Genomic DNA, 72,089 nt, shown 5'->3' on the forward strand with positions numbered 1-72,089 from the left:
TACACTCATTCTCACAAGTGTATCACTCCTCTCATAGCTCCAAAATCCAGCTGTACCTGCAAGGAAAATCACCTTAGTCATCCTTAAGGAGGTCACAGGTGGTGCAATGGGAGTTCGCAAATCCCCATCCTTGTTAGACTCGTCAGTTGAATCTGAGTTATAATCTACAAGTTGCTAGTTTCCCTTTTAGGGTCCCATATTTGAACTCTGGGAAGGTAAACAATGATCCAAAGAATTTAGCATAAAGATCAAAGTTTCCTTCTAATGTCTGTGAAGACATTTCCTTGTGACTCATCAGGTAATATCTGAATCATTGTCAATAAGTTGTCGATCTGCACCTATGTCAGATCCATTATCCGCAGATGTATCCAGGTTTATTAGTCCTGGGGAGGTAGACACTAACCACTGATATATGGCTATTGGATCAGTATCCTCTCCTAACACCTGTAAAGGCAATTGGTCCGTTAAAGAACCTAGAACAATCGAATCTAACCGTAAAATGGTCAAAACTTTTGTTTTCGTCAACTCATCCTTTGTGTCTGTGACCTTTCCTTGTGCATCAAGAATTGTTTATGTTTAAGGTGGTGACACTACATCAGATACCCTGGCCGACTGAAGAATTTCAATAGACGCACCCTGTTGAGAGGATGAATCTAATTATTTTGTGCCTTTTCAGCCATTACATCTTTTTGAGAAGATGTATGGGGGCTAGCAGTTGTCTCAGTTTCAATATATCTCAACTTTGTAGGAGACAGAGCTGCTTGGTTGACTTCAGAGCCTTCCTTATGTGGTGCACTAAGGCACTATCTCCCTCACGCTCATTCACACTTCATTTTAGTGGTAAGAGAGTGTTGGTTGGTTCTGTTTCCATGTTTGTCTTTACAGTCTGGGATAGAAGTTGTGGGTTTTCAACCTCATGACTATCGAATGAAAGAATGCCATTGGAGGCTGAACCTGCATCATAGAGCATATGGCAATATGGAGATAAAATGCACTTAAGATCTATAATGAATGAAAATTATGCATTTAATCTTTTGAGAGAAATGATGTACAGTAGTGATTTCAAAAGATTTTAATGAAGTAAGAAATCACCAATGTAGAAAGAAGTTTGATTTTCTCCTAAAACTGTTTGAGTGCACCGGTCTGTTTTTATGTCTAAAAAGATAAATGATTTGATAAGACAGAGACTGATGACCTAGCAGTATTAATAAAAAGAGAAAGAAAGATTTTGTCTTTTAATATGAATGAGTTTTTTTAAAAGCATTGATCACTTAGGATAAAGTCTAAGCAATTCTCATTCATATCAAAAGCTCCATAATCTATCTTTATAAAATTATAATCAACAACACTGTGTATTGATAAATAATCTTAATAAGAATGACTATGCTGTTGATTTCAAATTATAGTGAATCTGTCAGATATAGCAACTCATATAAATCCACTAGAACTTAAAATCTCACAATTATCTGCAACAAAATATTAACAATATATCATTGTCTGATACTTGTCAAGTACTTTGGATACCAATAATTATGTTGCATCCAATTTTAAATATTAAAATAAGATATCAATGAATTAAATACCAATTATCTATCAAAAAGACATTAGCATTCAATTTCATATATCATACAATTATTGACTCCTAACAACTGTAATATCTCAAACAATATTGGTTCGATAAATAAAGCAACATTAACCAACATTGTCTTATTTGCAATCTTAGAAAAATGTTCTAAGTTCCATATACCTTGATCCATTGAGTATTGCATATATTATCAAAGTGTTTAAGAGTCTGCAAATAAGTATAAAAATTATTCTAGGTGGACAACATATGGTTACTTCTAATAAAGCAAGATCCTCATTGACCATAGTTGTACTTCAAGAGATATTTTTATACTTTTTATATTAGTATAAGTGACTGAAGATAAGCATTAATTACTTAGAGGAGTTCTAAGTAATATCACTAATACTAATACTCCTTAATTAGTTCATAGTTAAACTCTTAACTAAATATCATTAACTGATATAAGTCAAGAAATTACACACAACTAATCATGCTACAATTATGGTTCTGATTTCAGTGAATTCTTGAGATGTAAATATTACTAAATTCACTAAAACCAAAATCTCATAATTAACTTATAACACACAAGTTACAATCAATATACTAGATATTAATTGTTGACAAATTTAGTTATAATCAATCATGCTGCTTATTTATTTTAAGTTAGTTTGAATTATGGAGCACATAAAATCATTGAATTGCTTCAATTTCCATAATCCAAACTATCCAAAATAAATATTAAATAAATAAATACTAAATATCTATGAGGTAGATATTAGCACTTAAATATTTTCATAATTATCCTTAAATAATCACCAATAGGATATCTGACTTATATTCATGGCAATCACTCTTTGGATAATTAGTGATTTTAGAAATACTTTCTAAGCATATAAAATATTGAGAGTTTTATACACATGACTTAGAAAATACTTCAACTTTTAATATCAGTGATTCTAGAAATAAGTATTGATTACTTAGAACAAAAATTCTAAATAATATCACTAGTACTAAAAGTATCACAATTATTCGTACAAGATACAAATAACTTTGATGCATATAATTTTAATATAATTTAAATTATGAGACTAATATAGAATGGAATTATCTATAGTCATAATTTAAATCAATTAAAATAGTATTCAAACTTAATGTTGTAATATTTAACTAGCACAAATGTATATGACATTGTAATCAAGATAATCAAGATATTAGCACTAAGTACGAGGTACTGGATTACTGATAAATTCACAAGTCCTTTAAATATTGAAGATTTAATACTTGTGAACTTATATGAAGAATTCCTTACAGATGGGATTCCCAACTAATATGCAATGAATGGTATCCCACACTTACAAACCAGTTTTAAAAGATTAATTTTAAAAAGTGATTTAATAAGTGTTTCTGAAAGTGACTCTTTGACTAAAAGACATGCTCTCGAAATAAATGATACCTGGTGTGAAGGTACCTTGTCATAGAGTGTTCACAGAGTTATTGAATTTGAGGTTGTTTCTTATCATAACAAGAAATCAATCTTCTTCCACGAAGTTGACAGCTTCCTGAGATGCTTCTCCTGTCACTTATGTTGACAGCTTCAGAGATGCTTCTCCTGTCTTTCTTACAACCTGCATAATCTGTATCTGTATAGCCAAATATGTTAAGCATAATATCTTCAGGGTACTTTACTCCAAGAGTTGGTAGTCCCTTAAGATATCTAATAATCTTGTTAATAGCTATACGATTGGATTCTCTAGGATCCACTTAGAACCTTGCACATTGGCATCTTGAGAACATTACATGTTGTCTATTAGCATTTGAGTAAAAGAGTGAGCTCGTCATACCTCTATAGCTTGTCATTATACCTGAGTTGCACTGATCAAGCTTTAGTGGTTTCTGTTGGTAAGTAGTCTTGGCATGTTCAGAATCTTCCAAATTTTGCATCTTCAAAAGATCCTTAACTTACTTGTATTTCCATCATTCTTTTGGTTTACTTGTGCTCCTAAAAGAATTGTTCTTTTGGCTTGCTTGAGCTCCTAAAAGAATTATTCTAATGGCTTGCTTAAAGTAATCCCAAAAAGAATTGCAACCTTTCCAACATGCTCCTCCATACCTACTCTGCAATTGCTTAGCAAATAATCTTGCACAAGTCTTTGTTAGTAGACCAACATATAACATTATCATTATGTCACTGCACATATAAAATAATATGTTTGTATCTAGTGATACGAGAGTTATTAATATAACGACTCTACTAGTTTATATTAAACTTGTAACTTCAGTTAGAGTTCCATACCATGTCCTTGACGATTGCTTAAGTAGTATACTAGTTCATACCAACCTGAAGTGAGCTTGTGAAGAAGAAATATACGTAGTTCAATAGGTCTGTAACTGGAAAGTCCATGAAATGTTGTGCATTGACTTCCTCTTTTGACTCACCAACTAGGAGTGCACTTGTACACATCTACTAGAGTCTAATTCCAAGTGTAATGTGCATCAGGTGCCTGATATGTCGTAATATCCTCAAGTCTCGTCACTGGTGCTATCTGTTATATACTGCTTCCTGATAATAATCTAGCATCCAGTTTGACCTTATCCCTCGTAACAATGCCATTGTCATCCAGTATGACTTCTGGTTATCCTTGTACCAATTATAATATTGTCATTTGGTTTGGATACCAGCTTCCCTACAATCTGCTTGCTGACTGATTGAGTTCATCTTGCTTTGCAATCACCCAATCAATCCGGATCTATCAGAGCTTCTGTAACTTTCTTAGTTTCTTCTTCAAATAAAAAACTAGAGAAATACTCATTTATACTCAATAGCCCTGCTAATCATTACTCCATTATCTGGATCACTTAAAACTAGACTCTGGGAGTAATATTGACATCAAACCCTTTGCCTCGGTAGATATGTTCTTGTAGTGTCCTCTGAATTTCAATGTGGTGTTGTGTCTGACTAGTTGATCCTTCTTTTGCTCCCCCTAAGCTGTTGCTGGGATATCCTGAAAATCCTTACCCTTGCTGACTGGCTTCATTGAAATAATGAGTTGTATTATGCATTGTCATTCCACTGCTTGGATATGAATCATCAATACCATCAATTTCTCCTTTAACAGCTTGGAGCATGGAGTTGTTGAACTATGCATTTAGACTTTCAATCATCTTCTTTTGATCAACCATAAATGCCCTGTAGGTTGTAGACTCCACAGAGTAGCCATGAAGAATATCCTCACAAGTCTTAGCTGCAAATGCCAAAATCTTCAAACAACTGAAAATATTTCATTGTTTGCTTCTGTAGAACATTATCTCCAAACGCTTTCAGGTTATCCAGTATTTGATTCTGTAGGCCATTAACTCATTAGTGGTCTTCATGTATACATCCCGATCAAGGCTTGATCTTACTTGTTGCAAACTGTTTTGACTGCTCCAACCCTTTTGTATTTAGAAAGTCTTGATTAGCTTGATATTTCCCTTGTAGCTTTAATCAAGTTTTAATTCTTCCTTGGTACCACTCCATTCTGTCACGGAGCTCTCAGTGCTGAATATGTCTCTACAGTTGCTTCCAGCCTGATCTTCTGATATGATCAATCATCATCTGTGATGTCTTGTCTTTAGAATGCACGAGCAACAACTTTGTGTTAAGAGTAGTCATCAATCATCACTAAGGTATATCTTTACTTTGATGTGATGTTGTCTTTGACTCCTCTTTCTGACATGCCTCACATTTATCATCTTCTGAATTTCAGATGAGGCAGTCCTCTCACTAACCACTTTTCACAAAAGGGTTCCTTGAGTTGATGTTCAAGGGTGAGAGCTTCCAATGCCATAACTAAACTTTTGTCAGATGAAGCTTTACAGTAGAAACCATTGACTTCACCTTTCGAGAGATTCTAGTTTAGCTACGAGCATATCCTTTCCTTACTCTAAGAAGAGCAAGCTTCTTAATCTTTCTGCTTCAGATGAGACACTAATCCTTCTTTGAATTGACATTTTGTCCTTTGATGCAGAACTGTCTAATAAGAGGATTTGTGCCTTGATTCTCCAGCAAGAAGTTGCTTCAATTGTTATCAGTGACTCCAATGATTAATTGTTATCAATGATAGCAATTGTTGAATTCATGATGACATCCCTTTTTCTTTATAGCTTGTCCCGTAGTGAAAACCTTTGCTGTCATCTCCAAAGATTACTGACGGAATAGCTTTTGTTGATCACATTTGATTGTCAGGCTCTTTCTTTGATCATATGCCTTGAGTACAAATTACCAAGAATATATATGAATCAATTAACCTGTTATGTCCTGCACTCACCAATGGATTAACAGTTCTTGGTACCCAACTTATCAGTTTGGGTCCAGATGGATTAGGTATATTATTATAAACAGATATAACAACAGCTGCAACCTTATCATGCTAATTCTTATCTTTGACTGACCATTTTCTCCATTTTGATACCCTTGACAAATCTGTCTCTAGGCTAGGGGAAAATGGTTACAACCTTACATAGGGAGGACTAGCAGTCTTTGCCCTATTGTAATCGTAAACATGCTTCTTCTATAACTAATACAAGTACTAAGAGATGCATTCATGGTATTGAAATAAGCAAGCATTGAAATAGGATTACATGGCCTTCATTCAGAAACATTACGCATAAGAATTAAGCAAGACAAACATGATCTGGAACAAATAGAATTAACAATTAAATCACTAATTCTATCTAGTCCAATCATGTTGATAAATCTCATCTAGCTATCACAATCCAATAATAAAGTAATACATCTTAACAAACAATTCAGATCAAATGAATAAACCACAATGTATTAGGATACAGAGCGTAAGCATAAACAAAGGTCTTATATGCTGGAAAATATATATCCCACTAAAGCAATTAATCATGTTCAACAAATATTCAAACAATTATTTAAGATCATCTAAAGTAACATGCACAAGTTAAACATTAATCCCAGTTACCAGAATAATAATCTAGTGAACTAGTTCAGCATTATCTAAGTGTGATGTTATAATGTTTGTGCGAATGTTAAATATTTAAACACTAAGATCTTATCATGCATTGAATATTGAGAGCAAAATATTGCAGTGGTTCACGAAATTGAAACCTGAGATATATGAGTTAGATCATCTTCAGAGATTGCTATGAAAGCAAGATATCCATTATTCTCGTCATCTGATCCATCCCAACTCTTTCCCGTGCACTATAAGTTTTGACTGGTTGCTTCCCTAAGAAAACATTCCACCTTTGGCTCTTCTCTTCAACTGAATCCCTACTCATCCTTGTTTGTCAAGCTTCTTATTCTGTTGTAGCAAAACCCCTGATAGTTACTTGACACATATTGCTTGTAATACCTGTAGCTATCAAATCTTGTTTATGTCCCAATCTCAGTCTTGTAACCACCTCTTGAACTGAATCTGTAAAAGTCTCTGCTTCAGAATAGATAGGCTTGATCCTTGGATATAGCTTATGTACTCCTTGTGAATCTTATTCGACTAAACTTCCCTGACAAGTGAAACACTGCCCTGACGTTCAGTCCCTCAAGTACTTCTACTTGAGCTTCCTTTGATTCAGCTATCAGTAACTCTTACGTTCTGTCCTGAGGTTCTAACTATACTGCATGTAACTGAGATGTTTGTTTGTCCCCACTATTCTCTCTGACCTCCACAATTCCTGCCTGTATGATCTCATTAATTCCCGGATAAATATAGCATTGGTACAAACCACTATGTGACTGTATAATCTGGAGTCATAGAGTTGTCTTAAAATCTCCGAGAGAAATTTCTTCAAAAGATTAAAATCCACTTTAAAAGCCTGAAGGAATTCTGAGTCTACCAATACTTGAGTACCATTATATTTAATATTCAAGAAAAATTAAATTTCCAGTATTTTTATTTTTCTTAGAAAATAAATTAATCAAAAATAAATATTTACGTAAAATCTAATTTTCAAGAATTTCGAATTTTTTTAAAAATTAAATAAAATGTAAATTATTATTTAAGAGAAATTTAAATTTAAGAATTTTAAATATTTATGGAAAAATAAATTAATCAAAAATAATTATTTAAAGGGTTACAGAATGTCTAAGTGAGGTTGTGGCGAAAGGGATAGTCGTAGTACTCAATTGTATGGCGACTAAGTGGTAAGCAAATACAGTGTAAATGTCTGTGGCGCCCTTCACCTGCCTATTTTCTGTGGCGATCAGATAATGAAACAGTCATGAAAGTCGCAACACAGCCACTTAACGCTGCAAAGGAGTGTATGTATGGTGACTGGTTATTTCTGTTCGTGCGGAGACTAGGAAGGAGGGTACATGAAAACTCCTCTCACGCCTGTGAGTGGTAAAACTCGAGTCCAGGCGCGTGCAAGGCCAGTGTGCTCTGCAGCTGCTGTTCACTCAGCGCGTGCAACAGACGACAATGTTGGCTGCCTTGTTTTTCCGCGCGTGGGTTGCGATCTCGCGCCTGCTACTTTGAAGCCGCCAATTAGCGCGTATATGCTGGATGTACAATCATGTTCAAACCATTTCCTTTGTTAACAAAGCAAACAACCAAGTAAATGGCAGCTAATTCTGGCAGCTAAAAGTCTTGAATTGCCGAAGTGAATATAGGGCTGCCAAATAACAAATCAATCGAAAACTAATTTAAATTAAAAATAATTTATTTACTAAAATTTAAATAGTAAGTTAGTTTAGTTAAATTTATAAAATAAATTTATTTAAATTAAGTTCATAAAATAAACTTATTTAAATTAAATTTATAAAATAAATTTGCTAAATCAAATTTAAAAAATAAATTTATGTAAATGAAAAATTAATAAAATAAATTAATTTCAGGATCCTGATTTGTATATCAATCAGTCTGCTCTGATACCAATTGTTAGGTCCCGAATTATCGTAGAAGGGGGTTGAATACGATAATCACTAAATTGAAAAATTCTTTCGAATCTTTAGCGGATAAAATATTTAGTGCTCGATTAGTGGTTTCATGTTCTTGAGAGGAATAGTGTTTGGAACGATAAAAACAAGGAACACAAGATATTCGGGGAAATATATATTCGTATATAAATCCTCGAGGGGTGTTGCTACACTCCGATAAATAAATTAACCGGCTACAATCTAAGAACAATAAAGTTCCTAGCTACTACAAAGATTTACAAATCAAATCCTATACAATAATCTAGCTTTTGTTTGTCTAAGGATTTAATTATCGGGTAACAATTATAATGCCCCTATGAATATACAAGAATTAAATCGGGCATTATAACATTACTCCGGTGAGAAGTTAAACGGATATTCAAGAAGCTTGAGCTTTTCTGTAAATCATTGCTGCCATTTTCACTTCTCTTTTTGAGAGAGAAGATGAACAGAAAATTGATCCAAAAATGGATGGCTCCCTTTCTGCTGCAAAGTGTAGACTTTATCAATAAATTTTGTGGCTGAGGATAGAGGAGCTTCTGTGGTGACAGCTTTATTTCTCTAAATCACCTGTGGCGACAGGGAGGGTGTGAAATCATGTGGTGACAGTGTACTTTCCAAGTACATGTAAATGTACTTAACTTATAAATCAAACTACATCTGTGGCGACAATGTCCCCCCTGGTTTCTTTTTTTTTTCTTTTTTTTTCTTTCTGATTTTTTTTCTTTTGTTTTCTATTTTCTTTTTCTATTTTCACTTCTTTTTCTTTTTATTTAAGTTTAAATTGTAACTAAATTAATTTACAAAATGAACTTAAATATAACTTATATAAATAAACTAATTTAGATATATAAAATAAACATATTTTAAGTTTATAAAATAAATCATTTTAAGTTTATTAAATAAATTATATTAAAGTCCATTAAATAAATTTATTTAATTTACCAATTAAACTTTGAGCTTCGCCAATCCCTTGAGCTGTTTAGCTGTATACCCCGCACACCTCTTCTCGTACTTTAACATAAGAATGTTCAATCCAAGTACGTTCCTCAACTTAATAATTACATTATAAATAATACTCAGATTTCTTTCACGAGCTGTTGACGCCTAGTGCAACTGGTCTGGTTCACAGACGACTAACCCCGATTCAGGTCTTCGTATTATAGCCTTGATTAAATTGTTAAGCTTGCCTTAACTTTATTGCTTCAAACACTGACTGTTAATAAACAATTGTACTTTCACTGGAATCCTTTCTCGTACTTTAGACAACATCTTCATTAACCTCTGTCTATACCCTGTCTTCAATTCTCCATATTTCTATGCTTCGAACACTGTCTATCTTCAATCAATGCCAATACACTGAAATCTTCCGGTAGCACTTGTATACTGAATCTTCAAACATTTCTGAAACTCTGAAAGTATTTAACTAGTGACCTATAAACAGACTTCAGGCCTTCTTCTAATCTTCTGATTCTTTGTATTTTCCTTGTCTTCATTCTTCCTGATTTCTTGTGTAGACGTAGTATTATTAACCTGTCATGTTCTAGTGTTGTTATCGTGTTGAGTTATCACAGACTGTTCATACAGCTACGTAGTCTCACCAACAAGTTCTCTACTTAATATATATCTCTGGTGGAAAAGTTCAATCCACCAGAAAGTTTTTAAATACTTTTATTTAAATACTTTGTGATTTGAATTCTGTTATATTCTTATTCTACACCATTACAAATCAAATACAGTTATTTATTGGTAGAATAATCATTTTTAAAATCTTAAAAGAAGCCATAATTACATTCAACCCCCTTCTGTAATTATTGTTTAGATTGTTTGGGAATAACAATAGCATTAAAATTTGGATTTCTCAATCAAATTTTTGGTAATGAACTCTTCGTTGAATGGCTTGGGGAAAGATTTTCTTTTGAATTTCAAGTTAGAAAATCTTTTTGACAGAAAGGCCATATGTTCATCTAGCTCATCAGTTGAGGAGGAGTCACTCTCAGTTTCAACAGTTTTGGCTTTTCCTTTTGATGATTTTGGTCTTGATTCTTTAACTTCATTTGTTGCAGATTCCACATTGCCTTCCCCTTGCTTCTCACAATGATTTGATAAAACAAGGGCTACATATCTTTCTTTCCTTTGACCTTTTCATTTTCTTCATCGTGTTGTATTTCTAGCTCATAAGTCTTTAGGACTCCGGACAGTCTATCAAAAGTGTATTCGTTATAATCATATGAGTTTCTGACAGGGATAGTTGTTGACTTCCATTCCTTTGGAAGAGATCTCAAGAACTTCAGATTAGAGTCTTTGACTCAATAGACCCTTCCATGCAACTTTAGGCCATTCAAAAATTTATGGAATCTGATGAATGTTTTACTCAAGCCTTCACCAGGAATAGAGTGAAAATACTCATACTATTGTATGAAGAGTTGCATCTTTTTTTCTCTGACTTGTTCAGATCCTTCACAAAGAGTTTGAATGATATCCCATACATCATTGGTTATAGAACAGTTCATGACACACTCAAACATGTCAAAATCTATACCATTAAATAGGATGTTCATAGTCCTCTTGTCTTTGTTGACTTCTTTCGAGATCTTCCGGTGAGTAGTCATCTGGATTTTTCACCACTATTCTGTCAGCACCAATAGTTTCATCAGCTGCTGCAAGACCTGTGATTGTCTCCATAGGAACATGAGGATCATTGTCAATTTAGTTGACAAAACCCTCATCCCAAGATATCAAGTGAAGCAACATCTTCACTTTCATGTAAGAGTAAAATTCGTCGTCAAGAACTGGAATCTTTACACCAACATCCTTTTTACCCATTTTTGATTATATAGCTTCTAGATATTTAAACCCTATGTATGTTGAGGGCTCCCTCTGGTATCAATTGATATGTACCAATAATCAATACTAGAGTAATTTGCCGAGGGGGGGTTGAATACAAATTAAAAGTTTCAACTTTTTAAAACTTGAACAACTGCTAGACTGAAATAAAAATACAAGGCATAAAAATTTCAGGTGGTTTGTTTTTGACTTGCCACCTGAGTTATATATTGAAGAAATAATCTGTGCAAATTACAAGAATTTCACAGTTGTGTTTTACAGTATTTTTTTAAGAGATAGTGGTCTTGACTAAGCTCTATTGAAAACTCTATATTCTTATTTCTTAGAGAATACACTGCTACTCATTGGTTTATAAATCACCAAGTTACAATACTTGCTAGACAATACATAATATAGTGTTCGAGGTCCAGCAAGATTGGTTCTTCATTATCTTTTTCGTGATACTTGACAAATGAGACTAGATTGTATCTTGATATATTGTTTTGAATATCCCTCCAATTATTCATGCATGGAAATGAAATGCTTCTTCTTATTCATTATCCAAGAGCACATGCATGTTTTGTATTGGTTCCCATTTTTCAAACTGAGATCTTTTATCAACCCATCTGCTCTGTCAGATTTGATATCTGTGCTCTGTTAAGTCACTGTCAATTGTTTCTTGCTACGTTAACCATTAATATTGTAATCTTCTTACTCGTTGATGGTTTTATGCCTTTAGTCATTTATGGTATACTCTCCTTAGCCATTGATGATCCACTTCACTTAAACAAAATTACATGACATCGAGTATTTACAATTAGCCATCTTATCCTATTTATCCATTGAGTCAGTGATGACCATAAAATGAACAAATACAACAATGACTATTTATTGAGATCTACATGAAAAATGCTGCAAAAACTTATTAGTAGATAATGTTAGATATTGTATGCAACACAGAGGTGGGTGAATGTGTTTCTTGGATTTTTAGCCTTTTTAAAATTGTTTAAATTGTAGGTGAACAAAGCAGTTAAGATATTGTAGAGATATTATGTTTACAGAATTAATCAACAAGCACAATATTTTCAAAATTCACTTAATTTGTATTAATTAAGTTTGTCTTGCTAAAAATATTGTGTTCTTAAGAAAATAAGAACTCAGCTTCTATCTTGAGAGATCACAAGAAATCTAGATCTGTTTGTTAATTGTGAACTAAGGACCCATGCATGCTTTATAGGCTAGCAGCGCGGGTTTACAGGACTTGCACTAAAATGTACTAAACTACTTTCTAAAACAAAATTTTCTATTTCCATTTCTAGTTTAGCAAATCTATGCAAAATCTTGCAGGTCCGTGACCACCCTTTGTCTAGTTAATCTTGGCCATTGATCTTGTATTCTTCCAGCTACTTTGAAGGCTTTTCAATCTAGTGAATAGATTATTTGTTGACTGATAATCTTGAATCTTGAACTTGTCTGTATTCTGAATTTGAGAAGTATGCCGAGATCTCCAATTTGTTTTATAAAGAAGTGACATCTTGATAAGTATAATGACTTATCAAGATCTCTGAGTTCTCTATAGGTATACTTGACTTGTCAAGGTCTCTATACCCTTGTATGCGAAATGACTTGTCGATATGTTTGAGATCTGTACATGTATAAATGACTTGTCGATATCTCTGAGATCTCTATATACACAATTTGACTTATCGATATCTCTGAGATCTCTATATGAGAAATTGACTTGTCGATATCTCCAATTCTTCACATCTTCATTTGACTTGTCGATATCTCTGAGTTCTCTACATGCAGAAATGACTTGTCGATATCTCCAGTTCTCTACATCTTCATTTGACTTGTCGATATCTCTGAGACTTCTCTATAAGCCATTTTGGACTTCTCTACAAGTCATTCTGGACTTCTCGAATGACTTCTCGATATAACTTGATCTGTGACTTGTCGATATCTTGACTTAAAACATTTTTCATAAAGCAGCTGTATTCAACTCCGAGCTTCTACACTTTTCTCTGAGGCATGATCATGGCTTGATCTTCTTCTAGAGTTTATTCCTTAGCTTGAATTTGTTCACAGAATTATACCCTAGTCTAATCTTCTAACTATTTTATAAACTCAAGAAGTACAATACAGAATACAAATTTAGATTATCATACAACTTAATCTTACGGTTGTCAATGTGACTTAGTCTTGTTATTGTACATGCATGTCTTGCACAACAGATAAACTACTCTACCAACGGCTATCAGACAATGATAATTAGGCCGCTGATAGTTGCACCTACATAATGAAATATTATGCTATATATTTTGTTTATCATAAAAAATACATGTGATTCCTAACACCCTTACTATATTGAAATTAACTTCCGTTACAATGTGTGTATGTCCATTAAATTATGTTTATGCCATTAGGAAAAAAGAGAGTAAAATTATCATTTTACAATTATCTTCTTCATTAAAGCGTTGTATATCTTTGATGAGTTTTTTTCAATTTTAAAACCCAAATGTTTCCTTCATTTATTTACAAAAATAACTCATTCGAATTATAAAAGGATCCTCTCATTCTTCCCCAAAATATGATATCAAATTTGAATATCAAATACTTAACTTAGTTATCTACTCATTTTGCTTATTGAAGTCCACGGTCTTTAAATCTATAAGTTCATGGATCAAATTTACAAGTTTGTGCAGGATACACAAGACAATTACTACATTTGCTTTCGAAAACAAACACAACTTTTCAAATAAACTGACCCTTTTGGGAAAAAAAATTAAATGGTTGTTTTGATTACAAATTACACCGACATAATCATCTCATATTCAAAACTACTTTCTCACTTATCGAAACTTGAGTCATCTCACGCCTACATTATCGTCATCGTTAAAACTTTGTTAAAATTATTTCAAACCCCCGTATGTCGAAAAAGGTACAAAACTACTTAAATTATATATTTATTGGCCAGCTAAAGAAATTGCGGTGAGTTTGAAGGTACGAATATAAATGAAGAAAAAAAGGAAACAGGAAACGATGAAAACCTAGACTGCCACCGTCATTTCAATCTGAATAGCAATTTAATCGAATATATCAAATCTCGTGACTAGCCTGGGTATCTCCGCGCCTCACTTCATATTCATTTTATTTCTTGATAAATCTTACTTCTCCACCGACTTCGTGAATATTTATAAATATTATGTTCAAGATTCAAATATTGCAATTTTTAATACATTTCCTAAAATTATACATACACATTCACATTTGTATTTATATATATACATACATTTCCCCAAAAAATTGCATATATTTACATATGAGTGTAACAAGACAATTTTAACTTATCTTTTTCTAACGACGTTGAGATGATTTGACGGAGATATACATTTTGTAACGAAAATTAAACTTTAGTTTAATACATGATAATTTTTAAAGTATAATATCTCAAATGGTATGATACCCTAAGTGCAAGTATACAAAGTACACTTTACTCTTTTTAAAATGAAAAATAACCATATAAAGGTAACAGAGTCGTGCAAAGGTTTCCTCAGGCCGGACGGAGATTGGTCCTCGAGTGCAAAGGCAGAAGGGAGCTTGACTGTAAGACCCATCCTCTCGGACCAGCTACTGATCATCGCCTTGGTAAGCTATTGTCTCACCAACTAGCTAATCAGACGCGAGCCCCTTCTCGGGCGGATTCCTCCTTTGGCTCCTCAGCCTACGGGGTATTAGCAGCCGTTGCCGTTTCCAGCTGTTAAATGTGTGATATTTGATATTGGAGAACAATTTTGAAATTTGAGAGCTGTATTTAATCAAGATTTTAAAGAATTTTTAGAATTATTGAAATAAAGAGGTATTCAATTTAAAAGGTCCTTTAAAATATTATGGTTTTCAAATTAGGTTTTGTTTTGGTAAATCAAATTAGATTTTAAATAAAGTCCATTAAAATCTAGATATATTCTATTTGAATTTTAAAGGAATCCATTAAAATCTGGTCATATTCAATTTGAATTTTTAAAAAAATACATCAAAATATGGTATTATTCAAAAGTACATTAATTTTTTTATTTGATAAGTTGGTAGATTTTGATGAATTTAATAATATTTTTTTTTATCTTTTGAAATATCTACAAATTACATGAGATTTTGATAAATTTATGAAAAACTCAATTTGTGACATTTTTCATAAATTTTGTTAAAATTCACGTAAAATTAAAATCAACAATAATATTTTAAAATTTATAAATTATCAATAATTCTCCAAAATATCACCCCTTCAAACCAAAATCGCTGGAATGGCTGAAAAAAATGTTGGGAAATTACGAAGACCTAAATAACAAAAAATAAATTAAAGATAAAAGACAAAAGTAGAGCAACAAAACAGTGGGGGAATTGAATATAATCTTAAAAGATTGTCCGGTCAATTCTTGTCTATTATTATTACACCTACCTACCCTTTCAAAAACACACCGAAGAAAAAATAATAATTAGGAGTCGCTTTCCCGCAAAAATTTCCCCAATCTCGCCCTAATTTTCACTTTAATCCAGGCGAACAAGACCCCCCCCTATTTGAATCTTCCCTCCGATCGATCAGGTTCGCTATTTCAACCATTTTATACACACATCTTACCTACATATTTAATTATTTTTTCATGTTTTCTCATGTTTTTGTCTAGGAATGTTTTCAATCTATTCTGTATTTATTACCTTTTTATGATTCATCAAAATATTGAATTGATTTTAAATTAATTATTATTCAATTTCTGAATTTATGCAATGTTGTAGTGTTATTTAACTTTTTGTAGATCGTTTTACTTTATATTTCAGCTGGAATTTTTATGTATGTCCATAAGAAAGATACAATTTTTAGCTCAGGTTTTAATTTACACGACGAGACTCGAGGTTATCTGTATTTGTAGAGTGGAAGCTGTTTGCTAGTTCTCCAGAATTTCGTTAGATTAGATATATTAAAACCTCTAGGAGTTAGGCGTGATCGTGATCAGGGATGAATAAGCGTGTCTTGTTAATTGATCAATTACTTTCTGTTTAAAGGAATTTATTGATTTTCTTATTTACGCTGCAGGTTTTTGTACTAAATTAATATGTCCGGACACTGGTTGATATTTTGTTTCAATTGAGAAATAGCATCTTGATATTATTTATGTATTGGGGCCGAAATTTAGGCAAGACGGGAAGTTAAATTTTGGTCTCGTGAAATTTCAGAACTTTGATCGAGTAAAAGCAGTTAATTTATTGTCGATGGGTGTGAGCTATGCAATAATTTCGTTATTCTCTACTGTGTTGAGCTATGGTGGCCTTCATTTTTGGACGACGCTGTCACCTGAAAAACTAATATTGGGTGGTTTAACTAGTCAAAGTTCTGTTCACTCTGAAAATGTTGTCCAAGCTCTGGAGTCCGTTATGGATTCTTACACTTCGATCGCATTGGTTGCAAATTTTGTTATTAACATATTTGTTCTGGCCGTTCTGTCTCTCAAGGTAATCAATCTTCTCTTATAAAATTTGCTAATTACAGATATCCTCATGTAGTAACAATGTACTATGTATCCAAAAGTTATTTAAACAAGTTTCATATCTTTTCTGGTGGAACTCGAGTCATGCCCATGTGGTCGGATTTTATCACGAATTTGTTGTTTTGAGACATTAATTACTGTAGACAATATATTGATTACATAGAAATGACAACGAACTGTGTCAGAATGCAGGACTATGGATAGTGTAGTACTTCAAAAATCAAGAAATGGCATGTGAAGAATATTATTTGTGCTAGGTTTAAGAGAAACTACACCTTTACTAGATACTAAGTTGATTATAAGAAGCATTGTTCAAGATCCAAGACTTTGTTTATTCATAGTTGTGATTAATGATTAGTAACTCCTCATCGAAAAGGAATACTTAATCCTCTTTAAGCTGTTTGAGATGATTGGAAGATGATTATATGTATCTCTAAAGCCTGTTGTGCCCTGCTATTTGCAGAGTTAAGTTTAGGGTTATCGAAATTTGAATATGGCCGCATCTGGAAGTTGTACCCCTGAAAAATTAGTATGTTAATTATTTGGTTTATTTGGTGTGTCTTGTTTTAGTTGGTCCCGCAGTATGTTGGTTATGTATTTAAGCCACTATTTATGGTCCTGTAAGTATAATTTGATCTATGTATTTTTTTTCACTATTGTACAAGTGGTCTCCTAACTAAATATTTTATTGTGTTCTCTACTCTTTGCTGCAGACTATATTCTTTGCTGAGTTGCACTCTTCAGAAAGTCGAAAACTGGTTGAGCGGCTCGTTAATTATGTTATATATAAGGTCATATTATTTCGATAACTCAATGTAGACATGGTTGTAATTTTGCACCTTCTATGATTTACCGCTCTTGGTTATCTCTTAAAATTATATATTTTGGTGGGCACGGGCTGGCATAAGAGTGGATTTAGTTTGTTTTCAAATGAAGATGGTGCAAAAAGTAAAGATGTTTGCGAATTTTTTATGGAAAGAATAAGGAACAAAAGTAATGTTTTTGTTGTAGAAAAATTGGGAGGTTCATTGTGGTGATATGATGAATTCTTGTCAACTTGAAGGAAATATAAAATCTTTTTGACGAGCTGCGAGTTAGTTAACGTTTTGGTGGTTTTCATGGGTTCAAAAGTGATTGTTTATTACTCTATGTACTGTTTACAAGTTCAATTATTGTGTTGAATATTGAAATTCATGGTGTGAGTTTGTGTTTTGATGTCTCTTATAGGGAACATTTCTTCCACTGGTAGTCCCACCAACGATATACCAGGGGAGCTTATGGACTGCATGGCTGGTTATTCTCTGCTCCCTAAAGGTATCTAGTGAGATATGTTAGGTTGTAAGAAATTCATCAGTATCATTTACGTACTTATTTGATTTCTCGTATAGATGTTTCAAGCTCTGGCTAGAGATCGGCTTGATCGTTTGAATGCTTCTCCTTCCGCAACTCCCTGGACATACTTCCGTGTCTATTCTGTCCTGTTACTAGTCTTCTTTGTTGACCTGCTCTGGTAATGCTTAGAGCCTTAGACACCGTCTTCTGACATATTTAACATATAGTTTGTTGTTGGGTATGCAAATATAGTTGGCAGGATTTTTGTTCACAGAGGTTACTTAGCATCCCTATAAATTAGATTAATATGGAGAAACCAAGGATTACCTATGCAAAATATATCACTTTCATGCACACACCCACACATTCTTGTCGGAAAATCTCATTCTTGTTGTTGATGGTTGCAGGATAAGGACGTGCCTAATGCTTTATGGAACAATAGTGTCATCCATGTTCTTCTTATTGTTCTACGAGCCTCTGAGTATACTTTTTGAGACATTACAGGTACAAGATTGTGGAAAATCTTGTACTTCTATTTTCGAAGGATCCATTTGCATTCCAATATGACAAAGCTTACTGCTTGTTTAATGTTTATTCTAGGCTATTGTAGTTCATGGATTCCAATTGCTTGATATATGGCTACATAACCCTTCTAAAGATAACAAATACCGGGGAATATCGAATATGTTCGATATATCAGCAGGTTAGCTAATTTAGCTTCCATTTATATGTGAATTTTGGTAGTATGTTATTCCATTTTTAGTTATCTATATCATAATTATGGTTTGTATATGTAACTTGGTCCTTAAGGATTAGAAACAGGAGAATAACTGCCATAAGTCATTGTTATCTTGCTTAGGTACTATAGAAACTTAAATCATGTAATATTTGTTTCCATGAGTGACTATTTTCGGTAACTTATTAAAATGTTTTCTTTTACGATGCGTTTCTGGCGGATAACGTTTTTGTTGTAAGGATGGTGTGTAACATAGAGCAAAAGCTGATAAATTGATCATCTGTGCATTTACAAGAATTGAACCATTTCCCATATAAGACTTCTGTTTAAGTCTTGACATTTAAGGGCAGTTATCACTTATCAGTATACTATTAGCCTGTATCATTTTTTATTCATGAGTTGATAAAAAAAACTTATCCTTTTATGTCTACCATAATGTGCTACTATGATTAAATTCGGACAGTATACTATTGGCCTGCTTTATTATGATTTGTGAGTTGATTAAATACTAATCATTTATTACCTACCAAAATTTGTTACTACGATTGAATATAAAATCCTAATCAGCTACCAAACCTAAATACATGAATTGATACCTTCTATTGCTTTATTTCCACTCTAGAATGTTCCTATAATCTACCAGATAAAATATAGTTATATATATTGTTTTAATTGATGTTCTATATGAATTTCTGTTCTAATAAGGGGTATGACTGTAGGTTCATTGAGCGAATGGAAAGGCATTCTTGTGAGAAACGTGGGTTTTGTTCTAGACATGTTGACACTGTTGATGGCTCTCGGTCATTATGTCCATATATGGTGGCTTCATGGGATGGCATTTCATCTTGTTGATGCAGTCCTTTTCCTAAATATACGTGTAAGTGTATACTTGCTTGTGTCTCTACAACTTATCAGCAATCATTGATTTGGTTGATCTGAATATGTATTACTCTGTAATCATAGTTCTAATTGCACTTCATGTATTATATAGGCTTTGTTAAGTGCAATTGTAAAACGTATTAAAGGATTCATCAAGTTAACAATAGCTTTGGGCACTCTTCATGGGGCACTTCCTGATGCAACATACGAAGAGCTACAAGCCTATGATGATGAATGTGCTATATGCAGGGTATGTTTAAGTGTATAGCATGCTAGTTTTTTTCAATTTCTAGGAAGATATTCTGATATAATTTTTAAATGATAGGAACCAATGGCCAAAGCCAAGAAGCTCTCTTGCCATCATCTTTTTCATCTTGCATGCTTGAGATCTTGGTATGGCGTCAAATATGGTGTATTTTGCTGGGTGCCAACTGTGAGTTGCACTTGTATGACATAATTAAATGCTAAAATGGTTTGTGAACTCCAGGCTGGATCAAGGGTTAAATAATAATTACTTGTGCCCTACTTGTCGGAAGCCGCTTTTTGTGGGCAGACCTGAAGATGACGCGAACCCTCGTGCTAGAGAAGTTTCAAGTGATGAGCAACTTGCCCGACAAATAAGTTCAAGGCTTGACCGGCTTCCTCCTGCTCCTAACTTACCTGCAGGAGTTCTTACCGACCAGGCAGTGAATCCTCTAGATGGTAGTGATTGGAGGTATGTTTGTTGCACTCACATGTTGGTGTATTTTTCTCATGGATTTAATTTTTTAAGTTTGTGTCCATTTGTCTTTTCACCTTTGAGCGTTATGTGGTAGTCAGAAAGGAGTATGTTATGGCTTTACATGCAAGGTATTTTCATTCTTAATATTTTTTTTGCCAATCATGGTTGTTAAAGAGGATCATATGAGTCCTCTTTTGGAAGAAATATCTTGCATTCAATCAATATATATATATATATATATATATATAATTTTTTCTTATGGTTAGTTACAAAAATTAAGTACTCACCCATTGAGACATGAACTCTCGACCTCTTATCGCCAAGTGGAGATGCGTATCACCTAGGCTAACCCTTGGAGGTGCATTTAATCATTACAAGACATATTAACAGTTGAAGTACCAGATGAACCTTTAAGCAGATTAGTTAGATAGATTAGTGTGCAGCTAAATATTAGATCCTTGGTGAGACCTGAAAACTTTTATTTAGAATTTCTCTCGGTAAGCTTTAAGCTGGTACTTGGCATCACTAAAGTTTTTCCCTCACCCTCTATAAATTTAGATACTACTTCAGCATTGTTTATTATATACCATTTATTTGCATGTTTTCTGTAGGGGTGGAGGACTGGATTCTACTTGGCTGGGTTATGATGGAGCGGGTCCAGGTCCATCTACAACTATGAGGTCCGTTGGTTTAGGAAGAGTTCAGATGATGATGAGACATCTTGCAGCTGTAGGGGAAACTTATGCTCAGACTGCCTTGGAAGACAATGCTTGGAATCTTTGGCCTGAGAATCCCTCCCAAGCTAGTACATCCAGCCCAGCAGTTTCTTCTGCGGGCAATGTAAGATATCCTGGAAATGCAGGTGGAGCACCTGTACGGACCACTTCTCGTGCTGCTAATGAGAACTTAGCAAGCATACTTGCCATGGCTGAAACAGTACGAGAGGTCTTGCCCCATGTCCCGGATGAATTAATATTTCAGGTATATATTGACAAAGTTATGGAGATTACTAGTTTTTCGATACATATAAAAAGCGAAAATCGGCATTGTTCGGTAGAGTAACCTTTCAGTGATTACTCGGATAATCGGTTAATCGGATTAATTAATCAGAGCGTTAATCGGGTGTGTTTAATAAAATATAAAAATATTTAATTTACTAAACTAAATATATTAATTTAAGAAAAAAGTGGAGTGATTAATCGGATTATAAAATCGAATCGGCAGAGCATGTTGAAACGATTAATCAGATGATTAATCGGTAAAATTGGTGATTTTTAGAACAAGGCATATATCCCAAGAATCATCTATTCAACCAAATTTTTAAAAATGGAGAATATACTATTCCACTTTAAGGTTAAAGGCAAGCCTGTGAGTGGTAAGAGGGTAAATATAAAAGGGTGAAAAATATTATTATTATTCCCTTTGCTTTAGTGTATGTTTTCCTTTTGGTCGAAGTAATACGTCCATGATTCAAAGATTATGAACGCGAGTGTTTAAGAGGGTAAACATAAAGGGGGAGATATATTATATTTGTCCCTTTTGCTTTAGTATATGTTTTCCTTTTGGTCGAATAGAAAATCAGTAATTCGTTCATGATCAAAGAAATGAAGTTCTTAAAATCTGTGTAATTTTGCATGTTGTCATTTTTCGATACTACATTTCTAGCTAATATTATGGATATTATTAAAGACTTAGAAGTTTCTTTAATAGCATCGTTCCATAATGTAGTGAATTTTTGGATTTGTTTCTCTTAACAATCTAGTTTATCTCAGGGGAAGGAAAAACTGTCCACTCCTGCAAACCTTCCTTGTTACTAAGATGAATATGGACAAAGTTCCCTTTTCTCCTGTTTGGAAACTTAGATTTCATTTAAAATTCTGGATTAAGCATATGACATGTTTGAATACCCAAACATAATTCGGATTTGGATTTGAAATCCAAGATATTGAAATACCAGTATGAATTTGAGAATTTGAAATGACAACTCTCAGTTCATGTTATTTAAAATCCATCATTTGAAATGAATTCATGTTCCCAAACAGAATCATTATCCTTTAAATAGTGTGCTAGTGACTCTTAAGCTGCAGTGGTTTTTGTATATACAGTATATGGCTCAATTAGTGTTTCTGAAATTTGCAGGATCTTCAACGAACGAATTCTGTAACTGTAACTGTGAATAATCTTCTTCGAGCGTGATCATAATTTTACATTTTTCCAGTTGTGACCATAAGTTACAACTGCCATTCTTAATTAATCAGATTAATGAATGCATTTACCGGAGCTAGAAGGTGGCCACATTTTGCAGGTTCAAGGAGTCACTTGTTTACAGGGTAGGTTGGCTCGCCTCAACATGTTTGTAATATCGAATAGCTTCATTTCTTGTATATATTAAGTGATTAAAGAAAAAGAGAGAATATTTGCAAATGTAACATTTTTCCAAAAATAAATAAGTTAGCTCTATTTGCACAATTATTTGCTTGTCCTGTTGATAAACTGGTTGGTTTTGGTGACTGAAATTCCAAGTATAAGATTTACAGTGTAAATGATTTACTGAAGCGTGTTATGAGATTAAAATTTTAGAATTGAAAATTTGTTTCACCAAGGATGCAAAAGATGTTTTGACCTTTAAGCTTGTCTTATGCCAAAAAGGTAGTCATACATCTAAAAAAATTGCTAAGAAGTTCAAATTAAAGGGCCTGTTTGGCACGCTACTTATAAGCCACTTATGGCTTATAAGCCCTTAACAGCTTATCGACGAGTGTTTGTCGACCCAACTTATAAGCTGAATTTACAACTTATAAGCTGATAAGTTGAAAGTTGGCAGTGACGTACTTTTTTCCAACTTATTTTTATTTTTTCACTTTTTTCTAAAGTTTTGATTTTAAAATATAAATATTTAAATATTTTCTAATTTAAGATTCATGAACTAAGATAATTATATTTAATAATTATTTGTTTTAATTCATTTAAGTAAAAAAAATTCTGACTTATAAGTAAATTTATCCAAACACTTATAGAACTTATAAGTATTTATCAACTTATCACTTATTTCGCACTTAATCATTTTAAGTTATAAGTTACTTATTTTAAAATTTCCCAAACGGGCACAAAGATACCAATTGTTGGATATACATATCCTGAACCTCAATTTACATGTCATGCTCTCAACAAAGATCACATCAAGGTGCTGGTTTCGTCATATTACCATTGCGCTAAGTATAATAAATAAATATATGCATGTATCCCAAATATGTTTCAGACTGCTCAAGATTAGAACCTGGGAAAACAAGAGATAAGCTTTTAACCACTTGAGCTACTAAGTTATGTTTGAAACAAAGTCCGAATAACTTCATTTTGATATATTCATATTTTTAGTAAAATTCACCTATAACTTTGTATGGATAGTTATGAAAAAATAATTAAGTAGACAATCTATATTTTTTCCCTTTTTAATAGACAGTTAAAAATAAATAAATGATAATTGAGCATTCGGAAAACAAAAACAATTGTTACCCCTGATTCTAGTTGAAGTTTGTAATTGAAGACACAATAAACGGATGTTTTTTACAGCACTCCTCACAGTTAATTTCAGACATGTACTCATATCTGCATGTTTTTATTTCTGTCATTCTCATCACTTAAACACAACCCCAGTCATACATACAAAACTCGCACAACCCAAGTCATACATACAAAACTCGCCTGTCTTGTTCGTTTACCTCTCTCTCTCTCTCTCGATGTCGACTGCTCCTGTGAAGACCAAGAATCTCCACAACTTCTCTCTCCCTTGTCTCAGATGGGCCCACAAGAACTCCACTTCTCGTCATCGCACCCGCCCTCACAACCCACCCTCTTCCCAACCCGAAACCGACCCGAACCCTCAACAAGCTCCTGATGATTGTTCAGCTAAGCCCTGGAATTTACGCCCCAGAAAGTCTCTTCTTGAGCCCCCGGCTGTTGAGACTGATGATTGTGGTGTCAAAGGTGGGCCCCAGAAGAGTGAGAGGAGAGACACGAAAACCAAGCTCTGGATAACCTTGTCTCGTGAAGAAATTGAAGAAGATTTGTTTTCTATGAGTGGGTCTAAGCCTGCTCGAAGGCCCAAGAAAAGAACCAAGACTGTTCAGAAACAAGTTGATGTAAGTACTCAAATTGTGTAATTATGTTTTATTTCAAGTGGGGTTTGTTTTGTTTGATGAATGTTGATGCTGTTCTTGCACTGTCAAAGTCAGGGTTTTACGGAAAATGGTCTGCGTGTATCTTACCCTCTGATATAAATGTATTTGGTTTGATGAAGGTTATGGTTTATTTTTCAGGATGTTCTCCCTGGATTGTATTTAGCTGGAGCTAGTGCGGATTCGTATCGAGCTCAGTTTTCGTAGTAGATGATTAAAAGAGGGGAATTTGTAGGATCAAGAATTGGAGGTAGAATGTAATGAGTTATGTGAAGTGATAGAGGTAAGAGATAGGGTTTGGGGAAGTTGGGATTTTGGTGATTATGATTAGGGGCTTTTGTTAGTTGTGGTTATTTAGTTGATTATGAGAATCATATACATACATGAATGATGAATATATTGATGTGGATGAGTAGATATGTTATGTTAAACTCTGGTTTATGTTTGGAATCATATATTGTGCTAGTTTCATACTATGGTTTATGTTTCTTTGGAATTGTTATGTTTCTTCTCCTGCTATTGTACATTTGTGTCCTGAAATTCTTTTACTTAACTATCTGTTTATGTCTTTCTCAAGACAATCTTGTGCTTGGATTATAATAAGTTTTCTACACCTAAACAAGAGGAATTACACTTGCTTACTTCAGTTTCCCCTCAACTGCTTGTGATTCTTGAAATTTTGGGGATATGTGTTATGCTTGTGGCATGCTTCTTACCTAAATGTTATATGTAGAAATACGTATAAAAAAATAATATTGTGTTCTTTGTATAACTGTGTGACTTTCTTGCTTAATTTTTGATATTTCTTTCTACTTTTTATGAGTTCACTCCTTTGGTAGTCTGTTTGTCAAGGCACTATCAGGTCAGCTAAAATCATGTGGACCTTCGCTGTAATTTTTTGTGAAACTGAAACTTGACTGTTTGTTATTCTCTAATGAGTTACTTAACCTCCAGAAATGAGGGATGTGTTGATTTAGTTGGAAAGTTTGTAGAGGGTATTAAACTTGGTATCTTACATGAGTAAAATCTTGCAGTGTAAAGAGTCCAGGCATGATCTGCTGTAGTTATTGATTCGATGCAGTATTGATCTTCCTGATTTATTTATTTAAATACGGTGGAAAATTCTTCCGTATTTATTTATTTATTTATATACAAGTGGAAAATATCTACATCCACGAGTAAGTATAATATGTGCTTGCAGAATGAGTAAGGTTAGGGCGTGGTGGGTAAGGGAAAGGAAAAAGTTAAATTCTGGGGATCTATATGAATTAGTATAGTTTCAGTATACTTGGTGAAACCTAATCTTGATAACTAGTTGTGTTGATAATGAAGCTCAACTGATGTGTTTCACTGTTATACTTAATATATGTACTTAAAACTCAAGAAGTAAATGAAATATCTACATGTTGTAGGATCTTGGGTCAATTCCACAAGCCTCTTATCCAATCTCGACGATACAGTATATTATTCTTGAGGATACAGTACATTGTTAGTAAAATAACTCCAGTTTTTTGAGACACAAGAACCGTGGACCATGGATTCAACAGAGCTTTGGCATCTCTGGTTCGTTTTTTATTAATTGTTTTATGGGAAAAGCCTCTACTATATACTTTGACAATGGTTATACAAGTGATTTGTTTTAACCATTATTTGGCCCTATTTAGCTCAGGGACAATGATTTCAAGTATTTGTGCAAGTAACATAATTCATTCTGGTACATTTTATGTGGGATGAATGAGTAGGTATATTGTTAAAGTTTTGTCCCATAGTGGTACAAAGTGTTTTTATGTTGATTGGGCCAGTCACTCCAGTGACCCTGGGAGTTTGGACTAGTCCTAGCTCACAATTGCAGTGGTTGGCATTGATTCGAGGGTTGGAAGATGGATCTTTTACTAGGTCGATTACACAAGAATGTAAACTGTATACAGGATGAATCCGATGGCAAGGAGGAATACAAGGCAGGCCTATCATCTGCTGGACGCAAAACAGCAATTGCTGGGCCTCTGGGGTATGAAAGTATTATGCTTTGTTGATGTGGTATGTCTCCATTGGTAACAATACAGTACTTGAAAAGGAAAAAGAAAAAGAAGGGGCATAGAAGGCGCTAATAAAAATCGGTCCATCTTTGTTTATGACAGTTAGTTGTGGCACCTGTAAACTTAGAAAACGTTGAGAAAAGTTTAGGACATGTGTGTTAATGCTGGCCTGAGGAGACGCTCTGTTTGTACTGGAATGTTGTGTCTGGAAGAAAAGAAGTGGATGCAATAATTTGACACCTTCCGTTCATTCATTCTGAGAGAAAGAATAAACCGAAAATTAGACTTATGGGGTATATTTATTTGAGATTTTAATGGATTGTTAATAATTCATGGATTTTAATGGATTTTTGTAAATCCATGGATCGTTTAAATTTCACGTAGATTTGGATGTTAATTTTTTTAATTTTATGCAGATTTGAGTGGATTTTGATGGAATGATTTTGGGGGATTGAATAAATCTCATAAATTTTATTGAATTGTTTTACTAATATTTTTTTAATTAATAATTTATTATATCAACTAATAGCAATGTTGTTGTTGACTATGGCCCAATAAGGCCCACTGAGTGAAGGCCCATCGGACGATCCAGGCCCATAAGCCGAAGGCCCACGAAGAGTCTCAGGCCGAGGCCCATCTTCTCCCTGAACGTTGGAATACAGTTGGGACATAACGCTCCTTTTCACTCCCACCTTAATGGTGAGTAACGGATGAGCAATCATGGCATAACTGGGTATAAAACCCCTTGAGAAGTAAAACAAAACACACAAAGATTCTCCCAAACACTCTTCTTTTCTTGTATTCTTTATCCACTTCTACAACTAGATTCTTATTCCCACACCGGAGGTGAATCGGGAGTACAAACCCTCGCATTCTCTTCACTTTCAGGTATTAGCCGAAGCCACCTTCAAGGAAGCTGAAGTCTGTTCAAACACCCGAAGGAATCTGGGCGTAACATTTGGCGCCGTCTGTGGGAACTACGAGAGTTACAAGCCGAGATAACGAGAGCATGACCGAAATAATTCATGAGCATTCACCGCCACCTGGTTTTTCGACAAGGGACAATCATCCACCCTAGTGGACGAAGATGGAGTCATCACATTGACCCCTGAGGAAGAGGCCTTACTCCTAAATATTCGGGCAGAATAGGCCGCGGAGAAGGGCAAGGCCAAAACTGATAAAGCTGAAAAAGAAGCAGAAGCCCGCGCGAAGCGAAGAGAGGCCGATGCGCTACGACTGAAGGCCCTACAGCTTCAAAGGGAATAAATCGAACTGCAAGAAAAGACCCTACCTGAAGCAATGCAAGCCGACGCGCAGGGAAGAACAAATAAGGATAGAAGAGATCGAAGGGCGCATGACGAAGAAGACGAGTCTGACTCTGATTCGCATCTCCGAAGGAAGAGAACGAAGCAACCCTTATCATCTGACTCGGACGAGGATCCCGACGGATCCCGCCCCAGGCTCACTCGCCTAGAGAAGGCCCTGTTCGGCGATAGGAGGGCCGACAGAGAACCGGTCGTGACCTAAGAAATTGAGCAGTATCGACCCCCCGGGCGAAGAAAGGCAATTTCCTAAGATGAGTGAGTTCCGCGGGAAGGGAGACCCTGAAGACCACTGCGAAAAGTATGAGTTGCTAATGATTAGGATGGGTCACAATGATATCATGTTGTGCAAAATGTTCAAGACCTATCTGAAGGGGTCAGCTTCGATGTGGTACAAATCCCTTAAGCCTAGGTCCATTGGATCCTACGAGCAACTGAAGAGGAAGTTTCTGAAGTACTACTCTCACCTGTGCCGAAAGGCGAGGGACACTGAAGCCCTGATGCGAGGAGTTGGGGGATTATCTCGCTCGGTTTAAGGAGGAAGCTGGGATGGTTACTAACCTGGACAAGGTCAAAGCAATGGGCTTCTTGACGGCGGGGCTGGACCCCTATAAAGGTAAAAAGCTTCGTTCATCTCTTTACGATTTTCCCCCTAGATCCCTGAATGATATATATGTGAGGGGCGAGAACATTCGCCGAAAAATGGAGAGTATTGGGGGGTATAAGGAATCCCAAAGGGATGACCGATCGAAGCGAGCCGACAAATACGAAGGCTCAAGATCAGGCTCCGACCGAAGGGATGGTAGGAAAGAAGGAAGAAAGGAAACGGATCGAGGGGCCAAACGGCGACGAGATAGAGATTCGGCCGTGTTCACCCCTTTGAATGCGCCGATCTCCAAGATTCTCCATGAAATCAAGGACAAACCCAGATTCGTCCGACTGGCTAAAATGAAGGTCCCGAACCATAAGAAGAACCCTGACAAATACTGCAACTATCACAGGGACAAGGGGCATAACACCGATGAGTGCTATCACCTCAAAAGGCTCAATGAATGTATGATCAAAGACGGCGAACTTAATCAGTTCGTCCGAGATCTGAGAGACAGACTTGGTCTGAAGGAGAATCAAGAGGAGAAGGCAGAGGCCGAGGATCCAGAACGAAGGGATAGGATAAGGGGCGAAGTAAAAACTATATCTGAGGGCAGCATCCTAGACAAGGATAGCAAGACATCCAAGAAAAAATACGCCCGACAAGTGTACAATCTCTATCAGTTTGGTCAGGCGAAGCCCCACATGCCCATGACCTTCAGCACTGAAGACTACGAGAATGTCATTCGCCCGCACGAGGACCCCCTTATTATAAATCCTATCATCGGGCAGAATAAAATATGGAAGGTGATGGTAGATACTGGGAGTTCGGCCAACATACTGTTCCACAAAACCTACTGCAAGATGAACTTGGCCGGAGAGCATTTAGAACCCTGCAATGAGGCTCCCCTTTACGCCATTGGAGGATATCCCATTCAGTTTGAGGGAACAATCACGCTCCCTGTCCTCCCGGGCAAATTTCAATATATTGTTGAGAAGCCGGTAAAGTTCTATGTGGTTCGGATAGAGAGCCAATACAATGCCATATTCGGAAGACCTTTCCTGTCGACCTTCGAAGTGGTGGAGTATATACTCCATCTTAAACTCAAGTTTCCAACCGAAAGAGGGGTAGGAGAAATGAGGGGCGATCAAAAAACTGCCAGAATCATAATGCTTGAGGACCTGGAGAAGGATCAGGAATACGAAGGGCCGGACGAAACCGGAAAAAGAAAGCGGGCCGAATCCGAGCCCAGCGGAAGCCGTGAAATATTGAATATTGAGTTGGAAAAGTTTGGGGCGGATCTCTCGAGCCCGATCGCCGAACTCGCGGCGAAAACCGAAGAGGTAGAATTATACGCAGGCCATTCGGGAAAAATAGTTCGGATTGGGAAAAACATGGGGGCAGATCTGAAGGAAAAGGTAGTAGCTGTCATTCGGCAGTACCATGATGTGTTCGCCTAGGGGCCGGAGGACATGCCCGGGTTGGATCCCAAGACGGCTAAGCACTGCTCGAATGTGCAGCCTGAGGCCAAACTGGTGAAGCCGAAGAAGAGGACATTTGCAGTCGAACGACAAAAGGTTATAGAAGCCGAAGTAGAAAAACTGTTGGAAGCCAAGTTCATCGAGGAAATTGAATACCTCGACTGGCTAGCCAATGTGGTGGTTGTCAAGAAGTCAAATGGGAAGTGGAGGATGTGCGTGGATTATACGGACCTCAATAAAGCATGTCTGAAGGACCACTACCCTTGCCCAGCTTCGACCAACTGATAGACGCTACGGCACGATACGAGGTACTTAGTTTTTTGGATGCTTTTTCTGGTTATTATCAAATTTCTATGAATGACAAGGATGTGCCCAAGACAGCGTTCATAACTCCGAAGGGGACTTATGCTTATATTAAAATGCCCTTCAGACTGAAGAACGATGGAGCCACATTCCAGCGAATGGTAAAGAAGGTCTTTAAAGAGCAGATCGGCCGGAACATGGAAGCATATGTGGATGACATGATTGTAAAATCACTACTCTAAGATCATGCTGAAGACTTGAAAGAGTGCTTGAGACGCTCCGGAGAAACAACATGAGGATCAATCCGAACAAATGTACCTTCGGAGTCTCTAGCGGTAAGTTCCTCGGCTATATGGTCAGCGCTCGGGGGATAGAGGCGAACCCTGAAAAAATCGAAGCAGTTATTAATATGGAAGCCCCTAAATGCATCAGAGACATCCGGAAGCTGACCGGCCGACTCGCTGCCCTTCGGCGTTTCATCTCTCGATCAGCCGAAAAGGCACTCCCCTTCTTCGCCGTGCTTAAGGGGTCAAAGAATTTTGAGTGGGGGCCCGAATGCCAGAAAGCATTCGAGGAAGTGAAAGAATATCTTACCAAGGCACCACTCTTATTGAGGCCTGATCCGAAGGAAACTCTCCAGCTTTACCTGGCTGTGTCTGACAGAACCCTGAGGGCGGTGCTTGTGAAGAATCATGAAGGCAACCAACACCCTATGTTCTACGTGTCCCATGTCCTCAAAGATGCAGAGATGAGGTACCCCAATGCAGAAAAAATTCGCATATGGGTTGGTTATGGCCTCCCAAAAATTGCGACATTACTTCCAAAGCGGAACGATTCAAGTTGTCACCAGTCAACCTCTGAAGAAGATTTTAACAAGGCTCGAAGCCTCGGGAAGAGTAGTGGCTTGGTCCATCGAACTTGGGGAGTTTGATCTCGAGTATGTCCCAAGAACGGTGATCAAAGCCCAAGCTCTGGCTGACTTTATGGTCGAGTGCACATTCTCGGGGCCGCAGGATCTCAAGCCCGATGAACAGCTCATTCGGACTCCTGAGAAATGGAAACTCTTTGTAGACGGGTCGGTAGCTGGGAAAAAGTGTGGGGCCGGCTTGATACTTTCCAGTCCCAAAGGGTTCAAGATATGCCAGGCTATAAGATTCGACTTTTCGCTGATGAATAATGAAGCAGAATACGAAGCACTCCTCGCGGGGATGAAGTTGGCCCGAAGCCTTGAGGTGAAGCACCTGTGGGCCTTCAGCGACTCTATGTTGGTTGTAAAGCACTTCTCTGGAGAATATGAGCAAAGAGACCCCCGGACGAAGGCTTACGCCACCAAGGTAAAAGATGCTTCTCTGTCATTTGAAACTTTTGAGCTAAGTCAAATTGGCAGGGAGAACAATGGACGGGCAGACGCCCTTTCCAGGCTAGCTTCGGCTGAGACACATAATCTAACTGGTTCCATCTACCTCACCGACGCCAAGATGCCTTCGATCGAGAAGAAAGAATATCTGGAGATTCGACAGGGGAACGATTGGATGAATCCCCTAAGAAACTTTATAGAGAAGGGTATCCTACCTCCGGACCGAAGTGAGGCGCTAAAGATAAATTATAGAGTGTCGAGCTACACTATCCTTAATGGGAGGATGTATCGCCGATCAGTCAGTCAGCTCCTCTTGAGATGCCTAAACACCGAGGAACAACGCCAAGCTCTTGAGGCAGTACACGAAGGAATTTGCGGCGAGCATCTGGCCGGTCGGTCCCTCGCCTTCATAATCCTTCGCCAGGGATTCTTTTGGCCAAGCCTGAAGGCGATGCCAGCGAGTATGCCAAGAAGTGTGTACAATGCCAATTGTTCGCCACTGTCCCGAGGCAGCCCCCGGAAGAAATGACTTCCGTTCTAAGTCCCATTCCGTTTGCCGTGTGGGCCGTGGACATAGTTGACATTCTCCCAACTAGCACGAAGCAAGCAAAGTACTGCATAATTGCCATTGATTACATGACCAAGTGGGTCGAAGCCCGACCTTTGTCGGCCATAACCGAAGAAGCAGCAAAAAATTTCTTCCTAGAACATATTATTCTCCGATTCGGAATTCCGAAGACTTGCATCTCTGATAATGGGACTCAGTTTATTGGGAACAAGTTTTGCAAGTTCCTGCACCACTTCAGAATTGAACAAAGATTTAGCTCAGTCGCCCATCCGCAAGGGAATGGGGCAATCGAAGCGGCAAACAAAGTAATCTTTCGAGTGATAAAGAAGATGTTGGGCGAGGCTAAAGGAAGATGGGCAGAAGAACTCCCTTGGATCTTGTGGGCCTACCGAACGACCCCTAGGACTTCAATAGGGGAAACTCCTTTCAGAATGGCCTATGGAACCGAAGCCCTGGTCCCAGTCGAAGTAGGATTGGAATCATACTGAACTGAGGTCTACAATATAGAAACCAACAGCTTTGGGCTAAGGGCGAACATGGACTTATTGGAGGAAGAAAGAGAAGCTGCCCACCAAAGGAACATGAAATACTTGCTACAAGCGGCCCAACATTATGACTCCAACATTAAGAATAGATCGTTCGGAGTGGGAGACCTAGTCCTGAGGGAGCTGGCTGCTTCTATGCCGACCAAACAAGGAAAGTTTCAGCCTAACTGGGAAGGGCCTTATAAGGTGACCGAGGTCGTTCGCCCAGGAACATACAAGCTTGAAACACTATCAGGCGAAGCAATCAAAAACACCTGGCACGCCAGTCGCCTTCGAAAATTTTATCAGTAAGAAATTTCTTTAAAAGTTAAATTTATACTTGAATTTTATATGAGCAGTGTAAGCAGTTTAATCATAAATAAAAATACACTTTCTGTCACATTTCTTTATTAAGTACCAAATGCGCGGCCGCAGGAGTATTATCTAGGGGCGATCCCGAAGACGATAAACTCTCCGGCCGCCACCTTTGTCCAATATATTAATGAAGCATGTATAGCTAAGAACATAGGGGCAATCCCACATAAATCAAACATCCTTCACTCCACCACTATTATTTAATTTGCAATCACACGGTAAAGACGAACGAAGAATCTTAAGGGGAAATCCTAAGATAATACCTTCTCCCTCGTCCTTATTGTTTAGTGATATTAAAGAAGTCTGAAGGAAACCCTGTCTAGGGGCAATCCCAAAGAAGACATGATCTTTCATCCTCAATCACGCATATATTCAGAGCGATGACGTCCTGGTCTAGGGGCGACCTCGAAGAAGACCCGCCCATCCTCTTTATTAGCCGAATGAACGAAGTCATGGTGATCAAGGGGCAATTACAAAATGATCAGCATCCCTATTTCTTCGCCCAACAGAAGCCTTTTAAAGTATTAACACCCCGAATTTACCTTCGGCCTATAACACTCGGGGCCACAAGGGGTCTTATGTGGTAAAGCAATAAAAATTGCTAAGGCGAATATGCCAAAGATGCGATTCATTTTCTTAAAATTGCTAAGGCGAATAAGCCAAAGATGCGATTCGTTTTATTAAAATTGCTAAGGCAAATGATTAAAGCCGAAGATGTGATTCATTCTTTTAAAATTGTTAAGGCGAATAAGCCGAAGATACAATTCGTTTATTAAAATTGTTAAGGCGAATAAAGCCAAAGATACAATTCGTCTTATTAAAATCGTTATGGAAAATGAGTAAGGCCGAATACACGGTTAAAATAAAAGAAACAATGCTGACAAAAAGACGAAAGATGCATTAAAATATAAAAGCCCGAAGGCTAGTTAAATTATAAAAGCTCGAAGGCAGGAGTATCAATTACAAAAAATAAAAAGTAAAGAAGATGAACGAAGGAAGCCGCTGTAAGAGTTGGGTATGACCATGGAAACACCAACGGCAAACTTCGCCACAAGATCATCTTCAGTCATATCAAGTACCTCGGTGCCGGAAGCTTAGGCCTGAAGGTCTTCATCCGAGAGCTCTTCATCTTCGCCGGAGGAAACATGAGGGGCTTCAACTGCTGGCCGGCCTATAGGATCCTCCAGGCTGTCGTCCAGCAGCTGCTTATAATCTCAGTTCAGGCCATGCACCTTCTCCAGGACATAGTCAGCGCCGAACTGGAAGCAGCGCTCCTCCGTCCGGTCCAGCTATTTTTGCTTCTTCCGAAGCTCCTTGCAGGACTTCTTCAGCTGGACGTTCCGGTGGGAGATCCTCCGGTTCGCCTTCTCGAGGGCCTCCTCCATCCTGGCCCTGTCTTCCTTTAGCGCGGTGGCCTGACCGTCCAAGACCTCGTTCTGGATTTTCACCCTTTTGAGTTCCTCCTCGGCCTCCGTGGCCCTCTTCTCCAGCTCCTTCACCTCGGCCATCCGAGTTTCCATGTCCCGAACTTTGTCCTCCACGGCCGCAGCCTAAGGAGCAGCTTACAAAAAAGACAAGGCAAAAGCATTAAACGAAGGAAGAGAAAGGTGCTGAAGGATAAGGACGAACGAAATGAGAAACAAAATTAAAAACATACCAGGGCCGCATAGTCCTGCTTCTCCCTCTCCATTAAACTCGGCATAAGGAGCATCGAAGGATTCACATCCCGCCAGACGGACATCGGGGACAACCTTCGCCCACTCACGAAGCACCAGTGAGTATGGGTGTTCTTATTGCTGGAACTGGTTGTCGTCCAATCTGCCCGGCCAGCACGACGGGCGATGGTATAAAACCCTGGGCTCTTCGGGTTCCTTCGGAAGTCGTAATGCCACCAGAATAGCCTCAGAGTAGGAGTAACTCCAGCATGGAGGCACCTATTCTGAAAGCAGTTAATGTGGATGAACCCATTGGGGTCCATCTGCCCCAGGGCGATCCCCATTTATTTGAAGAAATGCTTCACAATCTTCAGTGTCGGCACTCGGAAGCCGCACTTGAACGCCGCCTCCGAAATCCCGATAGAACAGTCACCGTACACCTCCGGCACTCCAGGTGTATCATAAATCCGTTCATTCTCCTTGGGGGCATAGATCCAGAAGAAGTTCCGAGGGACGAAGAAATCAGAATACATCTAAATTATCCTCTCCTTCGACAGCTCCGACCAATTGTTCACCGCCGGATAATTCGCCGCCAATCCGAAGAGATCCCGACCCGTTCTCTCGGGGCGAATAGAAGATGTTCCCGCCAAAGTACCCGACTGTGGGTCCCAAGTCTCTGGAGGGTGATTCGCTCGGTCCATGTCCCTGTATTCGGAAACAGAGAGACATTAGTCCATGTACTCGGGACAAGACAAAAGAAAAATGAAAAATGATAAAAGGCCGAGTACATGTCCTAGAACTGAGCGAACAGAAAAAAAATCTGGAGTCGGCTCCCGAAGGATGTCCCAAAAGGAAAGTTTTCCGAAGGAAGTTCTTGCCCCCAGAAACCCTTCGCCTGCCATCTTTAAACTCCAAACCGCCTATCTGCCCCCTGGGTCGGCTCCCACAGGACGTTCTTAGGCCAAGAACCCCCCGAAGAGAGTTCTTGGCCAAAAAATGCCTCGCATACCATCTTTAAACCCATGGGAGGCCCCAGAAACTCCTATTACCTACCCAGGAATACCCCATAAAACCAAAAGACCCCAAAAACACAACAACAATATATACTTAAAAGCCCAGGAAAAAGAAACCACTAGACTTGCATGCAAAACCTGTAAAAACTCAAAACTTGCATGGAAATGCAAGGAACACTGAGAAAAGAAGGGGGACTTACTAATTTGAAGATACTCTTGGATTGAAATGGGGTGATATGAAAAAGTCGAGTTGTTGTTGCCCGTGACTTGTGAACTTGACGATGATTGTTATTGTGGAGAGAAATTGAAAGTGTTAAAAAGGAAAAGAAATGCACAATGGCCCTTATATAGGCGCCCAAAAAGATTTTAAAAAGGTGACGTTTGGGGGGTTTTAAAACGGACGTCCCAGATTAAAACGATTGAGATTCAATGGCTGAGATTGATCCATGAAACGATGTGCCAACAACTGTCACTTTAATGCACCACAAGTTCCCACAAGCTTGCCACGTGTACGAACGAATATCGAGGAGAAACTGAAGCAGTTGCCCTAGGGTTTCTTCACCCCAATATGGGCCTGAATTGATGTCCGTCGGCCCACCCGAAGGCCCAACCGAAGGACAGGAAAATATTGACTATGGGCCCAATATGGCCCACTGAGTGAAGGCCCATCGGACAATCCAGGCCCATAAGCCGAAGGCCCACGAAGAGCCTCAGGCCGAGGCCCATCTTCTCCCTGAATGTTGGAATACAGAAGGGACATAATGCCCCCTTTTCACTCCCGTCTTAATGGTGAGTAATGGATGAGCAATCATGGCAGAATTGGGTATTAAACCCCTTGAGAAGTAAGACAAAACACACAAAGATTCTCCCAAACACTCTGCTTTTCTTGTATTCCTTACCCAATTCTACAGCCAGATTCTTATCCTCACACCGGAGGTGAATCGGGGGTACAGACCCTCGCCTTCTCTTCACTTTCAGGTATTAGCCGAAGCCACCTTCAAGGAAGCCGAAGCTTGTTCAAACACCCGAAGGAATCTGGGCCTAACATTTGTAGTTCAAAATAAATAAGAAGATTCAAATAACGTGTCCAATTCATCAACTAACAAAAAAAGTGTAACTCATCACTCAATATCTGTTATATTCCTCGTTCTCATCATATTGGTCTTCTTCATTATTCTTCATTATTCTTCATTTACCGCATTACGAGGCCTATCTTCCCACATAGAATTAGCGATGTTAACTCTTCAAGTATTTGCTTCCATCCTTTGTTATTGTTGCCTTGGCATATTTGATTCAAGATTATCAGCTTCCTCCATATCTGAAGATTGGTCATCTATTACTTCAACAGGAAATTCATCAGAGCGACGTTCTTTTCGAAGAAAATTGTATAAACCAGCACAAGATAATACCAACTCTGCTTGTACTTGTAATTGAAATGGAGGTGCAACTTTAAATATCGTAAATCGAGATTTGAAGATACCAAAAATTCTCTCAATCACATTTTTCAACGAGGAATGATGGAGATTAAATAGCTCATTTACATTTCTTAGGTGACGACCTTCGTCACCAAACTCTTTTAGATGATATTTTACTTTACGAATTGCAGATAAAAATTAGCGACAATTAGCAAATCCGCAATCAACAAGATAATATTTTCCTGAAAATGAAACATTTATCACTAATTTATTTTGATTTATAAAATTAAAAGTCACAAGATTATGATAGAAGAAAAACAATAATAAAAGTGTAAATAAATATTACCTTGAGGAACTTCCAATCCATTTCTCCTCGATAGTGCATCATTTAACAATTTTGAGTCATGTGCTGAACCTTCCTACCCACTAAGCACATAAATAAATTTCAAATCAATGTTGCAAGCAGCCAAAATATTTTGGGAATTAAATCCATGACGATTACGGTAACTGGTAACATCTCGACTTTTTATCATAACCGGAATATGAGTTCCATCAATAGCACCAACACAGTCCTAAATTAATATATCCATAAAAATATAACATTAGAAATAAAAATTGGGCTAGAATATAGTCAAATTATTACACTTTTAGTGCAAAAAGTTACCTTAAAGTAATGATAAAATCTTGTACTTTCAGAAATTTTCGGGAAAATACCCCGGGCTTTACCATCATTTGTGGTGCTATAGTATTCAAAGCCTTTAAAACTTTATTAAAATTTCTAATAGCAGTGAAATGTGAGCGACCAAACATCTGTCGAACATTACAGTAACGATCATTATGTCCTACAATTAGTATACATAGCAACCATTTCTTCAATAGACACATATCGTGTATCTTCCAAATTAGTTCCCGAATATGATTTGGACATTATACATAATTTTGACAATGTCGTCACTAGTTAACAAACATGCTTTGTGTGCCCTCTTAGTTATCTGCAAATCTTCATAAGTTGTTACAAGTTAAACTTGGTTAGTCTTTAATCAGTAGTTGAGATTTATAAGAAAAACAAAAGGCTACAAGTATATGGGACATATATATGTATACTACAAGTATATGGGACATACAAAAGGCTGACCACTAGAGCACAAAGGTAATATTGTATTTGAACGCACAATTTAGACCTCTGGTACCTTTAAACTATCAGTAAAGCAAAATTTAAATAGTGATATATTTTTGACAGACACACTTCTCTGCTCTGCTAGACACACTTCTCTGTTTTTAACATACACAATTGTTGTTAATTGTAAAGGCTGACAATGAATTGGAACAAATATCTTAAATCATTGTTAAAACTCTGTAAAGACACCAATTTATGAAAGACTTTATTATCTAAACCAGTGAATCTAAGCAGTAGCATAGTACACGTAAACCATTTAAAAATAGAAAATATTGATTAAATATTAGTTAGCCAGAGGAAAATACTTACCCAGAGAGAAAATGCTAACTACACAACTGAAATCACTCTTGCTAAACTGCGATAATAATTAGTGAAATTGATTATATTCAGTACCTTAAATTATTGAGAGCAAATGCCGTCAAATGCAACAAATAGTAATATTATTTTTATTAAAACAACTTGCGAGAAATTCATACAACCAATCAAATAAAATTTTTGAACGATAAACATCACATATAAATTTATTCTCAGTACTTGTAACTTTAAAAGTTCACTAATTCTTATTTTTACTCATCATGATGTAAATCCATTTTTCTCGTTCTTCGGGAGTCATTTTTACGGAACAGTTTTTTTTGGTGTCGAGCAAGTTCAACACTTCTGTAAGGTCCTGTAAGAGGGCTATTTTAAGCTAGAAGGGGGGGGGGTGAATAGCTTAATTACCAATTTAAAAATTGTTGTGGCATTTTAAAACTATTTTATCCCTTTTTAATACTTTACCGAGTGGTTATGCAGTTTATATATGTGGAAAATAAAGTGCAAGGAAAGAAATACCACACGGTGATTTTATCCTGGTTCGCGATGGCGCAATCTCTAATAGATTCACTCACCCCTACTCCAGCCCCCGAGCTCCTCTCCCGGACTTGGGATTTTCCCTTATAATAAACTTGCTCCTTTAGTAGGCGGAGAAGCCTTTACACCCTTTACAAGTATTTGTCTTGGTGCGTAACACAAGGGTCACCACCTAAAAATAAATGTAATACCTACACAACTTATCTTAGACAATAACTCCCCGCTATTTCTTCAAAGTTGTTGTAGAGCCTTTGTATGGACTTGGCTTCCTTAGCTTTTGCCGGTCTTGGATCTTAGTGATCCAGTCTTGGGTCTTTCCTCTTCTTCACGGTGCGAAGACTACTAACTCCCCGTTAGTACGTCTAGGACTTGGGTCTTAGAATGAGAATCACCTCACGTCACTTCACCTCACTACAAAACTAATAAGACAATCCACGAAACAAAACAAGTAGGAAAAGATTTGTTTTGAACTAGTATGTTACTGTACTAGCCTACAAGTAGTATAATATCCAAATAAGAATATTAAAACTAATTAGTTATACTTGACTTAGACTAATACAAGATGGTCAAGTATATTTATAATTACTCCTTTATAGATTTAATAAAGTTGTGGAGTAATATGAGAAGTCCCTTTTTATATTAAGTACTTATGGCTTATGACTTCTTGAGTATTCTTCTTCTTTCGATTAAGTATTTATGGATCGAAGAATACTTTAATTACAACCTCAGAGTTGTAATTTTACCTTTAAGTATATCAACTTAAGGTTTTAAGGTATACTTGTATATTTATGATTATAAGGTCAAAGTATACTCTTTTAACTTCAAGCACGTTTATAAGATTTATGAGTCTTAGCCAAGATCCAATTAAATAAGTGCAAGTAATTGGCTTAAGATTGTGCTTTCGAAGTTTGGACGAATAATTATGAGTATTTTATAGATATCGTAGTATAACCCCACGGAACACTGAAAGATGTTAGAAGGGGCTTATACGATATGACTCGTAATTGTTTATATACACGATATGTGTTAGCCAAGATCTAATTAAATAGCGTAAATTAATTGGCTAACTTGTGGATTTGATTCGTCCTTAATTTTAACGGATGATTACGAAGTAGTTTATATGGAACAAGCTATAATCCCCCGGAACACTAAAGATGTTAGAAGGGATTACACTTTTACTTCGTAATATTTTATATGTACATTATTAGTTAGACAAGATCCAATTAAAGAGCGTTATGTAATTTTCTTACTCGTACGATCTGTTTTAAGATTTGACAAATTACGAAGTGTTTATATGAGACAAGTAATAATCCCCCGGAACACTAAAGATGATAGAAGGGATTACACTTTTACTTCGTAATTATCTTATTAGCACGAATGAATGTTAGCCAAGATCCAATTAAAGTGCAAGAAATAATTGGCTAACTCGTACTTGTGTCAAATATAATCTTCCCCTTGGAGATAAAGTACTTTTCTTTTTAGATCTTCTGGTTGAAATAATTTTTTACGAAGATCAAGTACTTATTCGAATTCCGAGTTCGAATCTAAGTTCTCCCCGAGAACTTTCTTTATAAGAGAGCTTGTATTAGAGCTTAAGATGAAGTATAGAAGTTAAGTACAAAGCTTAAATACAAATCTTAAATACAAAGAACTCAAATAAGAAGCTAAAACTAACCACTTTTGAAAAATGGTCGGAAAAGTTCGCCGAAAAAATTCGCCGGAGGTTCGGTCGGATTTTGGCTATTGGCCGAACTTGGGCAGCCCTTCGGGAGGCCGGGAAGTGGTAGTGGATGAGCTCACTTGGTGGGATAAAGCTTGGTTGGGTGAAGCTAAGCTTGGGTTTCAAAAACCTTGTATATATATAAGTATATAGAAGAGAGAGAAGGTTTTTGAGAAGAAGTGTGTGTATAGAATTTGAAAGAGATGAAGAGAAGCACTTCTTGAAAAAATCCCAGCAACTTTGTGGCTCTTTAGCTTATGGAAAATGGGTTGGGGTGGGGGTTTATTTATAGGAGAAGTTGGGTGGAATGAATGGTGAAGATTTGAGAAGGAATGGATGGTGGATGAAGTGTATCACATGGATTGATGACTTGGCAAGTAGGTTGTGTTTCTTTGCAAGTGGGAAGGAAGCACAAGCTAGTACTCATTCAAATCTCAGCTGATATATATATATATATATATATATATTAAATATATATTTTCCTTTTCTTTTAATCATTCCTTAATTACTTTAATTAATGATTAAGCACCATTAATTATGACCAGCCTAAAAATACTTAAATAAATATCATAAAAAATATGATAATTACCTAAATAATATAAAATGATTTCCTGCAAGTTTTAGTCAACTTTAGTCAATGGTAGCTAGGTCAAACTTGGTCAACTGTGGGACCAACTGCCTCGATTTTTTTGCCCAGACAAAAATTCTCTAAAAGCTACGAAATTTTTACCATACTTAGAACATACCATTTAAATGATTTATACCAAATTTCAAGTCATTCTAGCATGTGAAAGTATTTTATCTAAAATTGGAACTGTTCTGTCAGCCTTTCTTCCGAGTAAAAATACCATTGGTCTTGAAATAAAGGAGATGGATCTGTTGACCAAAGTTTTGACTTGTATAAATACTTAAAATATATTTCCTAATATATGAGATATATTTGGGTGATAGGAAATGTGTTTGAGTATTTTTTGAATAATTTTCTCCGAGAAATGCTGATTTTACGAAACGGGAGAAAATTACTATGAGTATACAGAAATGAGTTGCAGAACTGGATATTAATATTCCAATCATGAATATTAATAATCTTTGAATAAAAACTCTTTTGATTATATGTAGAGATATATTTTGGAGCGAAGAGTTAAATGTTTTTGATATAGCACGAGACTTCTAAAGAATATTTCTGATATATTCTATATTCGAGCTTGTTGCCATATTCTTGTTGCAACACAGATCTAAGAAATATCATGTCTTGACGTTTCTTCTTCGATCATATTGCCTTAGAGATATATTCCATAAAGATATAGTTTTGATATTTTTCAAGAATGGAAAATCTCCTTTATCTGTTTAAAAGACATGATTTTGCTAGTTTGACTTTGATTTGGATCAATTAAATTCATGTCCTAATGGAGAGGATCTACGTGTTCTTTAATTTTATGTTTAATCGTACAAATACCAAAATAAATAATATATCGAAGATATCCTTTCAATCTTCCCCTTTTTGGTATTTTCCAAATAAACATAAAATTATCAGTGTGTGCTTCCCCTTGGTGTATGCATGAATTTTTGAAAAATATTTTGTACATAAAGCATTTATTTACTTAGATATTAAATCTCTTTCTTGAGATCCTGCAAAATACTTTGTTAGATGTATCATGCAATAATAGAACACAGATAGATCATTATATATCAAAAAGATAACAAGTATATTTGTTGAAATGGATCACAAATTCTCTTCCCCTTTTGTTTGGTATATGCCAAAAAGAGTATATATATATTTATGAGGAAGAGTTTTATTTAACAGAATTGACTAGGTAAGCATGGCAATGTGATCACAGATCTAGTCAAGTGCATGCAGTTTGAGCATATAAGGATGAATTCTACATTGTATGCATGGTATTGGTAATCTTTGTATGTATTGAGGAAACCAGTTAATATAGTTTTTGTAAATCAAAAATAGAATAACTGTTTTTAAGCATGCATGATTTGAATTTAAAAGATATGAAGTAAATGTTAATACCCCTTTCCAAATTCATTACCAAAGATGTAGTTTAGAATAGTTGTTATAGAAGGTATGAATTTAGCCACTTATATTTAAAGGTAAGTTAAGATTGTAGCAGGTTCATCATTTTTAGACAACTTGTATTAAGCCATTTTTATTCTTTTGCAATCTGGAGTATATCTTGATTAGTACAAACAACATTCTAAATGTTTTACATTCTGGAGAACATAATTCAGCAACCACAAGGTATAATAACTGTACTAATACAAACCGTGTTCTTGGTACAAAGTCTAACACTAATACACACTATTTTGTCCTTTAGACAATTCTGGCTAAATTGTAAGTTTACAAATTCTAACACTAATACAAACTGTCTAATCTAGGTCTGAGTAACAGATTACATAGTTTGGAGATCTAATACATTCTAGGGCAGAATCACATTTCTAAAATGACCGAAAAACAATACATATAAATCCATATTACTGACAATTTTATACAGCCAATTACCACAAAGGATGCAGTTGGATTGGTTTGAGACTGGAACATAATACAACACCCTAGTGTGTTTATGTGAAGTAAAATGAGGAGCTGTGGAAAGTATATACATGTTTTTACCTTATGGATTCTGACTGTTTGCTGGGAAATTCAAGTGGTGCCTTGCAACCTTGGTGAGACTTTTGCTGGATGCACAAAGCTCAATGTAGCCATTCTTTTCTTCTTGAGTCCATTCTGGGACATGTGACTATTTCTGCATGTCAATTAGATACAAAACAACGACTACCCTGAGGTAATCTGTTAGTCATAACAGTGCACAGTAGGATGTCCAAGACAGAGTACCTATACATTGTATAAAGTGTATGTTCATAGTACATACATCAAATCAGTTTAAGTTTATTAACGATGAACATCCTACAGAATGGTTAAAACCATATAATTTGATTTCTGATATTATAAATATAATTTTTTTTAAAATATAACTCAGAAGTTACTAATTGTCACAAGAGACTGGACTAGGCAGAGGACAACTAGACTGAATCTGATAAGCATTATTGACCCTTATTCTAACAATATAGTCCAAATTTAGAATAGAGACACATGAAAATGCTTACAATTTCCTGCATAAGATAGATAAAGACAGATTTGCAACAAACAAGCCATGATATATTATCAAAAGTGTTCTCAATAATCAGTGTGGTTCACTGATTATTTAGAATAAAATCCTGAACCTGTTTTAAGTCATTACAAACCAAAGAAGTGCATACACTTCTGAAATTCAAAGATCATAAGGTTTAAATATTACATACCCCAACACAGAATCCTTACAAATTATAACTACATCAGAAAGTAGCAATATAGGTACATAACAGCAAGTACCAGTACAACATCACATAGCAGACTTCACCAAACAGCAGACTCAAGCAAACTTAACCAATCACATTTCCATCAGCATCACAGATATGAACCAAATCAGGCAAATTATCAATCAGTTGACCCTTAGCACCCACATTAACTTCTTCTAACTCATGAATCATAGCAGTGTTTTCATGCATAGGGACTTGAAAAGAAGAGACAATATCATGATCATTCATCCAAGGAGTTCCTAGAGTAGATGCAGCCAAATGATCTAAATATGCAATTCTATGTTTGCAAGAGACAGTGAGACTCTCTAGTGCTCCTACTTTCTCTTTAATCTCATTATTCTCTTCCTTGACCCTCTCAAGTTCAAGTTTTAGTTCATGAAACATGGTTTTAACAGACTCAAACTTAGACAGAAACACATCTTCCTCTCTAATGAATTGAGGAATAACTGTGGGAGTTGCCTCTTGAGGCTCACAGTGCATCAGGGGCACTTGTGGCCTTATGTGTTCATTAGTGATTTGAGAATCAGCAAGATTAGAAAATGCTTCAGGCATGTTAATGTTGCAAAGTGCAAAGAAAGATGAGATTAGCATACCATAAGGCATATAATCTACAAGATATGCATTGATCATGTTTAGAAGAATAACATAAGATATGCTGAAGTGGATTTTGTTTGTGCATAAAAGGTACATGAGTTTTATATCAAAGAAATCAAAGTACTTACTTTGATTTAGTTTTGGCATAACATTTGCCCTAATGATTAGAGCAATATGCTGAAAAGTACCAGTGAAGTGTTTGAAATGAATATTACAGTTAATATCACATAAACCATCAGGAATGTCAGATTTACAAAAAGTGCCAAGCATTAGTTCAAATTCAGATTTGTTAAAAACAAACAGAGAGAAGATGTCCTCACAAGGCAACTCACACAGATGCAAAGGTAAATGCAGTGCCCTATTAATGCTTTTGTTATCAACACAAATGACCTTTTTGTTGACTGATGCAGTGAAATGCAATATACCATCTACCCCTTTTATGACATTCATGTTACAATAGAATTCTCCCATGAGGTGTGTGCAATAGTGCTTACCTAAGTTATACATGAGTTTATCCCACCTAGCCCTTCTAATTAAGGATTCCACTTCACCCTTCACATCAACACAAGTACCAGGTTGGACATTTTTGATAAGTTCAAGAAACTTTTTGGTGTTTGAAGGGTTTGACAGTTTTGGTGGAGGAGGCTTTGGTGTGTTCATAGAGGTGTTTGTGTTTTGTCTTAGGTTAGCTTTTCCGGGGTATACTTTGGCTTGCAAGGGTTTAGGAGGTCTAGGGTTAGGGGATTTAGGGTTTTGATATTTTCTGCTTTGATAGAAAGGGATGGTATGGTTTTTATATCCCTTTCTGTATTGTCTTGGAGGGAGGTGTCTTTTGTGATGGTGTTAGGGTAGTGAGGTTGGAACAGGTTTGAAGGCAGAGGTCTTATGGTGATGAAACTGATTTTTCTCCATATCTTCAAGAAGATATGGGTTTTCAATCAGTGGTCTTGGTTTATGGTAAAAAGGGTTAGCATTTGGGTTCATGTTGCAAGTGAAGTGGAATTTATGCAACTAGTGTGTGTGTGTGTGTGAATGCAACACATAGGATATGCATGTATATATGACCATTTAACACAGATAGAAATAGAAAAGATTTTAAAATTTAAGATTTTTTTTTTAAAATTTACTGTTCATGAACAGTGAAACATATTTAATGCATGCATGGCTGTGTTATACAAAAATCCTAGTAGATACTAGGATGATGCACATGAGAGAATGATGTAATGCAGCATATTAACACAGATTCATAAATTATTCCAGCAAGCAAATAAAGAATGTATTAAATCTTTGTCTTTGTGTCTACTTTAGAAAACAACACAGTACATAAGTACAGATTTTGGAAACTGTGAGATATAAAGTTGACATCCTAGCTTACTCTACTACACATGAACTGTACTTTAAGTGCAGAAGCATTTAAGGATGAGCTGTGTATGAAGTGAATTTGATTGAAGAACTGAATTTTTTAATGCAAATAAGACCTGTTACATTTATTTCTCAAGAAATTATGTTATTAATGAGATGCAACCAAAGGAATGTCATGCATATTAAACATATAACAGAGCATACACAATCAGTGGTTATTTAATTCAAATAGCATTCAAGGCAATACAATACTCAGATCATTTATATCAGATAAAACACTTTAAATGCAGTAAGTTAAAATACAATGTCACCTTAATTTTCTAAGTGGCCATTAATCACAGCAGTGATCCAGATACAAGGATGCTCAAGGCTCCCCTGCCAGGTCTTACTGTGAGGGCTGGTGTGTGAGTGTATTAGTTTATATTACACAACTCAATGTACACAATACCTTATCTGATTTTTTGTAAATGCTTAAGTATAAATAAACACAGACTAGTAAACAGTGTTGCACTAATAGTCCACAGATCATCATGCATAGACTAAGTACATTCTATCAGATAGGCAACTAGGGGTTGGAGACATTTCTTATCCAGATTCATTGTATAAGACTTCAATCAGGACAACTTGCATATTTAGTTGATCACACATTTAAACATTTCAACAGTCTTAAATGACTCATAAATGGAATAATACTAATCAGTAAGATTACACAAAGTTTAGCAGGTAAGTATTCCAAGAAACCAAGATAATCAGGTGTTAGCAGAAGGCTTTAAAACACAACTAATACTTATTAATCCAAGACAGATTCCCTTTTTTTAAAAAAATTCTTTGAAAACTAATGTGTATAAGTTGTGAAAAGGAGACAAATAACATCCTGTTAATAGTACATAGATCACTAGCATTTAAACATTTCAATAGTTCTACAGAGATTAACAGGCACTCAGGACATAAATATATGTAATTGTCATTGAAAACCAAATTACCGACATTCTTTAGTACACCTTGGTAGGTTTATTTTAAAAATAAGGATTCAAATATTACACAGAATCATCAAGGAACTAGCAACTCAATACAATCAGAACACTGACTTAGTTCAAGTATATCAACAATCAGTCAAACTTGTACCAAGAATCCATCATAAACCAAGCAAATTTTGAGACCTGATTTTTAAACAATTTCTCTGAGATTTTAATTCAAACCAGCAATATAACCAAGCATGTTAAGTATACTTTCAACTATCCAGCTCATAATTTACACTTATATTTTATAGTCCGAGTAAGCTTAACCAAATTGCCCTTAACAGTGATCATTTTAAACAATCATACATTCCAGATTAATCACCCTATTTTCTTGACTCAACTTTATTTCAAACAAATGATTACCAATTCATCAGATAAACATGGTTTGAACAGATAATCCGAAATCCAACTGAAAATCACAAAATCAACATATAACACTAATTCCACCAAATAATGTAAATCCAACAGATAATCCGAATTTCAACCAATAATTACAAAATCAACAGATAACACCAATTCCACCAGATAATACAAATCCAATCAGATAATTTCTCAAATGACAACAAGTTCATCAATAATCCGAACTCTACTCTTTTCAATTTGATAACACACAAACTGAAATTAAACCACATCTTTACCAAAACCAATACGACTGAAATAGAAAAATATTTCATACCTGAGCCTAGAGTCTGGCCTGACTCGTAGGTCTTACCTGGTTGACTCAGTCGCGGACTGAGTCAACCTCCGATTTAGTCTTCTCCGTCGCATGCAACCATAGAGTCTTCCTTTTCCCAGAAAAATTAGCATTTTCCCGTCTTCTCCTGTCATACAACTTGAAATCGAGTCAATTTTTGCTAAATCAATGATTCAAATCAAAGATAATTGAGTGTATATATATATATAAACTGTACGATTTGATGATTCTCATTCGATTTAAGTATAAATCGTCGATTTTTATCATCGGAAATCGATTTGATTTCACCAACCCAACCACGATTTATTAATCGTATATTCTTAACTACGATTATTGCAATATAAGCATAGTATCTGATGAATTTCATCAAGAATTGAAGATAGAAATGAAGAAGACGAATTAGGGTTCTTTAGAAGAGAGACGGAGAGAAGAGGCGAGAGAGATTAGGGTTAATCGATAGACTAGAGCGTGAACTATACCAACAGTGTACGTTTTTATATTTTAGGAAATGAACGACCCGGATTTATTAGGGTAAGGTATGGATGGCTGGGATTAAAAGATGTAATCAGCCATTGAGCTTAATAAAATTGGGCCAAAAAAAACTGGGTTGGATTTGATAAATAGTTTATATATTTAAAATATATGGGCTTGGATATGGAAGCTTTTTGGGTCGGATAATAATTTTTTTTCCATTTGGGCTGGATAATAAGAAAAACTAAAAAATAATTATAAATATATCTGGATTATATTTATCCTTAAAAATTTTGATATATTTAAATATATAAATATTAAAGATATATATATATATATATATATATACTTTAAATAACATATATTTAGAAACAATTAGAATATATATTTAAGACCAAAACAGATATATATATATAATTAATTGAAACATAATAATCAGTTTGTATAAGAAGGATTTCTAAATATTTATAAATCTCATGGAATAATAAATATTCACTTGAATAATTTTATTTTCCCGGTTAATCTGGGCTATTTAAGTTATCTTAACCCGATCAATAAATTTCTTTATTGACAAATCTGAGTTTCAGATAAACTTAATAACTTGATCGGGAGAATATCCTTATCGTTGAGATTTCTTTATGATTCTCAACTGTTCTTTATATAAACCATTATATTATAAATTCCAACATTCCCAAATTCAAGCGGAGTTTAGTGAATCTTTCGGAATTTAATGGTTTTGTGAATATGTCAGCGAGATTGATCTCAGTATCAATATGAGTCATTTTTATATCGCCTTTATTGACATGATCACGTAAAAAATGATGTCTCACATCTATATGTTTAGATCTAGAATGTAATACGGGATTCTTGCTAAGATCAATAGCACTCATATTATCGCATAAGATTGAGATCACATCAAATTTTATATTATAGTCAGCTAGTGTTTGCTTCATCCACAGTATTTGAGCACAACACTTTACAGCTGCTATATACTCAGCCTCGGTTGTTGAGATTGATAAGGAATTTTGTTTCTTCGAAAACCACGAAACTAAACATCCACCGAGAAACTGACAAGTACCACTAGTACTTTTCCTGATGACTAAATGCCCGGCATAGTCCGAATCAGAAAAACATACTAAGTCAAATGGTATTCCTTTTGGATACCAAAGACCAACATCAGTGGTTCCTTTAAGATATCTCAATATCCTTTTTACCGCGGATAAATGAGATTCTTTAGGTGCTACTTGAAACCTAACACACTTACAAACACTATATTGAATATCGGGACGACTTGCAGTTATATAGAGCAAGCTACCGATCATTCCTCGATATTTCTTTGTGTCTACGGGAATTCCTTTTGGATCTTCCGTTAATTTATCGGATGTAGACATAGGAGTAGAGATGGGTTTGGCATTATCCATTTCAAACTTTTTCAACATCTATTTACAATACTTGGATTGAGAGATATGGATGCCTTCATCAGATTGCCTTATTTGTAATCCCAAAAAGAAGTTTAATTCTCCCATCATACTCATCTTGATTTCTTTACTCATATTTTCAGAGAATTCCTTACATAGTGCATCATTTGTTGACCCAAAAATGCCGTCATCTACATATATTTGTACGAGCAATATATCATCTTTTTCTTACCTCATAAATAAGGTTTTATCGGTCGTTCCCATCTTAAATTTATTGTCTAGTAGGAACTTGCTCAACCTTTCGTACCATGCTCTTGGGGCTTGTTTTAAGCCATATAGAGCTTTATATAGTTTATAGACATAATCGAGATGTGTTGCATCTTCAAACCCAGGAGGTTGTTTCACATATACTTCCTCTTCCAAAATCCCGTTTAAGAATGCAGATTTCACATCCATTTGATAGACTTTGAAATTTTTATGACAAGCATAAGCCAATAGCATTCGAATTGATTCAATTCTTGCTACAGGTGCATATGTTTCATCAAAGTCTATACCTTTCATTTGGGTATATCCTTGTGCAACTAACCTTGCTTTATTTCGAACTACCGTTCCATTTTCTTCTAATTTATTTCGAAATACCCATTTTGTGCCAATAATGGAAGTATCATGAGGCTTAGGGACAAGTTCCCATATTTTATTATGAGTAAATTGGAGCAATTCATCTTGCATAGCAGAAATCCAATCCTCATCTAATAAAGCCTCTTTTGCGGTCTTAGGTTCTATTTGATATAGAAAACTAAGATGATTCACAACGTTTTGAACTTGTAACCGCGTTTGAACTCCCTTCCTTAAGTCTCCAAGTACGTTATCTAATGGATGACTTTTTATAGTGGGAATTGCTTGAGGAAGTTCATCTTCCTTTTCGTCCAATTCTAATGGATTTTTATGTACGGGAGTCCTGAGATCCATATTTTCGAATTGTCGAATAACATTTTCAATATCATCTTGTTCAACATTTTTTTGGTCAACAAGATCTTTATATTTCGCCGGTGGTTTACTATCATCAAAAGCGACATTCATAGATTCTTCCACCACAAGCGATTTGAGGTTAAACACTCGATAAGCTTTACTATTGTTCGAGTATCCAAGAAATATACCTTCGTTTGATTTAGGATTAAACTTCGTAAGGTACTCTTTTGAATTTAATATGAAGCACTTGCTTCCGAATACTTGAAAGTAGCTTAGTTTCGGAGTTTTGCCAAAATATAACTCGTAAGGAGTCTTTTGTTTTATAGGTCGTAGCAAAACCCGATTAAGAATATGACAAGCGGTTGACATAGCCTCGGCCCAAAATATTTAGGTCGGCGATATTTATTTAGCATTATGCTAGCCATTTCTTGGAGTGTTCTATTTTTCCGTTCAACTACTCTGGGGGATTGAGGAGTGTATGGAGCGGAAAAATTATGTGTGATGCCATGTTCATCACAAAAGTTGGTGAAACTTGAATTCTCAAATTCTTTACCATGATCAGTCCTTATATAGACTATGGTTTTATTTTGTTGATTTTGAATCCTTTTACATAAAGATGAGAAGCACTCAAAAGCATCACTTTTGGCTTTGAGAAATTCAGTCCATGTGAATCGTGAATAATCATCCACAACTACCAAAGTATATGAGCAACCTCCGAGACTTTGTTTAGGAACCGGACCAATAAGATCCATATGTAGTAACTCGAGAGGTCTCGAGGTAGATACCTAAACTTTGCTTTATGAGAAGCTCGAATTTGTTTACCAACTTCGCAAGCTTCACAAGTATGATCTTTATGATAGTTTAGTTTTGGTATACCTCAGACATGGTATTTAGTTGATATATTCTTAATCAACTTCATGTTGGCATGTCCTAATCTTTGATGCCATAGCCATGGATCATCATTTATAGTGATTAGACATACGTTTACTTGCTTGCTCATGTCACATGTATAAACATTTGTATTTCTAGGGCAAGTGAGAACCAACTTTCCAAGTTTATCTAATATAGAACAATGAGTAGTGTAGAAAATTACCTTGTAGTCATTGTCGCATAGTTGACTTATGGAGAGAAGATTGTACCTTAACCCGTTGACCAATTAAACGTCGGAAATTTTAACTTTCCCATTTCCGATATCTCCGATGCCGATAATTTTTCCTTTACTACTATCACCAAATGTTACGCTCCCCGCGGTAACCTTCTTAATGTTGTTCAAGAGTGACTTATTACCAGTCATATGTCTTGAACATCCACTATCAAGGTACCATATGTCTTGTTTTGTGGCAAGACACACCTACATACATGATTAGTTAAATTTATAGGTACCCCTTTGTCTTGAGGGTCCTGGGGTTAGTACATCATATATAACATTTGATTTATGAAAGAAGCTAGGCATGGTATAATTATCATTAGGCATGTAAATATTTCTAGATGCATAAGGCCTAGTTTGAGGTAGATAATACCTAGAGCTATCATTAAATCTTGATGGAGCATGATAAACATTATATCTATTATTAGCATGGTAATTAGCATAAGCATTTCTACTAAGAGGTTGTTGCCTTCTAAATGCATTACCATTTACATGATATTGTGTGTTTCTATTTTAAAACATAGTTGGTTGATGAGACCATTGTTGCCTTGGATTCTTATATTCCATATTTTTGTGAGGCACATGTTTATCATCTTTCTTATATGATTCCTTGTGAATCCATACATACTTCCCCTTAATTTCACCATTCTTGAATTTGCAATATTGAATGGTATGTCCCATTTTATTGCAATAAGAACATTTATAAGATGGTGATTCGGGTGAAGTCTTTATTGGTGATACAAATCTCCGAGTATTTCCTTTAGGAGAAGAATTCTTATTATATCCCAAACCTTCATGATTATATGAGGTTTTTGTATGCACCATTTGATCCAACATCTTATTTCCTTTTGTAAATCTTTGAATGACTTTTTCAAGATTTTCATTTTCTTTCTTTAAGACATCAATCTTGTTATTAAGAATTATTTCTTGATCCTTAACTTGAGCTATGAGTTTATAATTTTCTTCTTTTAACCTTAGAGCTTCACTTTTAAGTTCATTGGTTTCTAATAGCTCTTTTTCTTTATCAAGATTGTTTTTATAAGATGTTTCTATATCTTGAACATTTGATTCATTTAGAATCTTTAAGTTCAATAGATCAACGTGAAGTTTACAAATATTGTCATTCAATTGTATCTTTTCACGTTCCATCTCTTCGTCTTTGAGAATTAATGATATATTCTCCATTTCAAGATAGAGTATGTTTTCTTGAAGTTTATTTACCTCAATCTTGATGAGATGGTTTTGATCTTTTAGAGATGTAATCTCATTCTCATCTTGGACTTTTGAGTCCAACATCCGAGTATATTCTTTATTTTGAGTATGATGAATTTCCTCAATTTTCATCTTCTCGGACCATAACAAATGAAACCTTTGTTCAACATCTTTATATTTATTTTTATAACTTACTACAAGTTCAATTAAATCATGCTTATTCATATCTACGAGAGATAAACTAGATTCATCTAATAAAGATTTAATTGAGACATAGTTAGATGTTACCTCTTGATTTGAAGAGGAGATTTTCGTTGAGGTGGTTTCATCTCCGAGAGCCATTAAGCATAGATTGACCACTTCTTCACTAGCTTCCGGAGCTTCTTCATCTTCACTTAAATCCCAACCATTTTCGGCCATGAGACTTCGTCCCTTTGAAAGTTTAGGACATTCTCTTTCATAATGACCGGGTTGTTTACACTCGAAACACACATCTTGTGTTTCCTTCAGAGATGATTCTTTGGGTTTTGGAGGAGTGTAAACCGGATGGTTTGTAGAGGTATTGGCATTACTATAGGTATTTATATTTTGATTGCCTTTTCCTTTATTGTAGCTCGTTGACGGATAATTACTCTTATAATTGGAAGAATAATTTTGAGAATAATTTGGCCTTCCGTTAGAGTTAAAAACTCTTTGTTGATTATTTGATTTAAGGAAGCCTTTTCCGTATCTTTGAGCTTTGCTTTGAAGCACACGACGAAGTTGTCTCGTGAGTAGAGCAATTTCACTCTCATCGAGATTTTGGAGTTCCTCGATTAACTCCTCGTCGTTTTCATCTTCATCAATTAGTATGGCCTTTAGAGCCATATTTTTCTTTTTATCCTCCACCTTTGGAGCAACCTTTTCCGGAACATTATCTTCTTCGTAAGCACGAAGATTTCCGAATAGGTTATCAATCTTATACTCATTTAAGTTGTGTATCTCCTTTATAGTAGTAACTTTAACCTTCCAACTAGGAGGTAGAGATTTGAGCACTCTTCTATTCTTTTCATTTTGAGTATAATTCTTTCCAAGTTGAGATAACTCATCGATTATACGAGTAAATCTTGTTTCCATATCAATGATAATTTCTCCTTCTTAGAGTTTAAAGTTCTCATATTCTTGGATCAATGTATCCATCCGAGAATCTTTTATATCAGTGGTTCCTTCATAGATTACCACTAATTTATTCCACATTTCTTGTGCCGACTTGCAATTATTTACTCTTTTATATTCTTTTTCTGCAAGTGCACTTGTGAGAACCATTTCCGCCTTTGCGGCTATATTCATTGTGGCTTCTTCCTCTAAGTTTATATTCACTAACCTTCTTTTCGACGATGGTGTCATCGATAGTTTTGGTAGGAATGCAAACACCGTCTTCGATAGCCATCCAAACTTTAACTTCTTGAGATCTAGCATAAATGTGAAACCTCATTTTCCATGTTGCAAAGTTGGTGCCGTCAAATAGAGGAGGTCGTGAGCTAGATAGACCTTCACCACATCCAACGGGATTAATATACGCCATTCCGGATCACTGTTTGTTGTACCTGTAAATCTGCAAATAACTTAACAAACTGGTTAAAAAGCACTGCTCTGATACCAATTGTAAGGTCCCGTAAGAGGGATATTTTAAGCTAGAAGGGGGGTTGAATAGATTAATTACCAATTTAAAAATTGTTGTGGCATTTTAAAACTATTTTATCCCTTTTTAATACTTTACCGAGTGGTTATGCAGTTTATATGTGCGGAAAATAAAGTGCAAGGAAAGAAAATACCACATGGTGATTTTATCCTGGTTCGCGATGCCGCAACCTCTAATAGATTCGCTCACCCCTACTCCGGTCCCCGAGCTCCTCTCCCGGACTTGGGATTTTCCCTTATAATAAACTTGCTCCTTTAGTAGGCGGAGAAGCCTTTACACCCTTTACAAGTATTTATCTTGGTGCGTAACACAAGGGTCACCACCTCAAAATAAATGTAATACCTACACAACTTATCTTAAACAATAACTCCCCGCTATTTCTTCAAAGTTGTTGTAGAGCCTTTGTATGGACTTGGCTTCCTTAGCTTTTGCCGGTCTTGGATCTTAGTGATCCAGTCTTGGGTCTTTCCTCTTCTTCACGGTGCGAAGACTACTAACTCCCCGTTAGTACGTCTAGGACTTGGGTCTTAGAATGAGAATCACCTCACGTCACTTCACCTCACTACAAAACTAATAAGACAATCCACGAAACAAAACAAGTAGGAAAAGATTTGTTTTGAACTAGTATGTTACTGTACTAGCCCACAAGTAGTATAATATCCAAATAAGAATATTAAAACTAATTAGTTATACTTGACTTAGAATAATACAAGATGGTCAAGTATATTTATAATTACTCCTTTATAGATTTAATAAAGTTGTGGAGTAATATGAGAAGTCCCTTTTTATATTAAGCACTTATGGCTTATGACTTCTTAAAATTCTTCTTCTTTCGATTAAGTATTTATGGATCGAAGAATACTTTAATTACAACCTCGGAGTTGTAATTTTACCTTTAAGTATATCAACTTAAGGTTTTAAGGTATACTTGTATATTGACGATTATAAGGTCAAAGTATACTCTTTTAACTTCAAGCACGTTTATAAGATTTATGAGTCTTAGCCAAGATCCAATTAAATAAGTGCAAGTAATTGGCTTAAGATTGTGCTTTCGAAGTTTGGACGAATAATTACGAGTATTTTATAGATATCGTAGTATAACCCCACGGAACACTGAAAGATGTTAGAAGGGGCTTATACGATATGACTCGTAATTGTTTATATACATGATATGTGTTAGCCAAGATCCAATTAAATAGCTTAAATTAATTGGCTAACTCGTGGATTTGATTCGTCCTTAATTTTAACGGATGATTACGAAGTAGTTTATATGGAACAAGCTATAATCCCCCGGAACACTAAAGAAGTTAGAAGGGATTTCACTTTTACTTCGTAATATTTTATATGTACGTTATTATTTAGACAAGATCCAATTAAAGAGCTTTAAGTAATTGTCTAACTCGTACGATCCGTTTTAAGATTTGACAAATTACGAAGTGTTTATATGAGACAAGTAATAATCCCCCGGAACACTAAAGATGATAGAAGGGATTACACTTTTACTTCGTAATTATTTTATGAGCACGAATGAATGTTAGCCAAGATCCAAGTAAAGTGCAAGAAATAATTGGCTAACTCGTACTTGTGTCAAATATAATCTCCCCATTGGAGATAAAGTACTTTTCTTTTTAGATCTTCTCGTTGGAATGATTTTTTACGAAGATCAAGTACTTATTCGAATTCCGAGTTCGAATCTAAGTTCTCCCCGAGAACTTCCTTTATAAGAGAGCTTGTATTAGAGCTTAAGATGAAGTAGAGAAGTTAAGTACAAATCTTAAATACAAAGAACTCAAATAAGAAGCTAAAACTAACCACTTTTGAAAAATGGTTGGAAAAGTTCGCCGGAAAAATTCGCCGGAGGTTCGGCCGGATTTTGGCTATTGGCCGAACTTGGGAAGCCCTTCGGGAGGCCGGGAAGTGGTAGTGGATGAGCTCACTTGGTGGGATAAAGCTTGGTTGGGTGAAGCTAAGCTTGGGTTTCAAAAACCTTGTATATATGTAAGTATATAGAAGAGAGAGAATGTTTTTGAGAAGAAGTGTGTGTATAAAATTTGAAAGAGATGAAGAGAAGAACTTCTTGAAAAATTCCCAGCAACTTTGTGGGTCTTTAGCTTATGGAAAATGGGTTGGGGTGGGAGTTTATTTATAGGAGAAGTTGGGTGGAATGAATGGTGAAGATTTGAGAAGGAATGGATGTTGGATGGAGTGTATCACATGGATTGATGACATGGCAAGTAGGTTGTGTTTCTTTGCAAGTGGGAAGGAAGCACAAGCTAGTAATCATTCAAATATCAACTGATATATATATATTAAATATATATTTTCCTTTTCTTTTAATCATTCCTTAATTACTTTAATTAAGGATTAAGCACCATTAATTATGACCACCCAAAAAACACTTTAATAAATATCATAAAAAATATGATAATTACCTAAATAATATAAAATGATGTCCTGAAAGTTTTGGTCAACTTTAGTCAATGGTAGCTAAGTCAAACTTGGTCAACTGTGGGACCAACTGCCTCGATTTTTGTGCCCGGACAAAAATTCTCTGAAAGCTACGAAATTTTTACCATACTTAGAACATACCATTTAAATGATCCATACAAAATTTCAAGTCATTCTAGCATGTGGAAGTATTTTATCTAAAATTAGAACTGTTCTGTCAGCCTTTCTTCCGAGTAAAAATACCATTGGTCTTGAAATAAAGGAGATGGATCTTTTGACCAAAGTTTTGACTTGTATAAATACTTAAAATATATTTCCTAATATATGAGATATATTTGGGTGATAGGAAATGTGTTTGAGTATTTTTTGAATAATTTTCTCCGAAAAATGCTGATTTTACGAAACTGGAGAAAATTACTGTGAGTATACATAAATGAGTTGCAGAACTGGATATTAATATTCCAATCATGAATATCAATACTATTTGAATAAAATCTCTTTTGATTATATGTAGAGATATATTTTGGAGCGATGAGTTAAATGTTTTTAATATAGCACGAGACTTCTAAAGAATATCTCTGATAAATTCTTTATTCGAGCTTATTGCCATATTCCTGTTGCAACACAGATCTAAGAAATATCATATCTTGATGTTTCTTCTTCGATCATATTGCCTTATATATATATTCCATAAAGATATAGTTTTGATATTTTGCAAGAATGGAATATCTCTTTTATCTGTTTAAAAGACATGATTTTGCTAGTTTGACTTTGATTTGGATCAATTAAATTCATGTCCTAATGGAGAGGATCTACGTGTTCTTTAATTTTATGTTTAATCGTACAAATACCAAAATAAATAATATATCGAAGATATCCTTTCAACTTTTAAACGGTTTTCTTCACCTATATTTGGAACCTCCTTAATAGCATCCCATGCGGTATATGTTCTTTCTTGTTCCCTTTTTTCCAACAATTGATAAACTCCTTCAAAAGTTGTTGTAAATTTATCAAGTTGCACTAAAAGATCATTTTTAGGAGGGGTTTCACTTGAGATAGAACTTCCCTCGTACTCGGCTTTATCTCTTTTTGTTGGGAGCTTTTTTTTAGGCACCTCAAAAACTTCAGGAGAACCCATTGGCGATGAACCGTTTTGTTCAAACAAAAACCCCTCGCTATCAATAACAAAATTCAATTCGTCATTGCACAAGTACCTCGCTTCATCAATTTCTGGTGTTCTTGCTTCAATAGAACTACCCAATCCAATGACATTTTTTCCAACCGCAAACCTATTCCTAAAATCAATTTTTAAGTCCTCGTAATCATCAAATGTCTCATAGCGCAAGTGGCCATCCTTTGGGTGAACATGACACAAAAAATATTGTTAGCATTCCAATTTTAACAATTAAAATATTTATGCGTTCACATGAATAATAGCATAAAAATTTGGTCTTTATGTACTCTTCCCAGACTTCATTTGAAGCGGTGAATCTCTCAAAATAGAGTCATATTCAAATCCAGAACTAAAACTCATGAGAGTCGAATATGAGAGATACCGATTTTTGAACCATTTTAGTCAGCTTTGATCATTGTTATAAGTCTTATTATATATAAATTTTCCATTAAGTTGGGGAAGAATTCGGTCGATTAATATTTGTTTAGTAAAGATACCAGTATTATCACGCCATCCTCGATTCACGGCATCAACCATAAGCTCTAACAATGCATTACTTGTTGGACTATTTTGAATAGAAATGTACTTTCTTTTTATTGGGTTGATTTTGTAACTTATAAAAATCAATTCGTAACTCCTTATTCTTATTTTTGTTTAGAGAAGGACTGAAACTTCTTGGTTTTGGTAAAAATAAAATATCTCTCAATCATTTTTATATCTCTATTCCATTGCTCTTAGAGCTCTAGGTTCTATTTTGTAAGATAGAAAGTCGTGTTCGTTCAGTTCGTAGAAGGTGGATCTTTTTGTGCTTAAGGTCGCCTTTGTTCATTGTATCTTGGGAGGCAGAAGCCGCAACACCTTCAAGCACCGTGAGGAAGAGGCTTATCTGTTTTAAGGAGAGCGTGGTTTTCATGTGACTCGAACATTTTCTGTAATTTTGTTCTAGTAATCAATATTTCAGATACACTCATAGCTAATACTCCCTACAATCTTAAAACATATAATCTTTTTTATAGATTAGTTTAATGGATAAATTAATTTATTTGGATTTTTTGGGAGTATAATATTTGTTGTGTTTATTGCCTACATGTTTGGTTCGTGATTGTATTGGAAGAGTTCTAGTTTACCATGATTTTGTTTTGTCGAGAGTCATAATTTATGGTGGAAGGTTTCATTCTCCCTGTGCACGCTTCTATGAGTATGTGCTAGATCACGAATTATAATATAGATGTGTATGTTGGAGTTTGAGATTCAGGATGCTATTTTTTTCGTTTGACATATATTTCATTTTGTTGATCTTATGGATTTGGTTGATATTTTATGTTGTGTGCTGCCTTTGCCATGTTCATATACGTCTTTTTTTCCCAAAAGAAAATAAGATTAGATGACAAGTTTAAATATTAGTATACACTTGCTTTTCAATATAATGTTATGTGCCCTACTAGATTTATTTTGTTACTAGTCAAAGATCTTTTCATGTAGATCAGCGTCTCATGAGAAAAAATAAAGGGCCTTCATATCTCAATGTTAGATTGACTTGGTTTTGTAGCAATGTTTATATATGTTGGGTATGTTAATAAGCCTAATAAAATTTGTAAATTTGTTGTCATTGGCAAACATTATTGTCAAGATTTTTTTTGGGTGCTAATTAGAATAGTTAGCACATTAGTATACTATTTGGTTGGCTTTTTTTATTAAGGCTATCTATTTAAATTATTATAGTCATGTGCATGATTTTCGTCTTTAGGCTTTATAAAATGTTAGAATCATACAGAGCAATGTTCGTATATACGTAAGTGATTAGGAAAAATAGTCAACCAAACTATGTTATGTTCATAAACTTGGTATTTGTTTTGTTCACATGCTAATATAATAAGTTTGGATTTTGCCTCTCATTAATATTTTGCAAGGTAAATATTTGGATATATTAAATTATTTATTTAAAAGCCTTAATTGATGTGTTTGTAACGTTTGGTAACTATGCATGCGTGTTGTGCAAGACATGCCTGTACTATAACAAGACTAAGTCAAATTGACATCCCTAAGTAAGTTGTATGATAATCTAAGTTTGCATCTTGTATTGTATCACTTAAGTCTGTAAAATGTAATTAGATTAGACTGGAGTATTTTTCTATAAACAGTTTCAAGCCTAAGAATAAACTCTGGAAGAAGATCATGCCTCAGAGATAGTATGAAGAAGCTTGGAGTTGAATAAATCTATTTTGGGAAAAATACATTAAGTCAAGAAATCTACAAGTCACAGATTAAGTGCCACAGAGAAGTCATTCGAGAACTCCAGAATGACTTATCAAGAAGTCAAGAAAATCTTATAGAGAAGTCTCAGAGATATCAACAAGCCAAATGAAGATGTGAAAATTGGAGATATCGACAAGTCAAATCATCACTAGAGATCTCAGAGATATCGATAAGTCAAAGTATCACTAGAGATCTTTGAGATATCAACAAGTCATTTCTACACTAGATAACTCAGAGATATCGACAAACCAAAATAAAGAGATGAAGATTGGAGATATTAACAAGTAAACTTTACATGCAGAAATTTAGAGACGTCGACAAGCCAAATTCTCTTATAGAGAACTCTGATACTTTGATAAGTCAAACCAATTATAGAGCAATGAGAGATCTCGATAAGCCATTATACTTATCGAGATGTTGAGTTCTCTATATAACGAACTAAAGATCTCAAGGTAAAACTCAAAGTACAAAGTGCAGACCAGTTCAATATCCAAGATTATCAATCAACAAATAAATCAATCACTGATTTGAAAATTCTACAAAAGCAGCCTGAAGAGTATAAGATCAAAGGCCAAGATTAACTGATAAAGTATAGTCATAGACATCCACGATTTGTAAAGACACACTAAGCCAGGAATAGAAAGTTTTAGTTAACTTAAAGTAGGGTTTAGTACATGCTATGTAAAACCAGTGTTTACTATTCTATAAAGTAAACACTGGATGCTTTGTTTTAGTTGTAACAAATAGATCTGAAAAATCTTGTAAATCTCAAGAGAGAAGCTGAGTTCTTTATCAACAAAGAAACCAGAAATTTGTAGCAAAACACTAGCTTGATTTTAATATAAAATTGAGTGAGTTTTGAAAGATAAGTGTGTTCACGTGCATGTTTTAATTATTCAGTTAAAGCATAGTATCTCTACATTACATATTACTTTGTCCATCATCCAAAAATAGTTCAAAAAGATTAAAATTTTCCAAAAAACATTCACCCCCATGTGTTGTATTCATTACCCAACAAGTGGTATCAGAGCAAAATCTGAAAGCAAACAGATTAAAGATCTTGGAAGAATGAATACACAGAAACTTAGCAGTATCAAAATCCCCACATTTGACAGATCTAACTATACACTACGGAAAAAAAATGCTGCTGTTCATCAGGATGGCCAACCCATTATACATTCAGATCCTCAAGAATGGGCCTTTCACTCCCATGGTAAGAGTTGAGGAATCTACAGATGGGGACATGGTCATTCTAGCACATTATGCTTCTAAAGATCCTTCAGAATACACTGAACCTGAAAAAGAAAAAGTCTCTCTGGACAGTGGCTTGCAGCTGATTTTGATTGAGTCACTTGATAATGTAATGTACAATAACATTGTCAACTGTGACACATCCAAATAAATCTTGGAGAAAATAGAGATCTAATGTGAAGGAACGGAGGAGGTTAGGTCAAACTAAAGGAGGATTCTTGTTTCTCAGTATGAGGGGTTTATGGCAAAACCAAAAGAAGGAATCACTGAAGTTTTTAAAAGGTTCAAAAAATTGATAAATGACTTGTAGCTACATGATAAATATTATGAAGCTGAGGAGGTTAACCTAAAGTTCTTGCTAGCTCTTCCTGGCCATCTTTAGCATAAAATTTCAGCTATTAGAGAAGGAAGAGATTTAAGCAGAATAACTTTGAAAGTTCTTTATGAAATCTTGAAAACTTATGAACTTGAAATGATGCAAAGAAAGTCATTGAAAGCATGCCACAGTCATGTTTTTGATGGTTCAAGTGCTTTGATTGTTAATGACATATAAGAAAATGAAGATGAGCAAGATGATCAAGTTCCAGTTAATCAAGCTATGGAACAGAAGAACAAAGGACCTCAGAAGCAAGTTGTGTTGGAGCTGGAGGAAAATGAATATTACACCTTGATGAGCTAGATGAAATGGATCAATCCATGGCTTACTTGGCTAGGAAATGTTCTAAAATTAGAGTAAAAAAGCCAAGGTTTTTCAAAGGCGGGGACAATCTTCCAACAACAACAATTGCAAAAACTCAGTACAATTCAGTTAGCAAAGGTGGCTACAAAACATGATCTGTGGACATATCAAAGATAAGGTGCTTCAACTGAATGCAGAAATCCTAAAAAGGTGAAGAAAGACAAAGCCTGTATTGAACTGGAAGCAAAGTATGAAGCTCTCTTAAAGAAGCAGTCTGGAAAAGCTTATATTGCAAAATGTTAGGTATGAATACAACACAGGGGGGGTGAATGTGTTTTGGCTTAAATATTTGACTTTCGATCGACTTCGGCTTTAGCAGTTGGTAGTTGTTAATGATTTATTAGAATGAATGTTAAACATAAATAGTTGTGCAAATATGTAAAACAAAGATCTTCAAAACTCACTTAATTTTATATTAAAAATCAAGCACTGTTTCAAAATCTCTAAGTTCTTGTTTTATAACTTAGCTTCTTTCTTGAGAGAGAACACACAATTTTCTATTCTAATTGTTCTACTTAACTAGAGGACCAGTGTTAACTTTATAACTCAGTTAACTGCTGGTTTACACGGTGGATAATAAACATGCTGTTAGCTTTTCTAAACTGTCACTTGTCATTTCTATTTATAGAAAAGCAAATCTTCCATTTATGGCTTATCATATCTTTAGCATCCTGTGATTACTTTAATCTCCTCTGTCAGTTAAACTTTGCCATTGATCTTACACATCTCTCAAGCTGCTTTTTATAGACTTGTCAATCTAGCTGTGTGAATTGTTTATTGATTTGCAACCTTGGATATTGAACTGTTCTGCAATTCTGTACTTAGAGAAATTTCTTCACTTCGAGATCTCCAATTAAGTTGTAGAGAACTCGACATCTCGATAGGCATGTTGGCTTGTCGATATCTCTGAAACTTCATTGTTAACTTGACTTATCGACAACTCTGAGTTCTCTAGTGAATTGTGGTTTATCGATAACTCAGATTTCTCTAATGGACTTTGGCTTATCGATAACTCAGAGTTCTCTAATGAATGTATACTTGTCGATATCTCTGAGTTCTCGAATGGGTATCTGACTTATCAATATCTCCAATAGCAATTCATGAGTTCTCTACACCCGGTGGATGTTGCTTATCCGTCGGGTAGACATTGTTCATCCGTCGAGTAGATATTGCTCATCCATCGGGTAGACATTGCTCATCCGTCGAGTAGATATTGCTCATCCGTCGGGTAGATGTTATTCATCCGTCGGTACTCTCTGGAGTTTAAATGACTTCTCGATAAGTCATTCTGGAGTTCTCGAATGATTTCTCTATAACACTAATTCTGTGACTTGTAGAGATCTTGACTTAGAATGTTTACACCAAACAGATTTATTCAACTCCAAGCTTCTTCATAATTCTTCTGAGGCATGATCTTCTTGATCTTCTTCCAGATAGAATTCTTAGGCTTGACACTGTTTAGAGAAAAATGCTCCAGTCTGCTCCATTTACATTTTACAGACATTAAGTGTTACAAGTATGAATTACAGATTAAGGTTACAATACAACTAATCTTAGGGTTGTCAGTATGACTTAGTCTTGTTATAATACAGGCATATCTTGCACAACAATCTCCCCCAATTTGTGAGAAGATTGCTTATCACAAATTCATGCATGTTAACAAGACTAACCCCAAGTTAAAGAATGAAAAGAAAATAATACAAAAGCTGATACAACACTTGTACAATGAATATTTGACAGTTTACAATAATTAAGTAAAGACTGAGCTGTCTGATTCTTTCTTAATTATGTTCTTAATTTGCACAAGTATTTCCAATTCTTCTAGGATGGGGGTGTCAGTTAGAGCCTCTATTAGTTTCAGCAAATCTGGCTTAGGATATCTAGCTAACATCCCTATCCTATAACTTGACAAAGAGCCAGCTTTTATATTCAGAAATCTTCCATCCTTTGATATTCTGCTCTTGCCTGCTGCCTTCAACTCTTCTGATCTTCTGATATACACATCAATGTCATGCTCATACTTTCTCCTCCTTTCAGCTAGCAACTCTTTATGCTTATCTTTCATCTCCTATCTGTTAACCACAAACACTGCCAATACTGTTCTCCATGCCTTAGTGGCTGAATCTTTACCATTCATCAAGCTTATCACCCTTTTCAGTTCAACAATTGAGAGAGAATCCTTTAGTCTATCTCCAAGCTTTTCAAAGGACCCATCACTGTAGTAGATTCCGACTTCTCTAATGTTAATAACCCAAATTCTGACAATTCTTTCAGCTAGCTGTTGGAAGTAGTCTTCATCTGAATCAACAATATTTAGAGGTTTGAAATCATCTTGATTATATCTGTTCCAGATGGCCTTTTCACCAAATCCATGATCATTGGGAGATTCAGCTATTAGTTGTTCTCTTCTTTGTCTTCTTAATCTCTTTTTGACCTTGGCTTCTTTTGGACCTATTCCAACTGTTTTGAAGTGTGTTTTAAGGGGTGGCTGAAATGAAGGTAAGGTTTTGAGTCTTTTTAGAGAAGTATGGCTGTGAGTGATTTGAGTTTTGAGAAGAGAGTTTGCACTGAGCTTGTAGAAGTATTTGGGTTTAGAGATTTGAGGTTGAGCAGTTTTTGTTGAGATTGACTGTGAAGTTTTAGCAGTTGGTATTTGGATATTTAGGGTTTTGAGAGATTGTAAGGTATCATTCTTTTATCTTTGTCTCCTTACATCCCTCCTTTGAGTCTCAGATCCACTTTTCTTCTCCTTCTCTTTCTCACTATCACTTTTTCCACCAATTGCCTTACTAGATTGACTTGAGTTTGAGCCAGAAGGATTTTGACCATCTTTCTTCTGCTCATCATCACCCAAGTCATCTGTGTTGATTTTAGTTTTAGGCAAATTGGCTTCAGAGTTATCAATATACCTCCTCAGAATCTTGATCATAGCTTCATCTTCACTAGTCTTCAATTTCTTACTTTTCAGCCCAGACTCAAGCACCATTATTAGTCTTCTGTTGGCCATGATACAGTTTTTAGGTACTTGGAAATGTTTCAGTTGCTTGGTTGTAGGGCAGATATAGTGCACCCCTTTGCTTGAATGTAGATAGGCTTCTGGGAATGCAGCTTCTTGAGCCTTCTTCAACTCTGCTAGTAGCATTTTCTCTTCATTGTTGATTATTCTGACTTTGTAATCAGAATGTCTATTTCAAATGCTCTTCTAGAAATCAGATAATTGAAGTTTACTTGCATACATCTGTTTACACCAGACTCATTAAGATTGATCATTATCCTTTTCTCCAAAAACTGGTCCTTGACTGGGATTTGCAGCACCCTGATATAATTGATAGTCTTTTCCAAGGTCTTTCTGTAAGTGAAGAAATTGTTGTTGAGAGAGTTCCTTAACCCAGTGAGCAAGTTGTCAAACTCTTGTGTCATTCCTGGACCTTGAGCAGCCATAAGGAGCCTCTCTTGTTCTAGACCTTGTTCTTGACTTTTGAGTTTTGATTGTGCTAGCCTTGCATCTATCTCCCCCTTAGTCTTGGTGACAGGCATGAGTAGGGGAGTAGGAATCTTAGGTCTTACAGCTTCAGGCAATGCTGGCAGTGGTATGTTGAGTTTTCCCATAATGGCTCCCAAAGCAACTGTATTCTGCATTTGTAAATGCTTATGGGACTCCACTAGGGCCTGAATATCATGTTGTTGACTCTCAACCAGTGCAGTTAGAGCTCTGACTTGTGAAGATAAATCTGAGTTGGAAGCTTGAAGTGAGGAAATTTGATCTTGAAGTTCTCTTATTTGAGAAGTAGAGGTTTTGGTGGAAAAGGACCCAAAGTGTTCATCAACAGCTTTTCTGACACCCTTCATGAGAAGAAATGAAGGCTCATACCTAGCAGAATGAATTTGATCTAGCTTGACCCTGATATCATTTGAATTTATGATATGAGCTTGAACTTGATCAAACATGGCCTTGAAAGAGCTCCTCATTTTTGACACTTCCTTGTCTATGGAGGCCAGATCCATCCTTGACATTTGCTCAGTGAAAGACTGGAATTGATTTTGGATGTCCTTTTGAGAAGGCACAATGTCATTCATCTTTTCCTTGATCAACCTCCTGACTTTATCTTCATGTCCAGTCAATTTTACTTCAAGGGCCTTTCCAAAGAGATGGAAAGCCTTGAGTTGAGCTTTATGCACATCCATAATGGCATCATAGACTTCAGGAGGAGTGGGAGTTTTAGCATTGCTGCCCAGGATAATTATGTATTCTCTCCTGAATCTAGCCAAGACTTCATCCATTTCTGCCACATGGTCACCTGACAACCAGGCATCTATATTTCCATCCTCTTCAGCCTCATCTACTATCTTCTCCTTCTGTTGTTCAACCTCTTCATGGAAGCATAGCAGTATAGCTTGATAGTCCTGGTTCCCCATGTCTGAAGTGAGCAATTGCTGAGAAAGATTGGCCAAGCCTGAGATTTGATCTACCAACATGTCATCAACTGTAGAAGGTTGAGCTTCCATATCTTGTAGCCATTGTGCCATGACATGTAGTTGGTTAGGTTAAGATGTGGATGGTTGTTGAGAAATGTTCACAGTACCACCTGTGACTGAAGTCACAGTTTGACTCACAGATAGATCTGTGGTTTTGACAGTTTGTTGTTCACCACATGTGATAGGAACCTCCATTGGAATTGGAGAGGATTTTAATGGGTTACTGTCATGTACACCAGCCTCAAACCTTTGTGCACCTTGCAGAGCACTGTCAGCCTCTCCCATATCAGGGTCATTGGCAATTGTACTCCTAGCTTCAACTGTGAAGGCAATTTCAGCTAGGGTTTTGAGGGGAGTTGTTCCTTCTAGAGGAACCTCCAATTGAATTGGAGAGGATTTAGATAGCTCTCCCTCAAGAGTACTACCCTCAAACCTATTCATCTGTGAAGATGATTGTGCACATGAAGGTACAAGAGTGACCATGGGGTCGTCAGTAAAAATTGATGAAACCCCCATGTTTGTGATGGTGTCATCAAGATCTACCCCAGCTAGTAGCCTCTCACCATCTAGATGTTGGTTCTGGGTGGTGAGCACAGTTTCATGAACCATGTCACTAGAGTATTGGTGCACTTGAGAATTAGATTCAAGTGCTCTATATGATGAAGAAATTTGGGAGATTAGAGAAGTTTGCTCAGTTGTGAGTGTTGGCAGCTCCCCCTGAATGGATGAGGGAGCTTCAAGTGATGTGCCCTCACTGTGTGTGCCATCCTTATTTCTTCTACCGTAAACTCTAGGTACAGGTTGTGCTGACTCAGTACAAGATGCATTGGGGTAAAAACTCTTTTCAATAGATACACCCTATTGAGAGGATGCATCTAGTAACGGTTTACTCCCCATTTGTTCAACTGTACCCTTTTGGGAGGACACAGTGGTGTCTAGAGTGGTCAACTCTGGTAACTTACTCTTCTTTGGTTTCTTGACCAAGGGCGACTCTGGTTCAGTTTGAAGTGTTTCACTCTCATTTACAACAATGAGGATTAGGTCCTTTCTCTTCTTTTTACTCACTTCATCCTTTTGAGAGACTAAAGTGGTTGGTTTTCTAACATCTAGAGGTGTAAAAGAAAGGGCTGCAGCCTTGGAAGGTCCCTCTTGGTGTGCCTATATTTGTGCTTCCACAGGCTCAGGAACCATAGCTGAACTAGCAAATTTAGGAGCCCTCATGTCTGGCATAGGGTAAGGATAAGTCCTGAATCTCTCCAACATAAATGGAGTGATTCTGAGACTCACACTCACCTTATTCTTTGAAGTAAGTGAGCCAAATATGATTTTGGACACTTGCTTGCAATTGCCAATTCTACTACAATCAATACCAGCTAATAAATGTATATCATTGACTTTATGAGCTAAAGTAGACATAATAAACCTTGGCAAAAAGATTTCTTTACCTCTATTCTTCAAAGGCATAGTAAGCCTGGTAGCCAGCTCCTCCAGAATTAGACCTCCAATATTCAGATGCCTGTTGTGAGCTATTGAGAACACTAGCTTCTGCACCATACTTGAGATGTTGTCAAAGCCAGTTTTTCTGCAAGTGAAAGCCCTCACTACAGAATCAAACACAAAGGACCATTCCTTCCTAAGGTTTGTTCTGTTCAGGCTTTCCAGGTTGATTGAGCCACTGTAGTTGATAAAGTCCATGAATTCATTCAGCTCATCTACAGTTGGCATCTCTCCATAATTCTCAGTTGGCAATCCCAGGGCTGTATTCACATCAGCAGCTGAAAACTCAATTTCCTGGCCTCCAATTGTGCATGTGACCACCATAGAAGTGACATTCTCTAGAACAACTGTCCTAGTATAGCTGATGTCCAAAATTCATGAAGAACGTCCTAATACAGCACATGACTTGTAGTTAAAGCACCTGCAATGTAGGATTCAGAAAGAAACTTCATAAACCCCTTGAAACTATCAGGGGCTTGGTTAGCATCAAGAAAAGCAATAAAGTTAGTTCCCTTCTCTGGAATGATAGCTCTAATAATGTTTTGTGCCATTATAGTGTTTAGAAGTAGTGGGTAAGAAAAAGTTTTGAGAAAGGAGCAAAAATGAGAGAGAAATCGCCTTTTGTCTGAAAGCTAGGTCACTTGAGATATCGAGAAGGTGTAAGTACAGTGTGTGTATCGAGAAGTCTGGGTATTTATAGAAAAAGGTAAAATACTTATCGAGAAGTCAAATAAACATTTGATATTAAACTTATCGAAAAGTAATTTTAAGTATGAAAAAGGTACATTCGAGAAGTCAAGTGACTTATCGAGAACTTTGATAAATGCCCAGTTTGTCCAAAAAGGACTGAAATACTTCTAATTTATTTGAATTAAATCAAATTGAAATCAGAATAAATTTTCCAAAAGTATTTGTCTAAAATAATTTATTGAATTAAATTATTTTAGTTCTGAGTTATTGATAAATCTCAAAATATCCTTGTCGAGAACTCCGTGAATTAACACTATTAGAGAACTCTACATGGTCTTATTGATAAGTCATAATAGAGCTTATCGAGAAGTCATTCGAGAAGTCTGTAAATAGACTTATCGAGGACTCACTCGAGAACTCTAAAATGACTTGTCGATAAGTCATTTTGACTTATCGAGAACTCAGTTCTCTATACCTTTGAGTACTGTTTTTCTGCCTTGTGTTAATTTTACACATTTAAGATCTAAATTAACAACTAAGCAGTTTACTTAGAATTTTGAAATATTCTAAGTTAATTTTTGAGTTTTTAAGAAAGATAAATATACAGAGATTCTGAAATATTTATATTTCATATTTCAGTTAATTTCCAATTAAAACAAACTATGTTGATTTATTAGAAATTAATCTGCTGCAAAACATTAGCTGAGTTCTTGCCTTAGGATGAAGAATTGAGCATTCCAATTTCACTCACAAGTCTAGTGAAGGTTGCTTCATCCAAATATTTAGTAAAAATATCAGCTAATTGTTTCTCTGTTGGAACAAAAATGAGCTCAATGGTACCATTTGCAGCATGTTCCCTGATAAAATGATACCTAACATCAATGTGCTTTGTTCTAGAATGATTAACTGGATTAGCTACTATAGATATGGCACTAGTATTGTCACACATAATAGGAATTTTGTGTAACACTAGACCATAGTCCATTAGCTGATTTCTAATCCAAAGCACTTGAGCACAACAACTTCCAGCAGCTATATATTCAGCCTCAGTTGTGGAAGTTGACACAGATTGTTGTTTCTTACTATACCAGGACACAAGCCTTTGACCAAGAAATTGACAGCTTCCACTAGTACTTTTCCTTATCAACCCTACATCCAGCAAAATCTGCATCTGTGTATCCAACAGCTTCAAAACCAGTTCCCTTAGGATACCATAATCCCAAGTTTGGAGTTCCCTTTAAGTATCTGAAAATCCTTTTGACAGCCATCAAATGTGATTCCTTTGGATTGGCTTAAAATCTGGCACACAGACAAGTAGCAAACATGATGTCTGGTCTACTAGCAGTCAAATACAGTAATGATCCAATCATCCCTCTATAGCTTGAAATATCTACACTCTTGCCTTTCTTGTCTTCATCCAACTTGGTTGCAGTAGACATTGGTGTAGATGCTGGTGAGCTATCCACCATACCAAATTTCTTCAATAAGTTATTCACATATTTGGGTTGGCTGATGAAAATACCATCACTTCTTTGACTAACTTGAAGGCCAAGGAAGTAACTCAATTCTCCCATCATGCTCATTTCATACTCACTCTGCATTAGCCTAGAGAATCTTTGACGAAGCTTTTCATTTGTAGATCCAATGATGATATCATCCACATAGATTTGAACTAGGATCATATCTTCACCATGCTTCTTGTAGAAAAGAGTCTTATCAACAGTACCTCTGGTAAAACCATGTTTGAGTAGAAATTCTGACAGTGTGTCATACCAGGCTCTTGGTGCCTGTTTCAATCCATATAGAGCCTTAAGTAATTTGTAAACAAAGTTAGGAAATTTTGGATCTTCAAAGTCAGGTGGCTGTTGCACATAAACTTCTTCTTCTACTTCACCATTGAGAAAAGCACTCTTGACATCCATTTGATACACCTTGAAATTTGAGTGTGCAGCAAATGCCAGAAAAATTCTTATTACTTATATTCTTGCAACATGAGCAAAAGTCTCATCATAGTCAATTCCCTCTTCTTGTGAGTAGCCTTTAGTAACCATCCTTGCTTTGTTTCTAGTAACAATTTCATTTTCATCCATTTTGTTCCTGTACACCCACTTAGTTCCAATTATGCTTATGTTCTTTGGTGCACGGACTAATTTCCAAACTTTGTTTCTCTCAAACTGATCCAGCTCCTCCTGTATGGCACATATCCAGTCAGGATCCATTAGGGCTTCTTCAGTTTTTTTGGGCTCTACTTGAGATAGAAAACATGCATGTAGGCATTCATTAGCAGTTGCACTTCTAGTTCTCACACCAGCTGAGGGATCACCAATAATAGCTTCTACTGTATGACTCCTATCCCACTTTCTGGTGTGTGTCTGTTGACTAGTGCCTTCATCATTTTCTTCAGTATTACCATGACTGTCATTTCCATTTTCTCCTTCTCCCCCTAAGTTTGTGCCATCAAATTCAGGTGTCTGAAGAGAGCTTTCATTTCCATGATTTTGTTCAGAGGTTTCTTCATTTGTCACTTGTTGTGTCACAACTTCATCTTC

General features: G+C 35.8%; 3 protein-coding genes across 5 annotated transcripts; all 3 read left to right on the forward strand.

Annotated features, from left to right (window-relative positions):
• The first annotated feature begins 15,754 nt into the window (after nucleotides 1-15,754).
• LOC141666608 (E3 ubiquitin protein ligase RIN2) lies at nucleotides 15,755-22,989 on the forward strand. Of its 2 annotated transcripts, none has more exons than XM_074472707.1 (13): nucleotides 15,755-15,912; nucleotides 16,402-16,817; nucleotides 17,566-17,643; nucleotides 18,080-18,166; nucleotides 18,241-18,362; nucleotides 18,592-18,688; nucleotides 18,785-18,887; nucleotides 19,640-19,797; nucleotides 19,912-20,049; nucleotides 20,125-20,192; nucleotides 20,287-20,514; nucleotides 21,132-21,501; nucleotides 22,660-22,989. In XM_074472707.1, the coding sequence occupies exons 2-13, from the start codon at nucleotides 16,578-16,580 to the stop codon at nucleotides 22,714-22,716; spliced, it is 1,746 nt and encodes a 581-aa protein (XP_074328808.1). In that variant the 5' UTR covers nucleotides 15,755-15,912; nucleotides 16,402-16,577; the 3' UTR covers nucleotides 22,717-22,989. The 2 variants fall into 2 exon arrangements, with proteins under 2 accessions (XP_074328808.1, XP_074328810.1); XM_074472709.1 differs by having other exon boundaries at nucleotides 15,756-15,912; nucleotides 16,542-16,817.
• Nucleotides 22,990-24,135: 1,146 nt separating this feature from the next.
• Nucleotides 24,136-27,173, forward strand: LOC141663854 (uncharacterized). Of its 2 annotated transcripts, XR_012551694.1 has the most exons (3): nucleotides 24,136-24,659; nucleotides 24,837-24,978; nucleotides 26,108-27,173. XR_012551694.1 is itself a non-coding variant. In XM_074469696.1 (2 exons), exons 1-2 carry the CDS (start codon nucleotides 24,258-24,260, stop codon nucleotides 24,900-24,902), a joined length of 468 nt encoding a protein of 155 aa, XP_074325797.1. In that variant the 5' UTR covers nucleotides 24,137-24,257; the 3' UTR covers nucleotides 24,903-25,178. The 2 variants fall into 2 exon arrangements, 1 of the variants encoding a protein (XP_074325797.1); XM_074469696.1 differs by lacking the exon at nucleotides 26,108-27,173 and having other exon boundaries at nucleotides 24,137-24,659; nucleotides 24,837-25,178.
• A 4,236-nt stretch (nucleotides 27,174-31,409) lies between these two features.
• Nucleotides 31,410-32,312, forward strand: LOC141665356 (uncharacterized). Its single transcript, XM_074471338.1, has one exon. The coding sequence runs from the start codon at nucleotides 31,410-31,412 to the stop codon at nucleotides 32,310-32,312; it is 903 nt and encodes a 300-aa protein (XP_074327439.1).
• The last annotated feature ends 39,777 nt before the right edge of the window (nucleotides 32,313-72,089 follow it).

This window comes from Apium graveolens, chromosome 6, assembly GCF_009905375.1.
Source record: "Apium graveolens cultivar Ventura chromosome 6, ASM990537v1, whole genome shotgun sequence".
Lineage (NCBI taxonomy): Eukaryota > Viridiplantae > Streptophyta > Magnoliopsida > Apiales > Apiaceae > Apium > Apium graveolens.

Bases quoted from the DNA above. Each gene is read 5' to 3' on its own strand.
- LOC141665356 (XM_074471338.1), top strand. From the start codon at position 31,410: ATGGTCGAGTGCACATTCTCGGGGCCGCAGGATCTCAAGCCCGATGAA.
- LOC141663854 (XM_074469696.1), top strand. From the start codon at position 24,258: ATGTCGACTGCTCCTGTGAAGACCAAGAATCTCCACAACTTCTCTCTC. The intron at 24,660-24,836 runs GTAAGTACTCAA...TTTATTTTTCAG, and splicing joins CTGTTCAGAAACAAGTTGAT to GATGTTCTCCCTGGATTGTA.
- LOC141666608 (XM_074472707.1), top strand. From the start codon at position 16,578: ATGGGTGTGAGCTATGCAATAATTTCGTTATTCTCTACTGTGTTGAGC. The intron at 18,363-18,591 runs GTAATGCTTAGA...TGATGGTTGCAG, and splicing joins TTCTTTGTTGACCTGCTCTG to GATAAGGACGTGCCTAATGC. The intron at 21,502-22,659 runs GTATATATTGAC...TGAAATTTGCAG, and splicing joins CGGATGAATTAATATTTCAG to GATCTTCAACGAACGAATTC.